This window comes from Engystomops pustulosus, chromosome 11 (assembly GCF_040894005.1).
Source record: "Engystomops pustulosus chromosome 11, aEngPut4.maternal, whole genome shotgun sequence".
Taxonomy (NCBI): Eukaryota; Metazoa; Chordata; class Amphibia; order Anura; family Leptodactylidae; genus Engystomops; species Engystomops pustulosus.
Window position 1 is genome coordinate 90054048 of NC_092421.1, and position 72089 is coordinate 90126136.

The 72089-nt window shown below is 50.5% G+C and overlaps 1 protein-coding gene across 1 annotated transcript; it reads left to right on the forward strand.

Moving 5' to 3' along the window:
* The first annotated feature begins 11529 nt into the window (after nucleotides 1-11529).
* Nucleotides 11530-53065, forward strand: MLF2 (myeloid leukemia factor 2). Its single transcript, XM_072129778.1, has 9 exons — nucleotides 11530-11687; nucleotides 14392-14481; nucleotides 14596-14728; nucleotides 14826-14861; nucleotides 19519-19572; nucleotides 19701-19832; nucleotides 37316-37475; nucleotides 38862-39025; nucleotides 51805-53065. The coding sequence occupies exons 2-8, from the start codon at nucleotides 14429-14431 to the stop codon at nucleotides 39020-39022; spliced, it is 729 nt and encodes a 242-aa protein (XP_071985879.1). The 5' UTR covers nucleotides 11530-11687; nucleotides 14392-14428; the 3' UTR covers nucleotides 39023-39025; nucleotides 51805-53065.
* Nucleotides 53066-72089: the final 19024 nt, after the last annotated feature.

The following is a 72089-nucleotide window of genomic DNA, read 5'->3' on the forward strand; positions in this document are numbered from 1 at the left end:
TGCAGGGGGGGTGTACTATGTGCAGGGTCCTGTGTACTATGTGTAGTGTCCTGTGTACTATGTGCAGGGGGGGTGTACTATGTGCAGGGTCCTGTGTACTATGTGCAGGGGTACTGTGTACTATGTGAAGGGTCCTGTGTACTATGTGCAGGGTCCTGTGTGCTATGTGCAGGGGTCCTGTGTACTATGTGCAGGGTCCTGTGTACTATGTGCAGGGTCCTGTGTGCTATGAGCAGTGTCCTGTGTACTATGTGCAGGGTCCTGTGTACTATGTGCAGTGTCCTGTGTACTATGTGCAGGGGTCCTGTGTACTATGTGCAGGGTCCTGTGTACTATGTGCAGGGTCCTGTGTACTATGTGCAGTGTCCTGTGTACTATGTGCAGGGTCCTGTGTACTATGTGCAGGGTCCTGTGTACTATGTGCAGGGCCCTGTGTACTATGTGCAGGGGTCCTGTGTACTATGTGCAGGGTCCTGTGTACTATGTGCAGTGTGTACTATGTGCAGTGTCCTGTGTACTATGTGCAGGGTCCTGTGTACTATGTGCAGTGTCCTGTGTACTATGTGCAGGGGGTGTGTACTATGTGCAGGGTCCTGTGTGCTATGTGCAGGATCCTGTGTACTATGTGCAGTGTCCTGTGTACTATGTGCAGGGCCCTGTGTACTATGTGCAGGGGGTGTGTACTATGTGCAGGGTCCTGTGTACTATGTGCAGGGCCCTGTGTACTATGTGCAGGGGTCCTGTGTACTATGTGCAGGGTCCTGTGTACTATGTGCAGTGTGTACTATGTGCAGGCTCCTGTGTACTAAGTGCAGTGTCCTGTGTGCTATGTGCAGGGTGTCCTGTGTACTATGTGCAGTGTCCTTTGTCCTGTGTGCAGGGTCCTGTGTACTATGTGCAGTGTCCTGTGTGCTATGTGCAGGGTCCTGTGTACTATGTGCAGTGTCCTGTGTACTATGTGCAGTGTCCTGTGTACTATGTGCAGGGGGTGTGTCCTATGTGCAGGGCCCTGTGTACTATGTGCAGGGTCCTGTGTACTATGTGCAGGGTCCTGTGTACTATGTGCAGGGCCCTGTGTACTATGTGCAGGGGTCCTGTGTACTATGTGCAGGGGTCCTGTGTACTATGTGCAGGGTCCTGTGTACTATGTGCAGGGCCCTGTGTACTATGTGCAGGGTCCTGTGTACTATGTGCAGTGTGTACTATGTGCAGGGTCCTGTGTGCTATGTGCAGTGTCCTGTGTGCTATGTGCAGGGTCCTGTGTACTATGTGCAGGGTCCTGTGTACTATGTGCAGTGTCCTGTGTACTATGTGCAGGGCCCTGTGTACTATGTGCAGGAGGTGTACTATGTGCAGTGTCCTGTGTACTATGTGCAGGGTCCTGTGTACTATGTGCAGGGTCCTGTGTACTATGTGCAGGAGGTGTACTATGTGCAGTGTCCTGTGTACTATGTGCAGTGTCCTGTGTACTATGTGCAGGGGGTGTGTACTATGTGCAGTGCCCTGTGTACTATGTGCAGTGTGTTCTATGTGCAGGGTCCTGTGTGCTATGTGCAGGGTCCTGTGTGCTATGTGCAGTGTCCTGTGTGCTATGTGCAGGGCCCTGTGTACTATGTGCAGGGGGTGTGTACTATGTGCAGGGCCCTGTGTACTATGTGCAGGGTCCTGTGTACTATGTGCAGGGTCCTGTGTACTATGTGCAGGGGGTGTGTACTATGTGCAGGGCCCTGTGTACTATGTGCAGGGCCCTGTGTACTATGTGCAGGGTCCTGTGTACTATGTGCAGGGGGTGTGTACTATGTGCAGGGCCCTGTGTACTATGTGCAGTGTCCTGTGTACTATGTGCAGGGTCCTGTGTACTATGTGCAGTGTCCTGTGTACTATGTGCAGGGTCCTGTGTACTATGTGCAGTGTCCTGTGTACTATGTGCAGGGTCCTGTGTACTATGTGCAGGGGGTGTGTACTATGTGCAGGGCCCTGTGTACTATGTGCAGGGTCCTGTGTACTATGTGCAGGGTCCTGTGTACTATGTGCAGGGGGTGTGTACTATGTGCAGGGCCCTGTGTACTATGTGCAGGGGTCCTGTGTACTATGTGCAGGGGGTGTGTACTATGTGCAGGGCCCTGTGTAGTATGTGCAGGGTCCTGTGTACTATGTGCAGGGTCCTGTGTGCTATGTGCAGGGTCCTGTGTACTATGTGCAGGGTCCTGTGTACTATGTGCAGGGGGTGTGTAGTATGTGCAGGGCCCTGTGTAGTATGTGCAGGGTCCTGTGTACTATGTGCAGGGTCATGTGTGCTATGTGCAGGGTCCTGTGTACTATGTGCAGGGTCCTGTGTACTATGTGCAGGGTCCTGTGTACTATGTGCAGGGGGTGTGTCCTATCTGCAGGGTCCTGTGTACTATGTGCAGGGTCCTGTGTACTATGTGCAGGGGGTGTGTACTATGTGCAGTGTCCTGTGTACTATGTGTAGTGTCCTGTGTACTATGTGCAGGGGGGTGTACTATGTGCAGAGTCCTGTGTACTATGTGCAGGGTCCTGTGTACTATGTGCAGGGTCCTGTGTACTATGTGTAGTGTCCTGTGTACTATGTGCAGGGGGGTGTACTATGTGCAGGGTCCTGTGTACTATGTGCAGGGGTACTGTGTACTATGTGAAGGGCCCTGTGTACTATGTGCAGGGGGTGTGTACTATGTGCAGTGTCCTGTGTACTATGTGCAGGGTCCTGTGTACTATGAGCAGTGTCCTGTGTACTATGTGCAGGGTCCTGTGTACTATGTGCAGTGTCCTGTGTACTATGTGCAGGGGTCCTGTGTACTATGTGCAGGGTCCTGTGTACTATGTGCAGGGTCCTGTGTACTATGTGCAGGGTCCTGTGTACTATGTGCAGGGTCCTGTGTACTATGTGCAGGGCCCTGTGTACTATGTGCAGGGGTCCTGTGTACTATGTGCAGGGTCCTGTGTGCTATGTGCAGTGTCCTGTGTGCTCTGTGCACGGTCCTGTGTGCTATGTGCAGGGTGTACTATGTGCAGTGTCCTGTGTACTATGTGCAGGGTCCTGTGTACTATGTGCAGTGTCCTGTGTACTATGTGCAGGGTCCTGTGTGCTATGTGCAGGGTCCTGTGTACTATGTGCAGTGTGTACTATGTGCAGTGTCCTGTGTACTATGTGCAGGGTCCTGTGTACTATGTGCAGTGTCCTGTGTACTATGTGCAGGGTCCTGTGTGCTATGTGCAGGGTCCTGTGTACTATGTGCAGTGTCCTGTGTACTATGTGCAGGGCCCTGTGTACTATGTGCAGGGTGTGTACTATGTGCAGTGTGTACTATGTGCAGTGTCCTGTGTACCATGTGCAGTGTCCTGTGTACTATATGCAGGGTCCTGTGTACTATGTGCAGGGCCCTGTGTACTATGTGCAGGGTCCTGTGTACTATGTGCAGTGTGTACTATGTGCAGGCTCCTGTGTACTATGTGCAGTGTCCTGTGTGCTATGTGCAGTGTCCTTTGTCCTGTGTGCAGGGTCCTGTGTACTATGTGCAGTGTCCTGTGTACTATGTGCAGGGCCCTGTGTACTATGTGCAGGGGGTGTGTACTATGTGCAGGGCCCTGTGTACTATGTGCAGGGTCCTGTGTACTATGTGCAGGGCCCTGTGTACTATGTGCAGGGTCCTGTGTACTATGTGCAGTGTGTACTATGTGCAGGGTCCTGTGTGCTATGTGCAGTGTCCTGTGTGCTATGTGCAGGGTCCTGTGTACTATGTGCAGGGTCCTGTGTACTATGTGCAGTGTCCTGTGTACTATGTGCAGGGCCCTGTGTACTATGTGCAGGAGGTGTACTATGTGCAGTGTCCTGTGTACTATGTGCAGGGTCCTGTGTACTATGTGCAGTGTCCTGTGTACTATGTGCAGGGTCCTGTGTACTATGTGCAGGAGGTGTACTATGTGCAGTGTCCTGTGTACTATGTGCAGGGTCCTGTGTACTATGTGCAGGGTCCTGTGTGCTATGTGCAGTGTCCTGTGTACTATGTGCAGGGGGTGTGTACTATGTGCAGGGCCCTGTGTACTATGTGCAGTGTCCTGTGTACTATGTGCAGTGTGTTCTATGTGCAGGGTCCTGTGTGCTATGTGCAGGGTCCTGTGTGCTATGTGCAGTGTCCTGTGTGCTATGTGCAGGGCCCTGTGTACTATGTGCAGGGGGTGTGTACTATGTGCAGGGCCCTGTGTACTATGTGCAGGGTCCTGTGTACTATGTGCAGGGCCCTGTGTACTATGTGTAGTGTCCTGTGTGCTATGTGCAGGGTCCTGTGTACTATGTGCAGTGTCCTGTGTACTATGTGCAGGGTCCTGTGTACTATGTGCAGGGGGTGTGTACTATGTGCAGGGCCCTGTGTACTATGTGCAGGGTCCTGTGTACTATGTGCAGGGTCCTGTGTACTATGTGCAGGGGGTGTGTACTATGTGCAGGGCCCTGTGTACTATGTGCAGGGGTCCTGTGTACTATGTGCAGGGGGTGTGTACTATGTGCAGGGCCCTGTGTAGTATGTGCAGGGTCCTGTGTACTATGTGCAGGGTCCTGTGTGCTATGTGCAGGGTCCTGTGTACTATGTGCAGGGTCCTGTGTACTATGTGCAGGGGGTGTGTACTATGTGCAGGGCCCTGTGTAGTATGTGCAGGGTCCTGTGTACTATGTGCAGGGTCCTGTGTGCTATGTGCAGGGTCCTTTGTACTATGTGCAGGGTCCTGTGTACTATGTGCAGGGTCCTGTGTACTATGTGCAGGGGGTGTGTCCTATCTGCAGGGTCCTGTGTACTATGTGCAGGGTCCTGTGTACTATGTGCAGGGGGTGTGTACTATGTGCAGTGTCCTGTGTACTATGTGTAGTGTCCTGTGTACTATGTGCAGGGGGGGTGTACTATGTGCAGAGTCCTGTGTACTATGTGCAGGGTCCTGTGTACTATGTGTAGTGTCCTGTGTACTATGTGCAGGGGGGGGTGTACTATGTGCAGGGTCCTGTGTACTATGTGTAGTGTCCTGTGTACTATGTGCAGGGGGGGGTGTACTATGTGCAGGGTCCTGTGTACTATGTGCAGGGGTACTGTGTACTATGTGAAGGGTCCTGTGTACTATGTGCAGGGTCCTGTGTGCTATGTGCAGGGGTCCTGTGTACTATGTGCAGGGTCCTGTGTACTATGTGCAGGGTCCTGTGTGCTATGTGCAGGGTCCTGTGTACTATGTGCAGGGTCCTGTGTACTATGTGCGGGGTCCTGTGTACTATGTGCAGGGGTACTGTGTACTATGTGAAGGGTCCTGTGTACTATGTGCAGGGTCCTGTGTGCTATGTGCAGGGGTCCTGTGTACTATGTGCAGGGTCCTGTGTACTATGTGCAGTGTGTACTATGTGCAGGGTCCTGTGTACTATGTGTAGTGTCCTGTGTACTATGTGCAGGGTCCTGTGTACTATGTGCAGGGCCCTGTGTAGTATGTGCAGGGTCCTGTGTGCTATGTGCAGGGTCCTGTGTACTATGTGCAGGGTCCTGTGTACTATGTGCAGGGTCCTGTGTACTATGTGCAGGGGGTGTGTCCTATCTGCAGGGTGTAAGTTTAGAAGAGAATAAAAATTTTTTAATAACCTAAAAGTTAAAATCACCCCCTTTCCCTAGAACTGATATAAAATGTAATAAAGAGCAAAAATCGCTGCGTCCCAAAATGCCCGATCTATCAAAATAATAGCGGTTATTGCCGCTGTTGAAAACAATAACAGAAAATGTCGCCCATCCTGTCGATAGATGCTGCAAAGGCGTTCGACAGGGTGGAGTGGGTCTTCCTCTGCGAGACTATGAAAGGTTTTGGATTTGGAAAGGAATTTATGGGTTATATCTAGAGATGAGCGAGTATACTCGTCCGAGCTTGATGCTCGTTCGAGTATTAAGGTACTCGAGACGGCTCGTTGCTCGGACGAGTATTTCCCCTGCTCGAGATCGAGCATTTAATTAAAAAAACACAGTGAAGAACAATGAAGAATAGAATAAAAACAGTGAACACAGGATCATTTAAGTGAAAAACACAGTGAAGAACACAGTGAAGAATAGATTACAGATGTTCGGCACATCTGCTTACTTGTCGGAAGATACACGCGGAACGGTGCGAACAAAATAGTATGTGAAGAACAATATATATGTGTGAAGAACACGGTGAGCAGCACAGAGACATGGGGCAGCGGCAGCACGGAGACATCGAGGGGCACGGGGAGACATCGAGGGGCACGGAGACATCGAGGGGCACGGAGACATCGAGGGGCACGGAGACATCGAGGGGCACGGGGAGACATCGAGGGGCACGGGGAGACATCGAGGGGCACGGAGACATCGAGGGGCACGGAGACATCGAGGGGCACGGAGACATCGAGGGGCACGGGGAGACATCGAGGGGCACGGAGACATCGAGGGGCACGGAGACATCGAGGGGCACGGAGACATATCGAGGGGCACGGAGACATCGAGGGGCACGGGGAGACATCGAGGGGCACGGGGAGACATCGAGGGGCACGGAGACATCGAGGGGCACGGAGACATCGAGGGGCACGGGGAGACATCGAGGGGCACGGAGACATCGAGGGGCACGGAGACATCGAGGGGCACGGAGACATCGAGGGGCACGGGGACATCGAGGGGCACGGGGAGACATCGAGGGGCACGGGGAGACATCGAGGGGCACGGAGACATCGAGGGGCACGGGGAGACATCGAGGGGCACGGAGACATCGAGGGGCACGGAGACATCGAGGGGCACGGGGAGACATCGAGGGGCACGGAGACATCGAGGGGCACGGAGACATCGAGGGGCACGGAGACATCGAGGGGCACGGGGAGACATCGAGGGGCACGGAGACATCGAGGGGCACGGGGAGACATCGAGGGGCACGGAGACATCGAGGGGCACGGGGAGACATCGAGGGGCACGGAGACATCGAGGGGCACGGAGACATCGGGGAGACTTCAGTGGAAGAAGAGCAGCGGATCCCGGGACAGCGTATCTCCCGACAAGTAAGCAGATGTGCCGAACATCTGTAATCTATTCTTCACTGTGTTTTTCACTTAATTGATCTTGTGTTCACTGTTTTTATTCTATTCTTCACTGTTCTTCACATCTGCTAACTTGTCGGGAGATAATATACGCGCGGAACAGTGAAGAATAGATTGCAGATGTTTGCATACATCTGATCACTTATCAGAAGACATTCTTTTTCAATTAATTAACACATTTTATTCCCGAACCATGGTCCCTTTGAAAAATGCTCAAGTCTCCCATTGACTTCAATGGGGCTCGTTATTCGAGACGAGCACTCGAGCATCAGGAAAAGTTCGTCTCGAATAACGAGCACCCGAGCATTTTAGTGCTCGCTCATCTCTAGTTATATCCAATTATTATACTCGGAACCTACGGCCAGGATTAGAACAAGCTGGGGATTGTCGGATGAGATTAAAATATCAAGAGGGACGAGGCAGGGATGCCCAGTATCCCCCATTTTGTTTGTATTATTTTTGGAGCCACTGGCAATTAGGTGTAGGAATAATCAGGATATAGTTGGATGGGGTTGTGGTGGCTCGAAGAATAAAATCTTACTATACGCTGATGACATTGTCTTCACAGTCAATCAGACAGAGAGATCAGTTCGGGCGATTATGAATACCATTCGGGGCTTTAGTGAGAATTCGGGATTTGAGGTCAACTGGTCAAAATCACAGATTCTCCCTTTGGATGACTTTAAAGTGGATGACACTAATGAATTGAATGTTTTAGCGAGAGGAGAATGTATAGAATATCTCGGCATAAAAGTATCAGAGAACCCCAGTACTTATATAGATAACAATCTGGTCCCTTTAATACAACGGGTGAGGAAAAAAATTGCTATATGGATAAAATTAACAATGTCACAGGTAGATAGAATGGCGCTTATAAAGAGGATTACTCTGCCCCAGTTGCTGTATATTATTACAGTTACTCCTATTTGGATAAAGACTAAATTCTTTAAAATCATTGAGAGCTTAATGAATGATCTTATATGGGGAAGGAAGCGGGTAAGAATTAAACTTGAAGTATTTTACAAACCAAAGGGTAAGGGGGGTGGGGGGTGGTCTCTGCCTAATTTTTTCCTTTATTTTATATCGGCAATATTGCAATATCTGGTGGGTGGAGCTGATGAATTAGTTATTGGGGAAATGGCACGAGTAGCGGGAATAGACACTAGGAATGGAATCGTTTTATTAGAATCAGGCCGTTTGAATCAATCTGCACTTAGAAGTTTACCAATATGCAGTTGTTTTAGAAAAACTTGGGAATGGATTAAAAAAAAATATGAAATAAATAATAGCACAAAATTTTCACCATTATGGCAGAACGTAAGATTAAAGGAATTAGAGAATTTTCACGGTAGGACTTTTTGGGAGCATAAAGGAATCCAATTTATTTCACAGATGTTTGCAGATGGAAGATTAATTCCCTTTGACACAGTGAAAGAATGATATAATATTGATGACACAAACTATTTTTATTATGTTCAATTAGCACATAGAATAAGGAAGTTGAGGGATAAGCAGAGCTTAAGGATTGGGAATCACAATATAATAGAATTTTTGGGAAAAGTTAGGCCTCTTGCACACTAGCGTTGCGTTTCACGTCAGGGTGCAATGCGTGAAAAACTGACGTTTTGGCTGCGTTTTTGTTCCATTTTTCCTTGGAGTAATTTGCGGTTTTTTTGCGTTTTCGGCGCATTTTTGACGCGCGATTCAATGGGAGACCCGAGCATTTTTCAAAGGGACCATGGTTTGGGATTAAAATGTGTTATTTAATTGAAAAATAATGTCTTCTGATAATTTGCAAACATCTGCGATCTATTCTTCACTGTTCCGCGCGTATATTATCTCCCGACAATTTAGCAGATGTGAAGAACAGTGAAGAATAGAATAAAATCATTGTAAACAGTGAACACAGTGAACACAGGATCATTTAAGATAAAAACACAGTGCAGAACACAGTGCAGAATAGATTACAGATGTTCGGCACATCTGCTTACTTGTCGGGAGATACGCGCGGAACGGCGCGAACAAAATAGTATGTGAAGAACAATATATATGTGTGTGAAGAACACATTGCAGATGTTTAAATACATCTGCAATGTGTTCTTCACACATATATATTGTTCTTCACATGCTATTTTGGGCGCACTGTTCCGTGCGCATCTCCCGACAAGTAAGCAGATGTGCCGAACATCTGTAATCTATTCTGCACTGTGTTCTGCACTGTGTTTTTATCTTAAATGATCCTGTGTTCACTGTGTTCACTGGTTTTATTCTATTCTTCACTGTTCTTCACTGTGTTTTTTTAATTAAATGATCGTTCGCGAGCAGGGGAAATACTGTTATTCTGGTCACCTAGCAACCCTTACGTTTAAAACGCATTGCACTCGCATTGCACTTGCAATGATTGCGAGTGCAATGCGTTCTTGATGCATCTCCATAGACTTGAATGGGGCGTGAAAATTGCGCGTGACTCGCAAAAATAGAGCATGCTGCGATTTTGACGCGCGTGCAAACGAACGCAAGCACGCGCGTCAAAACCAACGCTAATGGAGAAAGACCCATTGAATACAATGGGACAGAGTGCAATGCAAGTTCTGCGCGTCAAATGCACGCGCAGAACTCGCGCGTGAAAAACGCCAGTGGAGAAGGGGCCTCAGAGGGGGGAAAAAACTATTATCCAAAATATATAAATTTATTATAAATAATATTAGAGAACCAGACCCACATATAAGTAAAAGAAAATGGGAAAGAGATATTGGAGTGCTATCGGATAAACATTGGACGAACATCTTCCAAAATATGAACATTGTATGCTCAGAAGCAATCAGTCTGATTCAGTTCAAAATAATATATAGATTGTACTACGCCCCGACTATGATCAATCGGTTTAAGAGAACAAAGAACGTAAAATGCCCGAAGTGCCAGGAACAAAATGCAGATTTCTTCCACATGATGTGGAACTGTAATGCGGTATTGGAATTTTGGGAGGATATACATATAAGGGTGAGCCGTGTATCAGGACTGACGGTCCCTAAGACACCAGATGTCTTTTTGTTGGGAAATACGTGTGATATCGCTGGTACCTCACATCAGGTTAGATGGCTGGGAATGGCACTACAGGCGGCTCGCTGTATACTGATTTATAACTGGATATCCCCTAAAAGACCATCCATAGCAGAATGGCATAAGAGATTAGATAGAATAAAAATTTTTGAAAAAATTAAATATATAGAATTAGGAAAGGAGAAAAGGTGGCAAAAAAGATGGCTAGACGATAATGTAGAGAACTAACTGTGAGGAGGAATTATGTGTGTATATATGTGTCTGTATGCTTTTTTTTTTTTCTCGCTGACTGGGAGGGGTGGGGAGGGAGGGAAAGGAATAGATTAGGAGGAAAGAAAAAGTAAGAGGGAATCTGAGGATAAAGAATAGCACTATGATATCAAACATTTATTGTTGTAGTTAAGGTGATTATAAACAAGCTGTATAAGTGAAAGTGTTATGGTTATTGTTGATTGTTGAGATGCTCAGATATCAATAATATATAGTGGATTATTTGAGATGTATAGCATATTTCTAATGTACTAAAAGGTTGTTTAACACTGTGTTGATATCTTGTGATTGTTAAAATTATCCCTCGCTTTTGATTAATGTTATTTGTAATATTGATGGAAAATTTGAATAAAGAAATAAAAAAAAAAAAAAAAAAACCTAAAAGTTAAAATCACCCCCTTTCCCTAGAACTGATATAAAATGTAATAAAGAGCAAAAATCGCTGCGTCCCAAAATGCCCGATCTATCAAAATAATAGCGGTTATTGCCGCTGTTGAAACCAATAACAGAAAATGTCGCCCAAATGTCCGAAACGCGACTTTTACATCACATAATAAATGGAATAAAAAGTGACTAAAATGTTGCACCGTCCTGAAAATGTCAGCAGTGAAAGCGTTGCCTCCTTTAGCGATCAGTGACCCCTCCCCCCGCGCCGTGCAGCGAGGGATCAGCGGCAGAAGATGGAGAAATGGGTTTTTTAGTTTGATTTTTGAAAATGTATTAAAACGCAATAAAACCTATAAATCCGGTGTCTCCGGGATCGGCGGACGTGTTATATGGAGCGCGTTTTCGCCTCTGGTAACTTTCCAGCTTCCAGCGTACGGCGCAGAATAACATCACAGAGAAGGAAAATGTGTGACGCAGGAAATACGCCGCGCACAGATCTGTACACGGAACAGGAAGAAATTACGGAGAACGAGAAATGAGCGAAAAAGCCCTCCGCCCTAAAGGGGTTAATTAATGCGGGTCAGTGTATAAGTGGGGCGCGGACAGACCCCAGTGCGCCTGCGCAGTGCGCCGCTCTCCGATAATAGCTGCAGGTGTTTCTAGCGACCTCTAGAGGCGGGCGGTCTGTATGGCAGATACTTCTAAACATAGCCTACAGTGGCCACGCCCCTCGCGACATCACATGGTGCGCAGTGCATCCTGGGGGAAAGACGGAAGTACTAAGGCTCTTCTCCGTTATGGAAGAGAGGGCAGTGTGACGTCACTTCCGCTGCCAGGCTGTGTTATTGTTGTGCAGGGGCCGCACGGAACCGACCGCTGAGGGGAACAGGTAACGGGGTGACCCGGGGAAAAGCGCAGGGGCTGCGGCCCGGGCCATAGGAACAGCAGAGAGGAGGAGATCACCGGCTCCTGTGTACAGCAGAGAGGAGGAGATCGCCGGCTCCTGTGTACAGCAGAGAGGAGGAGATCACCGGCTCCTGTGTACAGCAGAGAGGAGGAGATCACCGGCTCCTGTGTACAGCAGAGAGGAGGAGATCACCGGCTCCTGTGTGCAGCAGAGAGGAGGAGATCACCGGCTCCTGTGTACAGCGGAGAGGAGGAGATCACCGGCTCCTGTGTACAGCAGAGAGGAGGAGATCGCCGGCTCCTGTGTACAGCGGAGAGGAGGAGATCACCGGCTCCTGTGTGCAGCAGAGAGGAGGAGATCGCCGGCTCCTGTGTACAGCAGAGAGGAGGAGATCACCGGCTCCTGTGTGCAGCAGAGAGGAGGAGATCACCGGCTCCTGTGTACAGCAGAGAGGAGGAGATCGCCGGCTCCTGTGTACAGCAGAGAGGAGGAGATCACCGGCTCCTGTGTGCAGCGGAGAGGAGGAGATCACCGGCTCCTGTGTGCAGCAGAGAGGAGGAGATCACCGGCTCCTGTGTACAGCGGAGAGGAGGAGATCGCCGGCTCCTGTGTGCAGCAGAGAGGAGGAGATCACCGGCTCCTGTGTACAGCAGAGAGGAGGAGATCACCGGCTCCTGTGTGCAGCAGAGAGGAGGAGATCGCCGGCTCCTGTGTACAGCAGAGAGGAGGAGATCACCGGCTCCTGTGTACAGCAGAGAGGAGGAGATCACCGGCTCCTGTGTACAGCAGAGAGGAGGAGATCACCGGCTCCTGTGTGCAGCAGAGAGGAGGAGATCACCGGCTCCTGTGTACAGCGGAGAGGAGGAGATCACCGGCTCCTGTGTACAGCGGAGAGGAGGAGATCACCGGCTCCTGTGTACAGCGGAGAGGAGGAGATCACCGGCTCCTGTGTGCAGCAGAGAGGAGGAGATCACCGGCTCCTGTGTACAGCGGAGAGGAGGAGATCACCGGCTCCTGTGTGCAGCAGAGAGGAGGAGATCACCGGCTCCTGTGTACAGCGGAGAGGAGGAGATCACCGGCTCCTGTGTGCAGCAGAGAGGAGGAGATCACCGGCTCCTGTGTACAGCAGAGAGGAGGAGATCACCGGCTCCTGTGTACAGCAGAGAGGAGGAGATCACCGGCTCCTGTGTACAGCAGAGAGGAGGAGATCACCGGCTCCTGTGTACAGCGGAGAGGAGGAGATCACCGGCTCCTGTGTACAGCGGAGAGGAGGAGATCACCGGCTCCTGTGTACAGCGGAGAGGAGGTGATCACCGGCTCCTGTGTACAGCGGAGAGGAGGAGATCACCGGCTCCTGTGTACAGCGGAGAGGAGGAGATCACCGGCTCCTGTGTATAGCAGAGAGGAGGAGATCACCGGCTCCTGTGTGCAGCAGAGAGGAGGAGATCGCCGGCTCCTGTGTGCAGCAGAGAGGAGGAGATCACCGGCTCCTGTGTGCAGCAGAGAGGAGGAGATCACCGGCTCCTGTGTACAGCAGAGAGGAGGAGATCACCGGCTCCTGTGTACAGCAGAGAGGAGGAGATCACCGGCTCCTGTGTACAGCAGAGAGGAGGAGATCACCGGCTCCTGTGTACAGCGGAGAGGAGGAGATCACCGGCTCCTGTGTACAGCGGAGAGGGGGAGGTCGCCGGCTCCTGTGTACAGCAGAGAGGAGGAGATCACCGGCTCCTGTGTACAGCGGAGAGGAGGAGATCACCGGCTCCTGTGTACAGCGGAGAGGAGGAGATCACCGGCTCCTGTGTACAGCGGAGAGGAGGAGATCACCGGCTCCTGTGTACAGCGGAGAGGAGGAGATCACCGGCTCCTGTGTACAGCGGAGAGGGGGAGGTCGCCGGCTCCGGCGTGTGCAGCGGAGAGGGGGAGGTCGCCGGCTCCGGCGTGTGCAGCGGAGAGGGGGAGGTCGCCGGCTCCGGCGTGTGCAGCGGAGAGGGGGAGGTCGCCGGCTCCGGCGTGTGCAGCGGAGAGGGGGAGGTCGCCGGCTCCGGCGTGTGCAGCGGAGAGGGGGAGGTCGCCGGCTCCGGCGTGTGCAGCGGAGAGGGGGAGGTCGCCGGCTCCGGCGTGTGCAGCGGAGAGGGGGAGGTCGCCGGCTCCGGCGTGTGCAGCGGAGAGGGGGAGGTCGCCGGCTCCGGCGTGTGCAGCGGAGAGGGGGAGGTCGCCGGCTCCGGCGTGTGCAGCGGAGAGGGGGAGGTCGCCGGCTCCGGCGTGTGCAGCGGAGAGGGGGAGGTCGCCGGCTCCGGCGTGTGCAGCGGAGAGGGGGAGGTCGCCGGCTCCGGCGTGTGCAGCGGAGAGGGGGAGGTCGCCGGCTCCGGCGTGTGCAGCGGAGAGGGGGAGGTCGCCGGCTCCGGCGTGTGCAGCGGAGAGGGGGAGGTCGCCGGCTCCGGCGTGTGCAGCGGAGAGGGGGAGGTCGCCGGCTCCGGCGTGTGCAGCGGAGAGGGGGAGGTCGCCGGCTCCGGCGTGTGCAGCGGAGAGGGGGAGGTCGCCGGCGTGTGCAGCGGAGAGGGGGAGGTCGCCGGCGTGTGCAGCGGAGAGGGGGAGGTCGCCGGCGTGTGCAGCGGAGAGGGGGAGGTCGCCGGCTCCGGCGTGTAGCATTTGCTGACTCCTTCCTTTTCTTTCCCATTTTCTATAGATTGCTATAAGGAATATTCTGATAATTCTCGGTCGTTATGTTTCGCTTCATGAGAGACACGGACCCCCAGGATCCCGCCATGTTCCTGATGTGAGTGCCCCCTCCTCTGACCATGGACAATGTGTCTGATACTTATTTCTATACATCTGGCATCGGACATGACCTGGGGGGGCGCTGTTTTTCATGGTTTTTCTCTCCTCGCAGGGATCCGTTTGCTCTGCACCGCCAGCACATGAGACGCATGTTCTCTGGTAATTTTGGGATGTCGCCTTTCCTGAGCCTGACTGATGGCAGTGTCCCGGCTCTTCCACGCTCAGGGGGACACCGTGACCTCCAGGTGACAACTGCGACTACCATTGCACTGTCTACACTTAAACATAATGTGACTCTAATCTCTGACCTCTCCCTCTTTCCATGTGTGTCGAATGTGCCAGGCCGGAGCGCTGAGCCCGTTTGGCATGATGGGAATGGTAAGTGCTGTCACATGGCCTAATACTAAAGAACTGTCTATATGTATCAGCCCTTTAAGGATTAGACACTATTGTATGAGACACTGACACTAGAGCAGAACACTGACGGTCTACATCACATTCATATACTGGAAGCAGCAACATGAACAAGTGGGAGGATCTGAGGGTCTGACAAAGCTGACCACTGCTGGCTATGATAGAAAGGTGTCAGGACACACAGGACATGGCAGCTCGCTGTGTATGGGGGTGTAGTCACAGAGGGGTCAGAGCACCCATGCTGACCCCTGACCCCTGCTGGCTATGATAGAAAGGTGTCAGGACACACAGGACATGGCAGCTCGCTGTGTATGGTGGTGTAGTCACAGAGAGGTCAGAGCACCCATGCTGACCCCTTACCACTGCTGGCTATGATAGAAAGGTGTCAGGACACACAGGACATGGCAGCTCGCTGTGTATGAGGGGTGTAGTCACAGAGGGATCAGAGCGCCCATGCTGACCCCTGACCACTGCTGGCTATGATAGAAAGGTGTCAGGACACACAGGACATGGCAGCTCGCTGTGTATGGGAGGTGTAGTCACAGAGGGGTCAGAGCACCCATGCTGACCCCTGACCACTGCTGGCTATGATAGAAAGGTGTCAGGACACACAGGACATGGCAGCTCGCTGTGTATGGGAGGTGTAGTCACAGAGGGGTCAGAGCGCCCATGCTGACCCCTGACCACTGCTGGCTATGATAGAAAGGTGTCAGGACACACAGGACATGGCAGCTCGCTGTGTATGGGGGGTGTAGTCACAGAGGGGTCAGAGTGCCCATGCTGACCCCTGACCACTGCTGGCTATGATAGAAAGGTGTCAGGACACACAGGACATGGCAGCTCACTGTGTATGGGGGGTGTAGTCACAGAGAGGTCAGAGCACCCATGCTGCCCCCTGACCACTGCTGGCTATGATAGAAAGGTGTCAGGACACAGGACATGGCAGCTCGCTGTGTATGGGGGGTGTAGTCACAGAGAGGTCAGAGCGTCCATGCTGAGCCCTGACCACTGCTGGCTATGATAGAAAGGTGTCAGGACACACAGGACATGGCAGCTCGCTGTGTATGGGGGTGTAGTCACAGAGAGGTCAGAGCACCCATGCTGACCCCTGACCACTGCTGGTAATGATAGAAAGGTGTCAGGACACACAGGACATGGCAGCTCGCTGTGTATGGGGGGTGTAGTCACAGAGGGGTCAGAGTGCCCATGCTGACCCCTGACCACTGCTGGCTATGATAGAAAGGTGTCAGGACACACAGGACATGGCAGCTCGCTGTGTATGGGGGGTGTAGTCACAGAGGGGTCAGAGCACCCATGCTGACCCCTGACCACTGCTGGCTATGATAGAAAGGTGTCAGGACACACAGGACATGGCAGCTCGCTGTGTATGGGGGGTGTAGTCACAGAGGGGTCAGAGCGCCCATGCTGACCCCTGACCACTGCTGGCTATGATAGAAAGGTGTCAGGACACACAGGACATGGCAGCTCGCTGTGTATGGGGGGGTGTAGTCACAGAGGGGTCAGAGCACCCATGCTGACCCCTGACCACTGCTGGCTATGATAGAAAGGTGTCAGGACACACAGGACATGGCAGCTCGCTGTGTATGGGGGGTGTAGTCACAGAGGGGTCAGAGCGCCCATGCTGACCCCTGACCACTGCTGACTATGATAGAAAGGTGTCAGGACACACAGGACATGGCAGCTCGCTGTGTATGGGGAGTGTAGTCACTGAGGGGTCAGAGCGCCCATGCTGACCCCTGACCACTGCTGGTTATGATAGAAAGGTGTCAGGACACAGGACATGGCAGCTCGCTGTGTATGGGGGGTGTAGTCACAGAGGGGTCAGAGCACCCATGCTGACCCCTGACCACTGCTGGCTATGATAGAAAGGTGTCAGGACACACAGGACATGGCAGCTCGCTGTGTATGGGGGGTGTAGTCACAGAGGGGTCAGAGCGCCCATGCTGACTCCTGACCACTGCTGGCTATGATAGAAAGGTGTCAGGACACACAGGACATGGCAGCTCGCTGTGTATGGGGGGTGTAGTCACAGAGAGGTCAGAGCACCCATGCTGACCCCTGACCACTGCTGGCTATGATAGAAAGGTGTCAGGACACACAGGACATGGCAGCTCGCTGTGTATGGGGGTGTAGTCACAGAGGGGTCAGAGCACCCATGCTGACCCCTGACCACTGCTGGCTATGATAGAAAGGTGTCAGGACACAGGACATGGCAGCTCGCTGTGTATGGGGGGTGTAGTCAGAGTGAGGTCAGAGCACCCATGCAGACCCCTGACCACTGCTGGCTATGATAGAAAGGTGTCAGGACACACAGGACATGGCAGCTCGCTGTGTATGGGGAGTGTAGTCACTGAGGGGTCAGAGCGCCCATGCTGACCCCTGACCACTGCTGGCTATGGTGTCAGGACACACAGGACATGGCAGCTCGCTGTGTATGGGGGGTGTAGTCACAGAGGGGTCAGAGCACCCATGCTGACCCCTGCTGGCTATGATAGAAAGGTGTCAGGACACACAGGACATGGCACCTCGCTGTGTATGGAGGGTGTAATCACAGGGTGTAGTCACAGAGGGGTCAGAGCGCCCATGCTGACCCCTGACCACTGCTGGCTATGATGGAAAGGTGCCAGGACACACAGGACATGGCAGCTCGCTGTGTATGGGGGGTGTAGTCACAGAGGGGTCAGAGCACCCATGCTGACCCCTGACCACTGCTGGCTATGATGGAAAGGTGCCAGGACACACAGGACATGGCAGCTCGCTGTGTATGGGGGGTGTAGTCACAGAGGGGTCAGAGCGCCCATGCTGACCCCTGACCACTGCTGGCTATGATAGAAAGGTGTCAGGACACACAGGACATGGCAGCTCGCTGTGTATGGGGGGTGTAGTCACAGAGGGGTCAGAGCTCCCATGCTGACCCCTGACCACTGCTGGCTATGTTAGAAAGGTGTCAGGACACAGGACATGGCAGCTCGCTGTGTATGGGGGGGTGTAGTCACAGAGGGATCAGAGCGCCCATGCTGACCCCTGACCACTGCTGGCTATGATAGAAAGGTGTCAGGACACACAGGACATGGCAGCTCGCTGTGTATGGGGGGTGTAGTCACAGAGGGGTCAGAGCGCCCATGCTGACCCCTGACCACTGCTGGCTATGATAGAAAGGTGTCAGGACACAGGACATGGCAGCTCGCTGTGTATGGGGGGGTGTAGTCACAGAGGGATCAGAGCGCCCATGCTGACCCCTGACCACTGCTGGCTATGATAGAAAGGTGTCAGGACACACAGGACATGGCAGCTCGCTGTGTATGGGGGGTGTAGTCACAGAGGGGTCAGAGCGCCCATGCTGACCCCTGACCACTGCTGGCTATGATAGAAAGGTGTCAGGACACAGGACATGGCAGCTCGCTGTGTATGGGGGGTGTAGTCACAGAGGGATCAGAGCACCCATGCTGACCCCTGACCACTGCTGGCTATGATAGAAAGGTGTCAGGACACACAGGACATGGCAGCTCGCTGTGTATGGGGGGTGTAGTCACAGAGGGGTCAGAGCGCCCATGCTGACCCCTGACTACTGCTGGCTATGATAGAAAGGTGTCAGGACACACAGGACAAGGCAGCTCGCTGTGTATGGGGGGTGTAGTCACAGAGGGATCAGAGCGCCCATGCTGACCCCTGACCACTGCTGGCTATGATAGAAAGGTGTCAGGACACAGGACATGGCAGCTCGCTGTGTATGGGAGGTGTAGTCACAGAGGGGTCAGAGCTCCCATGCTGACCCCTGACCACTGCTGGCTATGATAGAAAGGTGTCAGGACACACAGGACATGGCAGCTCGCTGTGTATGGGGGGTGTAGTCACAGAGGGGTCAGAGCGCCCATGCTGACCCCTGACCACTGCTGGCTATGATAGAAAGGTGTCAGGACACACAGGACATGGCAGCTCGCTGTGCATGGGGGGTGTAGTCACAGAGAGGTCAGAGCGCCCATGCTGACCCCTGACCACTGCTGGCTATGATAGAAAGGTGTCAGGACACACAGGACATGGCAGCTCGCTGTGCATGGGGGGTGTAGTCACAGAGAGGTCAGAGCGCCCATGCTGACCCCTGACCACTGCTGGCTATGATAGAAAGGTGTCAGGACACAGGACATGGCAGCTCGCTGTGTATGGGGGGTGTAGTCACAGAAGGGTCAGAGCGCCCATGCTGACCCCTGACCACTGCCAGCTATGATAGAAAGGTGTCAGGACACACAGGACATGGCAGCTCGCTGTGCATGGGGGGTGTAGTCACAGAGGGGTCAGAGCGCCCATGCTGACCCCTGACCACTGCCAGCTATGATAGAAAGGTGTCAGGACACACAGGACATGGCAGCTCGCTGTGTATGGGGGGTGCAGTCACAGAGGGGTCAGAGCACCCATGCTGACCCCTGACAACTGCTGGCTATGATAGAAAGGTGTCAGGACACACAGGACATGGCAGCTCGCTGTGTATGGGGGTGCAGTCACAGAGGGGTCAGAGCGCCCATGCTGACCCCTGACTATAGGGCATTACAGGGTTTGGGATGGAGGTGTTGCCCTTGTATTGATCTGTGTTGTGTCTGTGCAGGGCGGAGGGTTTATGGACATGTTCTCCATGATGAATGACCTGATGGGAGGAATGGTGAGTACATATATGTGATCTTCTTCCCTGATGTTCCGTGTGTGCGGTGATTACTCTGGTGGTGTCGGTCCGCATCCTGTCGCCTCCTCTCTCTGTTTTGTCTCTTACTTGGGGTTTTCTTCCATCAGGATCAGATCACCAGCGGCTCGAACTGCCAGACCTTCTCGTCTTCTACAGTCATCTCCTACTCCAACATGGGGGGCAGCGGAGCCCCTAAAGTCTACCAGGAGACCTCGCAGATGCGCCACGCGCCTGGAGGGGTGAGTACATTGTGCAGAATAGGGGATTGGGGTCTGAGCACCGGGACCCAGATCAGTCATGGAAATAAGGGTCCTCCCTGCAGAAATGTGCAGAGAAAGTCCTGGATCTGATCAGTAGGGACTAGAGGTTCTTATAGGGTCTACAGCAGACGGTGAGGCCCAACCATATGTGTTACCTGCTACATGCAGGGCTGCGCCCCTATCAGCTAGGGCATTGAATGGATACTGGTCTTGGCTATGCCATGTATGGGCACCCTTAGGCCCCACCCATGTCACCCAATGGCCATTTGTTTTAGAAGGTTAATAAGAATCCAAAATGAAAGAATCCAGTGACCGCTCCGGGCGGCAGAGCTATGGCTGAGTCTATGCACTCCTATGTATACACCCGGTGCCAGGTACAGGGAGTCCTCTGCCCTCTGGACCCCCCCCCCGGCTGAGGGATCCGGTATATGCTGAGTGCGGGGCTGCCCTCCTATGTATAGACCCGGTGCCAGGTACAGGGCGTCCTCTGCCCTCTGGACCCCCCGGCTGAGGGATCCGGTATATGCTGAGTGCGGGGCTGCCCTCCTATGTATACACCCGGTGCCAGGTACAGGGCGTCCTCTGCCCTCTGGACCCCCCCCCCGGCTGAGGGATCCGGTATATGCTGAGTGCGGGGCTGCCCTCCTATGTATACACCCGGTGCCAGGTACAGGGCGTCCTCTGCCCTCTGGACCCCCCGGCTGAGGGATCGGGTATATGCTGAGTGCGGGGCTGCCCTCCTATGTATAGACCCGGTGCCAGGTACAGGGCGTCCCCTGCCCTCTGGACCCCCCCGGCTGAGGGATCCGGTATATGCTGAGTGCGGGGCTGCCCTCCTATGTATACACCCGGTGCCAGGTACAGGGCGTCCTCTGCCCTCTGGACCCCCCGGCTGAGGGATCCGGTATATGCTGAGTGCGGGGCTGCGCTCCTATGTATAGACCCGGTGCCAGGTACAGGGCGTCCTCTGCCCTCTGGACCCCCCGGCTGAGGGATCGGGTATATGCTGAGTGCGGGGCTGCCCTCCTATGTATAGACCCGGTGCCAGGTACAGGGCGTCCTCTGCCCTCTGGACCCCCCGGCTGAGGGATCGGGTATATGCTGAGTGCGGGGCTGCCCTCCTATGTATAGACCCGGTGCCAGGTACAGGGTGTCCTCTGCCCTCTGGACCCCCCCGGCTGAGGTATCCGGTATATGCTGAGTGCGGGGCTGCCCTCCTATGTATACACCCGGTGCCAGGTACAGGGCGTCCTCTGCCCTCTGGACCCCCCGGCTGAGGGATCCGGTATATGCTGAGTGCGGGGCTGCCCTCCTATGTATACACCCGGTGCCAGGTACAGGGCGTCCTCTGCCCTCTGGACCCCCCGGCTGAGGGATCCGGTATATGCTGAGTGCGGGGCTGCACTCCTATGTATAGACCCGGTGCCAGGTACAGGGTGTCCTCTGCCCTCTGGACCCCCCGGCTGAGGGATCCGGTATATGCTGAGTGCGGGGCTGCGCTCCTATGTATAGACCCGGTGCCAGGTACAGGGCGTCCTCTGCCCTCTGGACCCCCCGGCTGAGGGATCCGGTATATGCTGAGTGCGGGGCTGCCCTCCTATGTATACACCCGGTGCCAGGTACAGGGCGTCCTCTGCCCTCTGGACCCCCCGGCTGAAGGATCCGGTATATGCTGAGTGCGGGGCTGCCCTCCTATGTATAGACCCGGTGCCAGGTACAGGGTGTCCTCTGCCCTCTGGACCCCCCGGCTGAGGGATCCGGTATATGCTGAGTGCGGGGCTGCCCTCCTATGTATACACCCGGTGCCAGGTACAGGGCGTCCTCTGCCCTCTGGACCCCCCCGGCTGAGGGATCCGGTATATGCTGAGTGCGGGGCTGCCCTCCTATGTATACACCCGGTGCCAGGTACAGGGCGTCCTCTGCCCTCTGGACCCCCCCGGCTGAGGGATCCGGTATATGCTGAGTGCGGGGCTGCCCTCCTATGTATACACCCGGTGCCAGGTACAGGGCGTCCTCTGCCCTCTGGACCCCCCGGCTGAGGGATCTGGTATATGCTGAGTGCGGGGCTGCGCTCCTATGTATACACCCGGTGCCAGGTACAGGGCGTCCTCTGCCCTCTGGACCCCCCGGCTGAGGGATCCGGTATATGCTGAGTGCGGGGCTGCCCTCCTATGTATAGACCCGGTGCCAGGTACAGGGTGTCCTCTGCCCTCTGGACCCCCCGGCTGAGGGATCCGGTATATGCTGAGTGCGGGGCTGCCCTCCTATGTATACACCCGGTGCCAGGTACAGGGCGTCCTCTGCCCTCTGGACCCCCCCGGCTGAGGGATCCGGTATATGCTGAGTGCGGGGCTGCCCTCCTATGTATACACCCGGTGCCAGGTACAGGGCGTCCTCTGCCCTCTGGACCCCCCCGGCTGAGGGATCCGGTATATGCTGAGTGCGGGGCTGCCCTCCTATGTATAGACCCGGTGCCAGGTACAGGGCGTCCTCTGCCCTCTGGACCCCCCGGCTGAGGGATCCGGTATATGCTGAGTGCGGGGCTGCCCTCCTATGTATACACCCGGTGCCAGGTACAGGGCGTCCTCTGCCCTCTGGACCCCCCGGCTGAGGGATCCGGTATATGCTGAGTGCGGGGCTGCCCTCCTATGTATACACCCGGTGCCAGGTACAGGGCGTCCTCTGCCCTCTGGACCCCCCCGGCTGAGGGATCGGGTATATGCTGAGTGCGGGGCTGCCCTCCTATGTATACACCCGGTGCCAGGTACAGGGCGTCCTCTGCCCTCTGGACCCCCCCGGCTGAGGGATCCGGTATATGCTGAGTGCGGGGCTGCCCTCCTATGTATACACCCGGTGCCAGGTACAGGGTGTCCTCTGCCCTCTGGACCCCCCGGCTGAGGGATCCGGTATATGCTGAGTGCGGGGCTGCCCTCCTATGTATACACCCGGTGCCAGGTACAGGGCGTCCTCTGCCCTCTGGACCCCCCGGCTGAGGGATCCGGTATATGCTGAGTGCGGGGCTGCCCTCCTATGTATACACCCGGTGCCAGGTACAGGGCGTCCTCTGCCCTCTGGACCCCCCGGCTGAGGGATCCGGTATATGCTGAGTGCGGGGCTGCGCTCCTATGTATACACCCGGTGCCAGGTACAGGGCGTCCTCTGCCCTCTGGACCCCCCCGGCTGAGGGATCCGGTATATGCTGAGTGCGGGGCTGCCCTCCTATGTATACACCCGGTGCCAGGTACAGGGCGTCCTCTGCCCTCTGGACCCCCCGGCTGAGGGATCCGGTATATGCTGAGTGCGGGGCTGCCCTCCTATGTATACACCCGGTGCCAGGTACAGGGTGTCCTCTGCCCTCTGGACCCCCCCCCCCCCCCCCCCGGCTGAGGGATCCGGTATATGCTGAGTGCGGGGCTGCCCTCCTATGTATACACCCGGTGCCAGGTACAGGGTGTCCTCTGCCCTCTGGACCCCCCCCGGCTGAGGGATCCGGTATATGCTGAGTGCGGGGCTGCCCTCCTATGTATAGACCCGGTGCCAGGTACAGGGCGTCCTCTGCCCTCTGGACCCCCCCCCCCCCCGGCTGAGGGATCCGGTATATGCTGAGTGCGGGGCTGCCCTCCTATGTATAGACCCGGTGCCAGGTACAGGGCGTCCTCTGCCCTCTGGACCCCCCCGGCTGAAGGATCCGGTATATGCTGAGTGCGGGGCTGCCCTCCTATGTATACACCCGGTTCCAGGTACAGGGTGTCCTCTGCCCTCTGGACCCCCCCGGCTGAGGGATCCGGTATATGCTGAGTGCGGGGCTGCCCTCCTATGTATAGACCCGGTGCCAGGTACAGGGCGTCCTCTGCCCTCTGGACCCCCCGGCTGAGGGATCCGGTATATGCTGAGTGCGGGGCTGCGCTCCTATGTATACACCCGGTGCCAGGTACAGGGCGTCCTCTGCCCTCTGGACCCCCCGGCTGAGGGATCCGGTATATGCTGAGTGCGGGGCTGCCCTCCTATGTATACACCCGGTGCCAGGTACAGGGTGTCCTCTGCCCTCTGGACCCCCCGGCTGAGGGATCCGGTATATGCTGAGTGCGGGGCTGCCCTCCTATGTATACACCCGGTGCCAGGTACAGGGCGTCCTCTGCCCTCTGGACCCCCCGGCTGAGGGATCCGGTATATGCTGAGTGCGGGGCTGCGCTCCTATGTATACACCCGGTGCCAGGTACAGGGCGTCCTCTGCCCTCTGGACCCCCCCGGCTGAGGGATCCGGTATATGCTGAGTGCGGGGCTGCACTCCTATGTATACACCCGGTGCCAGGTACAGGGCGTCCTCTGCCCTCTGGACCCCCCGGCTGAGGGATCCGGTATATGCTGAGTGCGGGGCTGCGCTCCTATGTATACACCCGGTGCCAGGTACAGGGCGTCCTCTGCCCTCTGGACCCCCCCCGGCTGAGGGATCCGGTATATGCTGAGTGCGGGGCTGCCCTCCTATGTATAGACCCGGTGCCAGGTACAGGGTGTCCTCTGCCCTCTGGACCCCCCGGCTGAGGGATCCGGTATATACTGAGTGCGGGGCTGCCCTCCTATGTATACACCCGGTGCCAGGTACAGGGAGTCCTCTGCCCTCTGGACCCCCCCGGCTGAGGGATCCGGTATATGCTGAGTGCGGGGCTGCCCTCCTATGTATACACCCGGTGCCAGGTACAGGGCGTCCTCTGCCCTCTGGACCCCCCCGGCTGAGGGATCCGGTATATGCTGAGTGCGGGGCTGCGCTCCTATGTATAGACCCGGTGCCAGGTACAGGGCGTCCTCTGCCCTCTGGACCCCCCCCCCCGGCTGAGGGATCGGGTATATGCTGAGTGCGGGGCTGCCCTCCTATGTATACACCCGGTGCCAGGTACAGGGTGTCCTCTGCCCTCTGGACCCCCCCGGCTGAGGGATTGGGTATATGCTGAGTGCGGGGCTGCGCTCCTATGTATAGACCCGGTGCCAGGTACAGGGCGTCCTCTGCCCTCTGGACCCCCCCGGCTGAGGGATCCGGTATATGCTGAGTGCGGGGCTGCCCTCCTATGTATACACCCGGTGCCAGGTACAGGGCGTCCTCTGCCCTCTGGACCCCCCCGGCTGAGGGATTCGGTATATGCTGAGTGCGGGGCTGCCCTCCTATGTATACACCCGGTGCCAGGTACAGGGTGTCCTCTGCCCTCTGGACCCCCCCGGCTGAGGGATCCGGTATATGCTGAGTGCGGGGCTGCCCTCCTATGTATACACCCGGTGCCAGGTACAGGGCGTCCTCTGCCCTCTGGACCCCCGGGCTGAGGGATCCGGTATATGCTGAGTGCGGGGCTGCCCTCCTATGTATACACCCGGTGCCAGGTACAGGGCGTCCTCTGCCCTCTGGACCCCCCGGCTGAGGGATCCGGTATATGCTGAGTGCGGGGCTGCCCTCCTATGTATACACCCGGTGCCAGGTACAGGGCGTCCTCTGCCCTCTGGACCCCCCGGCTGAGGGATCCGGTATATGCTGAGTGCGGGGCTGCACTCCTATGTATAGACCCGGTGCCAGGTACAGGGCGTCCTCTGCCCTCTGGACCCCCCGGCTGAGGGATCGGGTATATGCTGAGTGCGGGGCTGCCCTCCTATGTATACACCCGGTGCCAGGTACAGGGCGTCCTCTGCCCTCTGGACCCCCCCGGCTGAGGGATCCGGTATATGCTGAGTGCGGGGCTGCACTCCTATGTATACACCCGGTGCCAGGTACAGGGTGTCCTCTGCCCTCTGGACCCCCCCGGCTGAGGGATCCGGTATATGCTGAGTGCGGGGCTGCCCTCCTATGTATAGACCCGGTGCCAGGTACAGGGTGTCCTCTGCCCTCTGGACCCCCCCGGCTGAGGGATCCGGTATATGCTGAGTGCGGGGCTGCCCTCCTATGTATACACCCGGTGCCAGGTACAGGGCGTCCTCTGCCCTCTGGACCCCCCGGCTGAGGGATCCGGTATATGCTGAGTGCGGGGCTGCCCTCCTATGTATAGACCCGGTGCCAGGTACAGGGTGTCCTCTGCCCTCTGGACCCCCCCGGCTGAGGGATCGGGTATATGCTGAGTGCGGGGCTGCGCTCCTATGTATACACCCGGTGCCAGGTACAGGGCGTCCTCTGCCCTCTGGACCCCCCGGCTGAGGGATCGGGTATATGCTGAGTGCGGGGCTGCCCTCCTATGTATACACCCGGTGCCAGGTACAGGGCGTCCTCTGCCCTCTGGACCCCCCGGCTGAGGGATCCGGTATATGCTGAGTGCGGGGCTGCGCTCCTATGTATACACCCGGTGCCAGGTACAGGGTGTCCTCTGCCCTCTGGACCCCCCGGCTGAGGGATCCGGTATATGCTGAGTGCGGGGCTGCCCTCCTATGTATACACCCGGTGCCAGGTACAGGGCGTCCTCTGCCCTCTGGACCCCCCCGGCTGAGGGATCCGGTATATGCTGAGTGCGGGGCTGCCCTCCTATGTATACACCCGGTGCCAGGTACAGGGCGTCCTCTGCCCTCTGGACCCCCCGGCTGAGGGATCCGGTATATGCTGAGTGCGGGGCTGCACTCCTATGTATACACCCGGTGCCAGGTACAGGGTGTCCTCTGCCCTCTGGACCCCCCCGGCTGAGGGATCCGGTATATGCTGAGTGCGGGGCTGCCCTCCTATGTATAGACCCGGTGCCAGGTACAGGGCGTCCTCTGCCCTCTGGACCCCCCCGGCTGAGGGATCGGGTATATGCTGAGTGCGGGGCTGCCCTCCTATGTATACACCCGGTGCCAGGTACAGGGCGTCCTCTGCCCTCTGGACCCCCCGGCTGAGGGATCCGGTATATGCTGAGTGCGGGGCTGCCCTCCTATGTATACACCCGGTGCCAGGTACAGGGCGTCCTCTGCCCTCTGGACCCCCCGGCTGAGGGATCCGGTATATGCTGAGTGCGGGGCTGCCCTCCTATGTATAGACCCGGTGCCAGGTACAGGGTGTCCTCTGCCCTCTGGACCCCCCGGCTGAGGGATCCGGTATATGCTGAGTGCGGGGCTGCCCTCCTATGTATACACCCGGTGCCAGGTACAGGGCGTCCCCTGCCCTCTGGACCCCCCCGGCTGAGGGATCCGGTATATGCTGAGTGCGGGGCTGCCCTCCTATGTATACACCCGGTGCCAGGTACAGGGCGTCCTCTGCCCTCTGGACCCCCCGGCTGAGGGATCGGGTATATGCTGAGTGCGGGGCTGCGCTCCTATGTATACACCCGGTGCCAGGTACAGGGCGTCCTCTGCCCTCTGGACCCCCCCGGCTGAGGGATCCGGTATATGCTGAGTGCGGGGCTGCACTCCTATGTATACACCCGGTGCCAGGTACAGGGTGTCCTCTGCCCTCTGGACCCCCCGGCTGAGGGATCCGGTATATGCTGAGTGCGGGGCTGCGCTCCTATGTATACACCCGGTGCCAGGTACAGGGCGTCCTCTGCCCTCTGGACCCCCCGGCTGAGGGATCCGGTATATGCTGAGTGCGGGGCTGCCCTCCTATGTATACACCCGGTGCCAGGTACAGGGCGTCCTCTGCCCTCTGGACCCCCCGGCTGAGGGATCCGGTATATGCTGAGTGCGGGGCTGCCCTCCTATGTATAGACCCGGTGCCAGGTACAGGGTGTCCTCTGCCCTCTGGACCCCCCGGCTGAGGGATCCGGTATATGCTGAGTGCGGGGCTGCGCTCCTATGTATACACCCGGTGCCAGGTACAGGGCGTCCTCTGCCCTCTGGACCCCCCCCCCCCCCCGGCTGAGGGATCCGGTATATGCTGAGTGCGGGGCTGCCCTCCTATGTATAGACCCGGTGCCAGGTACAGGGCGCCCTCTGCCCTCTGGACCCCCCGGCTGAGGGATCCGGTATATGCTGAGTGCGGGGCTGCCCTCCTATGTATACACCCGGTGCCAGGTACAGGGCGTCCTCTGCCCTCTGGACCCCCCGGCTGAGGGATCCGGTATATGCTGAGTGCGGGGCTGCCCTCCTATGTATAGACCCGGTGCCAGGTACAGGGTGTCCTCTGCCCTCTGGACCCCCCGGCTGAGGGATCCGGTATATGCTGAGTGCGGGGCTGCGCTCCTATGTATACACCCGGTGCCAGGTACAGGGCGTCCTCTGCCCTCTGGACCCCCCCCCCCCCCGGCTGAGGGATCCGGTATATGCTGAGTGCGGGGCTGCCCTCCTATGTATAGACCCGGTGCCAGGTACAGGGCGCCCTCTGCCCTCTGGACCCCCCGGCTGAGGGATCCGGTATATGCTGAGTGCGGGGCTGCCCTCCTATGTATACACCCGGTGCCAGGTACAGGGCGTCCTCTGCCCTCTGGACCCCCCCCCCCCCGGCTGAGGGATCCGGTATATGCTGAGTGCGGGGCTGCCCTCCTATGTATAGACCCGGTGCCAGGTACAGGGCGCCCTCTGCCCTCTGGACCCCCCGGCTGAGGGATCCGGTATATGCTGAGTGCGGGGCTGCCCTCCTATGTATACACCTGGTGCCAGGTACAGGGCGTCCTCTGCCCTCTGGACCCCCCGGCTGAGGGATCCGGTATATGCTGAGTGCGGGGCTGCCCTCCTATGTATACACCCGGTGCCAGGTACAGGGTGTCCTCTGCCCTCTGGACCCCCCCCGGCTGAGGGATCCGGTATATGCTGAGTGCGGGGCTGCACTCCTATGTATACACCCGGTGCCAGGTACAGGGCGTCCTCTGCCCTCTGGACCCCCCGGCTGAGGGATCCGGTATATGCTGAGTGCGGGGCTGCCCTCCTATGTATACACCCGGTGCCAGGTACAGGGCGTCCTCTGCCCTCTGGACCCCCGGGCTGAGGGATCCGGTATATGCTGAGTGCGGGGCTGCCCTCCTATGTATACACCCGGTGCCAGGTACAGGGTGTCCTCTGCCCTCTGGACCCCCCCGGCTGAGGGATCCGGTATATGCTGAGTGCGGGGCTGCCCTCCTATGTATACACCCGGTGCCAGGTACAGGGCGTCCTCTGCCCTCTGGACCCCCCGGCTGAGGGATCCGGTATATGCTGAGTGCGGGGCTGCCCTCCTATGTATACACCCGGTGCCAGGTACAGGGCGTCCTCTGCCCTCTGGACCCCCCGGCTGAGGGATCCGGTATATGCTGAGTGCGGGGCTGCGCTCCTATGTATACACCCGGTGCCAGGTACAGGGCGTCCTCTGCCCTCTGGACCCCCCCGGCTGAGGGATCCGGTATATGCTGAGTGCGGGGCTGCGCTCCTATGTATAGACCCGGTGCCAGGTACAGGGTGTCCTCTGCCCTCTGGACCCCCCGGCTGAGGGATCCGGTATATGCTGAGTGCGGGGCTGCGCTCCTATGTATACACCCGGTGCCAGGTACAGGGCGTCCTCTGCCCTCTGGACCCCCCGGCTGAGGGATCCGGTATATGCTGAGTGCGGGGCTGCCCTCCTATGTATACACCCGGTGCCAGGTACAGGGCGTCCTCTGCCCTCTGGACCCCCCGGCTGAGGGATCCGGTATATGCTGAGTGCGGGGCTGCCCTCCTATGTATAGACCCGGTGCCAGGTACAGGGCGTCCTCTGCCCTCTGGACCCCCCCGGCTGAGGGATCCGGTATATGCTGAGTGCGGGGCTGCGCTCCTATGTATACACCCGGTGCCAGGTACAGGGAGTCCTCTGCCCTCTGGACCCCCCCCCCGGCTGAGGGATCCGGTATATGCTGAGTGCGGGGCTGCCCTCCTATGTATACACCCGGTGCCAGGTACAGGGCGTCCTCTGCCCTCTGGACCCCCCCGGCTGAGGGATCCGGTATATGCTGAGTGCGGGGCTGCCCTCCTATGTATACACCCGGTGCCAGGTACAGGGCGTCCTCTGCCCTCTGGACCCCCCGGCTGAGGGATCCGGTATATGCTGAGTGCGGGGCTGCCCTCCTATGTATAGACCCGGTGCCAGGTACAGGGCGTCCTCTGCCCTCTGGACCCCCCGGCTGAGGGATCCGGTATATGCTGAGTGCGGGGCTGCCCTCCTATGTATAGACCCGGTGCCAGGTACAGGGCGTCCTCTGCCCTCTGGACCCCCCCGGCTGAGGGATCCGGTATATGCTGAGTGCGGGGCTGCACTCCTATGTATACACCCGGTGCCAGGTACAGGGCGTCCTCTGCCCTCTGGACCCCCCCCGGCTGAGGGATCCGGTATATGCTGAGTGCGGGGCTGCCCTCCTATGTATACACCCGGTGCCAGGTACAGGGCGTCCTCTGCCCTCTGGACCCCCCCCGGCTGAGGGATCCGGTATATGCTGAGTGCGGGGCTGCGCTCCTATGTATAGACCCGGTGCCAGGTACAGGGTGTCCTCTGCCCTCTGGACCCCCCCGGCTGAGGGATCCGGTATATGCTGAGTGCGGGGCTGCCCTCCTATGTATAGACCCGGTGCCAGGTACAGGGTGTCCTCTGCCCTCTGGACCCCCCGGCTGAGGGATCCGGTATATGCTGAGTGCGGGGCTGCCCTCCTATGTATACACCCGGTGCCAGGTACAGGGTGTCCTCTGCCCTCTGGACCCCCCGGCTGAGGGATCCGGTATATGCTGAGTTCGGGGCTGCCCTCCTATGTATAGACCCGGTGCCAGGTACAGGGTGTCCTCTGCCCTCTGGACCCCCCCGGCTGAGGGATCCGGTATATGCTGAGTGCGGGGCTGCCCTCCTATGTATACACCCGGTGCCAGGTACAGGGTGTCCTCTGCCCTCTGGACCCCCCGGCTGAGGGATCCGGTATATGCTGAGTGCGGGGCTGCCCTCCTATGTATACACCCGGTGCCAGGTACAGGGTGTCCTCTGCCCTCTGGACCCCCCGGCTGATGGATCCGGTATATGCTGAGTGCGGGGCTGCCCTCCTATGTATACACCCGGTGCCAGGTACAGGGCGTCCTCTGCCCTCTGGACCCCCCGGCTGAGGGATCCGGTATATGCTGAGTGCGGGGCTGCGCTCCTATGTATAGACCCGGTGCCAGGTACAGGGCGTCCTCTGCCCTCTGGACCCCCCCCCCGGCTGAGGGATCTGGTATATGCTGAGTGCGGGGCTGCGCTCCTATGTATACACCCGGTGCCAGGTACAGGGCGTCCTCTGCCCTCTGGACCCCCCCCGGCTGAGGGATCCGGTATATGCTGAGTGCGGGGCTGCCCTCCTATGTATACACCCGGTGCCAGGTACAGGGTGTCCTCTGCCCTCTGGACCCCCCGGCTGAGGGATCCGGTATATGCTGAGTGCGGGGCTGCCCTCCTATGTATACACCCGGTGCCAGGTACAGGGCGTCCTCTGCCCTCTGGACCCCCCGGCTGAGGGATCCGGTATATGCTGAGTGCGGGGCTGCCCTCCTATGTATACACCCGGTGCCAGGTACAGGGTGTCCTCTGCCCTCTGGACCCCCCGGCTGAGGGATCCGGTATATGCTGAGTGCGGGGCTGCCCTCCTATGTATACACCCGGTGCCAGGTACAGGGTGTCCTCTGCCCTCTGGACCCCCCCCGGCTGAGGGATCCGGTATATGCTGAGTGCGGGGCTGCCCTCCTATGTATACACCCGGTGCCAGGTACAGGGTGTCCTCTGCCCTCTGGACCCCCCGGCTGATGGATCCGGTATATGCTGAGTGCGGGGCTGCCCTCCTATGTATACACCCGGTGCCAGGTACAGGGCGTCCTCTGCCCTCTGGACCCCCCCGGCTGAGGGATCCGGTATATGCTGAGTGCGGGGCTGCCCTCCTATGTATACACCCGGTGCCAGGTACAGGGCGTCCTCTGCCCTCTGGACCCCCCCGGCTGAGGGATCCGGTATATGCTGAGTGCGGGGCTGCCCTCCTATGTATACACCCGGTGCCAGGTACAGGGCGTCCTCTGCCCTCTGGACCCCCCCCCCCCCGGCTGAGGGATCCGGTATATGCTGAGTGCGGGGCTGCACTCCTATGTATACACCCGGTGCCAGGTACAGGGCGTCCTCTGCCCTCTGGACCCCCCGGCTGAGGGATCCGGTATATACTGAGTGCGGGGCTGCACTCCTATGTATACACCCGGTGCCAGGTACAGGGCGTCCTCTGCCCTCTGGACCCCCCGGCTGAGGGATCCGGTATATGCTGAGTGCGGGGCTGCCCTCCTATGTATACACCCGGTGCCAGGTACAGGGTGTCCTCTGCCCTCTGGACCCCCCCGGCTGAGGGATCCGGTATATGCTGAGTGCGGGGCTGCGCTCCTATGTATACACCCGGTGCCAGGTACAGGGTGTCCTCTGCCCTCTGGACCCCCCGGCTGAGGGATCCGGTATATGCTGAGTGCGGGGCTGCCCTCCTATGTATACACCCGGTGCCAGGTACAGGGTGTCCTCTGCCCTCTGGACCCCCCCCGGCTGAGGGATCCGGTATATGCTGAGTGCGGGGCTGCCCTCCTATGTATACACCCGGTGCCAGGTACAGGGCGTCCTCTGCCCTCTGGACCCCCCGGCTGAGGGATCCGGTATATGCTGAGTGCGGGGCTGCCCTCCTATGTATACACCCGGTGCCAGGTACAGGGCGTCCTCTGCCCTCTGGACCCCCCCGGCTGAGGGATCCGGTATATGCTGAGTGCGGGGCTGCCCTCCTATGTATACACCCGGTGCCAGGTACAGGGCGTCCTCTGCCCTCTGGACCCCCCCCCCCCCCGGCTGAGGGATCCGGTATATGCTGAGTGCGGGGCTGCCCTCCTATGTATAGACCCGGTGCCAGGTACAGGGCGCCCTCTGCCCTCTGGACCCCCCGGCTGAGGGATCCGGTATATGCTGAGTGCGGGGCTGCCCTCCTATGTATACACCCGGTGCCAGGTACAGGGTGTCCTCTGCCCTCTGGACCCCCCCGGCTGAGGGATCCGGTATATGCTGAGTGCGGGGCTGCCCTCCTATGTATACACCCGGTGCCAGGTACAGGGCGTCCTCTGCCCTCTGGACCCCCGGGCTGAGGGATCCGGTATATGCTGAGTGCGGGGCTGCGCTCCTATGTATACACCCGGTGCCAGGTACAGGGTGTCCTCTGCCCTCTGGACCCCCCCCCCCGGCTGAGGGATCCGGTATATGCTGAGTGCGGGGCTGCGCTCCTATGTATACACTCGGTGCCAGGTACAGGGCGTCCTCTGCCCTCTGGACCCCCCGGCTGAGGGATCCGGTATATGCTGAGTGCGGGGCTGCACTCCTATGTATAGACCCGGTGCCAGGTACAGGGCGTCCTCTGCCCTCTGGACCCCCCCGGCTGAAGGATCCGGTATATGCTGAGTGCGGGGCTGCCCTCCTATGTATAGACCCGGTGCCAGGTACAGGGCGTCCTCTGCCCTCTGGACCCCCCGGCTGAGGGATCCGGTATATGCTGAGTGCGGGGCTGCACTCCTATGTATACACCCGGTGCCAGGTACAGGGTGTCCTCTGCCCTCTGGACCCCCCCGGCTGAGGGATCCGGTATATGCTGAGTGCGGGGCTGCCCTCCTATGTATACACCCGGTGCCAGGTACAGGGCGTCCTCTGCCCTCTGGACCCCCCGGCTGAGGGATCCGGTATATGCTGAGTGCGGGGCTGCCCTCCTATGTATAGACCCGGTGCCAGGTACAGGGCGTCCTCTGCCCTCTGGACCCCCCGGCTGAGGGATCTGGTATATGCTGAGTGCGGGGCTGCCCTCCTATGTATACACCCGGTGCCAGGTACAGGGCGTCCTCTGCCCTCTGGACCCCCCGGCTGAGGGATCCGGTATATGCTGAGTGCGGGGCTGCCCTCCTATGTATAGACCCGGTGCCAGGTACAGGGCGTCCTCTGCCCTCTGGACCCCCCGGCTGAGGGATCCGGTATATGCTGAGTGCGGGGCTGCCCTCCTATGTATACACCCGGTGCCAGGTACAGGGCGTCCTCTGCCCTCTGGACCCCCCGGCTGAGGGATCCGGTATATGCTGAGTGCGGGGCTGCACTCCTATGTATACACCCGGTGCCAGGTACAGGGCGTCCTCTGCCCTCTGGACACCCCCGGCTGAGGGATCCGGTATATGCTGAGTGCGGGGCTGCGCTCCTATGTATAGACCCGGTGCCAGGTACAGGGCGTCCTCTGCCCTCTGGACCCCCCGGCTGAGGGATCCGGTATATGCTGAGTGCGGGGCTGCCCTCCTATGTATACACCCGGTGCCAGGTACAGGGCGTCCTCTGCCCTCTGGACCCCCCGGCTGAGGGATCCGGTATATGCTGAGTGCGGGGCTGCACTCCTATGTATAGACCCGGTGCCAGGTACAGGGCGTCCTCTGCCCTCTGGACCCCCCGGCTGAGGGATCGGGTATATGCTGAGTGCGGGGCTGCCCTCCTATGTATAGACCCGGTGCCAGGTACAGGGCGTCCTCTGCCCTCTGGACCCCCCGGCTGAGGGATCCGGTATATGCTGAGTGCGGGGCTGCCCTCCTATGTATAGACCCGGTGCCAGGTACAGGGCGTCCTCTGCCCTCTGGACCCCCCCCGGCTGAGGGATCCGGTATATGCTGAGTGCGGGGCTGCCCTCCTATGTATGCACCCGGTGCCAGGTACAGGGTGTCCTCTGCCCTCTGGACCCCCCGGCTTAGGGATCGGGTATATGCTGAGTGCGGGGCTGCACTCCTATGTATACACCCGGTGCCAGGTACAGGGCGTCCTCTGCCCTCTGGACCCCCCGGCTTAGGGATCGGGTATATGCTGAGTGCGGGGCTGCCCTCCTATGTATAGACCCGGTGCCAGGTACAGGGCGTCCTCTGCCCTCTGGACCCCCCGGCTTAGGGATCGGGTATATGCTGAGTGCGGGGCTGCCCTCCTATGTATAGACCCGGTGCCAGGTACAGGGCGTCCTCTGCCCTCTGGACCCCCCCGGCTGAGGGATCCGGTATATGCTGAGTGCGGGGCTGCCCTCCTATGTATACACCCGGTGCCAGGTACAGGGTGTCCTCTGCCCTCTGGACCCCCCGGCTGAGGGATCCGGTATATGCTGAGTGCGGGGCTGCCCTCCTATGTATAGACCCGGTGCCAGGTACAGGGTGTCCTCTGCCCTCTGGACCCCCCGGCTGATGGATCCGGTATATGCTGAGTGCGGGGCTGCCCTCCTATGTATAGACCCGGTGCCAGGTACAGGGTGTCCTCTGCCCTCTGGACCCCCCGGCTGAGGGATCCGGTATATGCTGAGTGCGGGGCTGCGCTCCTATGTATAGACCCGGTGCCAGGTACAGGGAGTCCTCTGCCCTCCTGACCCCCCGGCTGAGGGATCCGGTATATGCTGAGTGCGGGGCTGCACTCCTATGTATAGACCCGGTGCCAGGTACAGGGTGTCCTCTGCCCTCTGGACCCCCCCCCGGCTGATGGATCCGGTATATGCTGAGTGCGGGGCTGCACTCCTATGTATACACCCGGTGCCAGGTACAGGGCGTCCTCTGCCCTCTGGACCCCCCCGGCTGAGGGATCCGGTATATGCTGAGTGCGGGGCTGCGCTCCTATGTATACACCCGGTGCCAGGTACAGGGCGTCCTCTGCCCTCTGGACCCCCCCGGCTGAGGGATCCGGTATATGCTGAGTGCGGGGCTGCCCTCCTATGTATACACCCGGTGCCAGGTACAGGGTGTCCTCTGCCCTCTGGACCCCCCCGGCTGAGGGATCCGGTATATGCTGAGTGCGGGGCTGCCCTCCTATGTATACACCCGGTGCCAGGTACAGGGAGTCCTCTGCCCTCTGGACCCCCCCCCCCGGCTGAGGGATCGGGTATATGCTGAGTGCGGGGCTGCGCTCCTATGTATACACCCGGTGCCAGGTACAGGGCGTCCTCTGCCCTCTGGACCCCCCCGGCTGAGGGATCCGGTATATGCTGAGTGCGGGGCTGCCCTCCTATGTATACACCCGGTGCCAGGTACAGGGTGTCCTCTGCCCTCTGGACCCCCCCCGGCTGAGGGATCCGGTATATGCTGAGTGCGGGGCTGCGCTCCTATGTATACACCCGGTGCCAGGTACAGGGCGTCCTCTGCCCTCTGGACCCCCCGGCTGAGGGATCCGGTATATGCTGAGTGCGGGGCTGCCCTCCTATGTATAGAACAGGTACAGGGTGTCCTCTGCCCTCTGGACCCCCCCGGCTGAGGGATCCGGTATATGCTGAGTGCGGGGCTGCACTCCTATGTATAGACCCGGTGCCAGGTACAGGGCGTCCTCTGCCCTCTGGACCCCCCCGGCTGAGGGATCCGGTATATGCTGAGTGCGGGGCTGCCCTCCTATGTATAGACCCGGTGCCAGGTACAGGGCGTCCTCTGCCCTCTGGACCCCCCCCGGCTGAGGGATCCGGTATATGCTGAGTGCGGGGCTGCACTCCTATGTATACACCCGGTGCCAGGTACAGGGCGTCCTCTGCCCTCTGGACCCCCCGGCTGAGGGATCGGGTATATGCTGAGTGCGGGGCTGCCCTCCTATGTATACACCCGGTGCCAGGTACAGGGTGTCCTCTGCCCTCTGGACCCCCCGGCTGAGGGATCCGGTATATGCTGAGTGCGGGGCTGCCCTCCTATGTATACACCCGGTGCCAGGTACAGGGTGTCCTCTGCCCTCTGGACCCCCCCCGGCTGATGGATCCGGTATATGCTGAGTGCGGGGCTGCCCTCCTATGTATAGACCAGGTACAGGGTGTCCTCTGCCCTCTGGACCCCCCGGCTGAGGGATCCGGTATATGCTGAGTGCGGGGCTGCGCTCCTATGTATACACCCGGTGCCAGGTACAGGGCGTCCTCTGCCCTCTGGACCCCCCGGCTGAGGGATCCGGTATATGCTGAGTGCGGGGCTGCCCTCCTATGTATACACCCGGTGCCAGGTACAGGGCGTCCTCTGCCCTCTGGACCCCCCGGCTGAGGGATCCGGTATATGCTGAGTGCGGGGCTGCACTCCTATGTATACACCCGGTGCCAGGTACAGGGCGTCCTCTGCCCTCTGGACCCCCCGGCTGAGGGATCCGGTATATGCTGAGTGCGGGGCTGCACTCCTATGTATACACCCGGTGCCAGGTACAGGGCGTCCTCTGCCCTCTGGACCCCCCGGCTGAGGGATCCGGTATATGCTGAGTGCGGGGCTGCCCTCCTATGTATACACCCGGTGCCAGGTACAGGGCGTCCTCTGCCCTCTGGACCCCCCGGCTGAGGGATCCGGTATATGCTGAGTGCGGGGCTGCACTCCTATGTATAGACCCGGTGCCAGGTACAGGGTGTCCTCTGCCCTCTGGACCCCCCCGGCTGAGGGATCCGGTATATGCTGAGTGCGGGGCTGCACTCCTATGTATACACCCGGTGCCAGGTACAGGGCGTCCTCTGCCCTCTGGACCCCCCGGCTGAGGGATCCGGTATATGCTGAGTGTCTGATGTATTTGTCCCCTTCTGCTCCGCAGACTGTAAGTATTTGTCTTTTCTTATAAGATTTGTGAGACGCGCCGCACCATGCGGGATTCAGACAGCGGGATGGAGCAAATGAGCATTGGACATCACATCGGGGAGCGGTCACACATCATGCAGCGCTCACACAACCGCCGCACCGGAGACCGCGAGGAAAGACAGGAGTACATCAACATGGATGAGCGTGAGTGGAGGGGCCTCTTCTCAGTGTTCACCCTTGAAGGGCTCGTTATAAGCAATCCCCTTATCATAGTGGGAGTGGTAGTTCCGTGGCCTGGCGGGAGGTCGGGTCCTGATGGTCTGTTCACTACTGCTCCACTCATTGTATATAGCAGCAGAACTGTCCTACTTGTCCCTCCCTCCGTTCTCATGATCAGCACGAGTCCTATATCCAGTGGATTTCCCTCTTAACCCCTTACTGTAATAGTACGTCACATGCCGGGTGCGGGTGCATGGAGAGGGTGCACGGGCTGAATCCTCTCCGTAGCCGGTAAGACTTGGCTGTATATTGCACTTACACTTACCGGTAACACCTGCGATCAGTGCTAGCGTGGGCGCCGCCATCTTGCCGAGGATTGTTGCTTCCCATGACGTCATCGGGGACCGGCCATCCGTCGCCATGACAGCCTCAGGTCTTCCGAAGACCCGAGGCTGCTTCGTGTTAACCATTTCATTACAATGTGCTATAGGAGGAAAATCGCCATATACTGTAGTATGGCAGTATATGATCAGATCAATCAGACAACCTATGGTTAAAGTACCTTGGGGAGTCTGAAAAATAGTAAAAAGAAAAATTTTTAAAAAGTAAAAAAAAAAAAAATATTCAAATCCCCCCCCCCCGCCCCCCGTTACCTAGAACTGATATAAATATAAACAGTAAAAATCATACACATTCGGTATCGACGCATCCGAAAACGCCCGATCGATCAAAATATGATAACGGCACACGAAGTCGAAAATGGCACTTTTTTGCCATTTTAAAAAATCTAAATAATTCTATAAAAAGTGTTCAAAAGGTCGCAGAGTCCAAAAAATGATAAAATTGAAAACATCATCAAAAGCTCCGGGCTCCGGGCTCAAAAGTATGAAAAAGTTATTAGCGCCAGGAGATGGCAAAATCCAATTTTATTTTTTTATTTTTTTTTTTTTTTGTAATTGAGGTTAATTTTTGTAATTGTATGAAAACATTATAAAACCTATAAATGTGTTATCCCCATGATCGTGCCGACACAGAGAATAGAGTAGACCCGTCATTTGGGGCTTACATTGAAATCAGTAGAATCCAAGCCCACAAGAAAACGGCGCAAATGCGGCGCATACACGGCATGGAATATTAAATCCCATCACTATGAAGTGCAATTTATTAGGCAGAACATAAGCCCCCGCACAGCTCTGCACATGGAAAAATAAAAAAGTTATAGGTTCTTGAAGGCAGGGAGTGAAAACGAAAAAGGGCATCGGCAGGAAGGGGTTAATAGTAGTTTGGGGTTTTTTCCCCACATTTTCAAAAAAGTAATTCCTCCCCCCTCCCCCCCCAAATGTAATTTGTGCCTTATGCTCTCCACTACAGACGACGCTGCAGAGTTTGATGAGGAATGGCAGCGAGGGACGTCCCGCTATAGGAACCAGAGAGGCGTGGGGTACAGGAGGAGAGGTGGCCCAGAGGAGCAGCTCGCCATCCAGGGACCCGAAGACAGTACAATAAGGCCGTCCCGCAGATACGACTGGTGATGGGTGAGGATATGACATGATCCTCCTCTCAGCTAGTTATATACTATATATTACATTATTCTCCTCTCTGTCCTGCTGGTTATATACTATATATTACATTATTCTACTTTCTGTCCTGCTGGTTATATACTATATATTACATTATTCTCCCCTCTGTCCTGCTGGTTATATACTATATATTACATTATTCTCCTCTCTGTCCTGCTGGTTATATACTATATATTACATTATTCTACTTTCTGTCCTGCTGGTTATATACTATATATTACATTATTCTCCTCTCTGTCCTGCTGGTTATATACTATATATTACATTATTCTCCCCTCTGTCCTGCTGGTTATATACTATATATTACATTATTCTCCTCTCTGTCCTGCTGGTTATATACTATATATTACATTATTCTCCTCTCTGTCCTGCTGGTTATATACTATATATTACATTATTCTCCTCTCTGTCCTGCTGGTTATATACTATATATTACATTATTCTCCTCTCTGTCCTGCTGGTTATATGCTATATATTACATTATTCTCCCCTCTGTCCTGCTGGTTATATACTATATATTACATTATTCTATCCTCTCTGCCCTGCTGGTTATATACTATATATTACATTATTCTCCTCTCTGTCCTGCTGGTTATATACTATATATATTACATTATTCTATCCTCTCAGCTAGTTATATACTATATATATTACATTATTCTATCCTCTCAGCTAGTTATATACTATATATATTACATTATTCTCTCCCCTCTGCCCTGCTGGTTATATACTATATATTACATTATTCTCTCCTCTCTGTCCTGCTGGTTATATACTATATATATATTACATTATTCTCTCCTCTCTGTCCTGCTGGTTATATACTATATATATTACATTATTCTCTCCCCTCTGTCCTGCTGGTTATATACTATATATATATATATATTACATTATTCTATCCTCTCTGCCCTGCTGGTTATATACTATATATATTACATTATTCTATCCTCTCAGCTAGTTATATACTATATATATTACATTATTCTCTCCTCTCTGTCCTGCTGGTTATATACTATATATATATATTACATTATTCTATCCTCTCTGCCCTGCTGGTTATATACTATATATTACATTATTCTCTCCTCTCTGTCCTGCTGGTTATATACTATATATTACATTATTCTATCCTCTCTGCCCTGCTGGTTATATACTATATATATTACATTATTCTATCCTCTCAGCTAGTTATATACTATATATATTACATTATTCTCTCCTCTCTGTCCTGCTGGTTATATACTATATATATATATTACATTATTCTATCCTCTCTGCCCTGCTGGTTATATACTATATATATTACATTATTCTATCCTCTCAGCTAGTTATATACTATATATATTACATTATTCTCTCCTCTCTGTCCTGCTGGTTATATACTATATATATTACATTATTCTCTCCCCTCTGTCCTGCTGGTTATATACTATATATATTACATTATTCTATCCTCTCAGCTAGTTATATACTATATATATTACATTATTCTCTCCTCTCTGTCCTGCTGGTTATATACTATATATATTACATTATTCTCTCCCCTCTGTCCTGCTGGTTATATACTATATATATTACATTATTCTCCTCTCTGTCCTGCTGGTTATATACTATATATTACATTATTCTCCTCTCTGTCCTGCTGGTTATATACTATATATATTACATTATTCTCTCCTCTCTGTCCTGCTGGTTATATACTATATATATATATTACATTATTCTCTCCCCTCTGTCCTGCTGGTTATATACTATATATTACATTATTCTCTCCTCTCTGTCCTGCTGGTTATATACTATATATATATATTACATTATTCTATCCTCTCAGCTAGTTATATACTATATATATTACATTATTCTCCCCTCTGTCCTGCTGGTTATATACTATATATTACATTATTCTCTCCCCTCTGTCCTGCTGGTTATATACTATATGTTACATTATTCTCCTCTCTGTCCTGCTGGTTATATACTATATATATTACATTATTCTCCTCTCTGTCCTGCTGGTTATATACTATATATTACATTATTCTCCCCTCTGTCCTGCTGGTTATATACTATATATTACATTATTCTATCCTCTCTGTCCTGCTGGTTATATACTATATATTACATTATTCTCCTCTCTGTCCTGCTGGTTATATACTATATATATTACATTATTCTCTCCTCTGTCCTGCTGGTTATATACTATATATTACATTATTCTCCCCTCTGTCCTGCTGGTTATATACTATATATTACATTATTCTCCCCTCTGTCCTGCTGGTTATATACTATATATTACATTATTCTCCCCTCTGTCCTGCTGGTTATATACTATATATTACATTATTCTCCCCTCTGTCCTGCTGGTTATATACTATATATTACATTATTCTATCCTCTCTGCCCTGCTGGTTATATACTATATATATTACATTATTCTCTCCTCTCAGCTAGTTATATACTATATATATTACATTTATTCTCCTCTCTGTCCTGCTGGTTATATACTATATATTACATTATTCTCTCTTCACTGTCCTGCTGGTTATATACTATATATTACATTATTCTCCCCTCTGTCCTGCTGGTTATATACTATATATTACATTATTCTATCCTCTCTGCCCTGCTGGTTATATACTATATATATTACATTATTCTCTCCTCTCAGCTAGTTATATACTATATATATTACATTTATTCTCCTCTCTGTCCTGCTGGTTATATACTATATATTACATTATTCTCTCTTCACTGTCCTGCTGGTTATATACTATATATTACATTATTCTCTCCTCTGTCCTGCTGGTTATATACTATATATTACATTATTCTCTCCTCACTGTCCTGCTGGTTATATACTATATATATTACATTATTCTCCTCTCTGTCCTGCTGGTTATATACTATATATTACATTATTCTCTCCTCTCTGTCCTGCTGGTTATATACTATATATATTACATTATTCTCTCCCCTCTGTCCTGCTGGTTATATACTATATATATATTACATTATTCTCTCCCCTCTGTCCTGCTGGTTATATACTATATATATATTACATTATTCTATCCTCTCTGTCCTGCTGGTTATATACTATATATATTACATTATTCTCTCCCCTCTGTCCTGCTGGTTATATACTATATATATATTACATTATTCTCTCCCCTCTGTCCTGCTGGTTATATACTATATATTACATTATTCTCTCCTCTCTGTCCTGCTGGTTATATACTATATATATATATTACATTATTCTATCCTCTCTGCCCTGCTGGTTATATACTATATATATTACATTATTCTATCCTCTCAGCTAGTTATATACTATATATATTACATTATTCTCCCCTCTGTCCTGCTGGTTATATACTATATATTACATTATTCTATCCTCTCTGCCCTGCTGGTTATATACTATATATATTACATTATTCTCTCCTCTCAGCTAGTTATATACTATATATATTACATTATTCTCTCCTCTGTCCTGCTGGTTATATACTATATATATATATTACATTATTCTCCTCTCTGTCCTGCTGGTTATATACTATATATTACATTATTCTCTCCTCTGTCCTGCTGGTTATATACTATATATTACATTATTCTCTCCTCACTGTCCTGCTGGTTATATACTATATATATTACATTATTCTCCTCTCTGTCCTGCTGGTTATATACTATATATTACATTATTCTCTCCTCTCTGTCCTGCTGGTTATATACTATATATATTACATTATTCTCTCCCCTCTGTCCTGCTGGTTATATACTATATATATATTACATTATTCTCTCCCCTCTGTCCTGCTGGTTATATACTATATATATATTACATTATTCTATCCTCTCTGTCCTGCTGGTTATATACTATATATATTACATTATTCTCTCCCCTCTGTCCTGCTGGTTATATACTATATATATATTACATTATTCTCTCCCCTCTGTCCTGCTGGTTATATACTATATATTACATTATTCTCTCCTCTCTGTCCTGCTGGTTATATACTATATATATATATTACATTATTCTATCCTCTCTGCCCTGCTGGTTATATACTATATATATTACATTATTCTATCCTCTCAGCTAGTTATATACTATATATATTACATTATTCTCCCCTCTGTCCTGCTGGTTATATACTATATATTACATTATTCTATCCTCTCTGCCCTGCTGGTTATATACTATATATATTACATTATTCTCTCCTCTCAGCTAGTTATATACTATATATATTACATTATTCTCTCCTCTGTCCTGCTGGTTATATACTATATATATATATTACATTATTCTCCTCTCTGTCCTGCTGGTTATATACTATATATTACATTATTCTCCCCTCTGTCCTGCTGGTTATATACTATATATTACATTATTCTCCCCTCTGTCCTGCTGGTTATATACTATATATTACATTATTCTCCTCTCTGTCCTGCTGGTTATATACTATATATTACATTATTCTCTCCTCTCTGTCCTGCTGGTTATATACTATATATTACATTATTCTCCCCTCTGTCCTGCTGGTTATATACTATATATTACATTATTCTCCCCTCTGTCCTGCTGGTTATATACTATATATTACATTATTCTCCTCTCTGCCCTGCTGGTTATATACTATATATATTACATTATTCTCTCCTTTCTGTCCTGCTGGTTATATACTATATATATATTACATTATTCTATCCTCTCTGTCCTGCTGGTTATATACTATATATATTACATTATTCTCTCCTCTCTGTCCTGCTGGTTATATACTATATATATTACATTATTCTCTCCCCTCTGTCCTGCTGGTTATATACTATATATATATATTACATTATTCTCTCCCCTCTGTCCTGCTGGTTATATACTATATATATATATTACATTATTCTATCCTCTCTGCCCTGCTGGTTATATACTATATATATTACATTATTCTATCCTCTCAGCTAGTTATATACTATATATATTACATTATTCTCCCCTCTGTCCTGCTGGTTATATACTATATATATATATTACATTATTCTATCCTCTCTGCCCTGCTGGTTATATACTATATATATTACATTATTCTATCCTCTCAGCTAGTTATATACTATATATATTACATTATTCTCCCCTCTGTCCTGCTGGTTATATACTATATATATATATTACATTATTCTATCCTCTCTGCCCTGCTGGTTATATACTATATATATTACATTATTCTCTCCTCTCAGCTAGTTATATACTATATATATTACATTATTCTCTCCTCTGTCCTGCTGGTTATATACTATATATATATATTACATTATTCTCTCCTCACTGTCCTGCTGGTTATATACTATATATATTACATTATTCTCCTCTCTGTCCTGCTGGTTATATACTATATATTACATTATTCTCCTCTCTGTCCTGCTGGTTATATACTATATATTACATTATTCTCCTCTCTGTCCTGCTGGTTATATACTATATATTACATTATTCTCCTCTCTGTCCTGCTGGTTATATACTATATATATATTACATTATTCTCCTCTCTGTCCTGCTGGTTATATACTATATATATTACATTATTCTCTCCCCTCTGTCCTGCTGGTTATATACTATATATTACATTATTCTCTCCTCTCTGTCCTGCTGGTTATATACTATATATATATATATTACATTATTCTATCCTCTCTGCCCTGCTGGTTATTTACTATATATATTACATTATTCTATCCTCTCAGCTAGTTATATACTATATATATTACATTATTCTCCCCTCTGTCCTGCTGGTTATATACTATATATATATTACATTATTCTCTCCTCTGTCCTGCTGGTTATATACTATATATATATTACATTATTCTCCTCTCTGTCCTGCTGGTTATATATTACATTATTCTCCCCTCTGTCCTGCTGGTTATATACTATATATTACATTATTCTCCCCTCTGTCCTGCTGGTTATATACTATATATTACATTATTCTCCTCTCTGTCCTGCTGGTTATATACTATATATTACATTATTCTCCCCTCTGTCCTGCTGGTTATATACTATATATTACATTATTCTCCCCTCTGTCCTGCTGGTTATATACTATATATTACATTATTCTCTCCCCTCTGTCCTGCTGGTTATATACTATATATTACATTATTCTCCCCTCTGTCCTGCTGGTTATATACTATATATTACATTATTCTCTCCCCTCTGTCCTGCTGGTTATATACTATATATTACATTATTCTCCCCTCTGTCCTGCTGGTTATATACTATATATTACATTATTCTCTCCTCTCAGCTAGTTATATACTATATATATTACATTTATTCTCCTCTCTGTCCTGCTGGTTATATACTATATATTACATTATTCTATCCTCTCTGCCCTGCTGGTTATATACTATATATATTACATTATTCTCTCCTCTCAGCTAGTTATATACTATATATATTACATTATTCTCCCCTCTGTCCTGCTGGTTATATACTATATATTACATTATTCTATCCTCTCTGTCCTGCTGGTTATATACTATATATTACATTATTCTCCCCTCTGTCCTGCTGGTTGTATACTATATATATTACATTATTCTATCCTCTCTGCCCTGCTGGTTATATACTATATATTACATTATTCTCTCCTCTCTGTCCTGCTGGTTATATACTATATATATTACATTATTCTATCCTCTCTGTCCTGCTGGTTATATACTATATATTACATTATTCGCCCCTCTGTCCTGCTGGTTATATACTATATATTACATTATTCTCCTCTCTGTCCTGCTGGTTATATACTATATATTACATTATTCTCCTCTCTGTCCTGCTGGTTATATACTATATATATATTACATTATTCTCCTCTCTGTCCTGCTGGTTATATACTATATATTACATTATTCTCCCCTCTGTCCTGCTGGTTATATACTATATATTACATTATTCTCTCCTCTCTGTCCTGCTGGTTATATACTATATATTACATTATTCTCCTCTCTGTCCTGCTTTTTATATACTATATATTACATTATTCTCTCTTCACTGTCCTGCTGGTTATATACTATATATTACATTATTCTCTCCTCTGTCCTGCTGGTTATATACTATATATATTACATTATTCTCCTCTCTGTCCTGCTGGTTATATACTATATATATTACATTATTCTCCTCTCTGTCCTGCTGGTTATATACTATATATATATTACATTATTCTATCCTCTCTGTCCTGCTGGTTGTATACTATATATTACATTATTCTATCCTCTCTGCCCTGCTGGTTATATACTATATATATTACATTATTCTCTCCTCTCTGTCCTGCTGGTTATATACTATATATATTACATTATTCTCTCCTCTCTGTCCTGCTGGTTATATACTATATATATTACATTATTCTCTCCCCTCTGTCCTGCTGGTTATATACTATATATATATTACATTATTCTCTCCCCTCTGTCCTGCTGGTTATATACTATATATATTACATTATTCTATCCTCTCAGCTAGTTATATACTATATATATTACATTATTCTCCCCTCTGTCCTGCTGGTTATATACTATATATATATATTACATTATTCTATCCTCTCTGCCCTGCTGGTTATATACTATATATATTACATTATTCTCTCCTCTCAGCTAGTTATATACTATATATATTACATTATTCTCTCCTCTGTCCTGCTGGTTATATACTATATATATATATTACATTATTCTCTCCTCACTGTCCTGCTGGTTATATACTATATATATTACATTATTCTCCTCTCTGTCCTGCTGGTTATATACTATATATTACATTATTCTCCTCTCTGTCCTGCTGGTTATATACTATATATTACATTATTCTCCTCTCTGTCCTGCTGGTTATATACTATATATTACATTATTCTCCTCTCTGTCCTGCTGGTTATATACTATATATATATTACATTATTCTCCTCTCTGTCCTGCTGGTTATATACTATATATATTACATTATTCTCTCCCCTCTGTCCTGCTGGTTATATACTATATATTACATTATTCTCTCCTCTCTGTCCTGCTGGTTATATACTATATATATATATATATATTACATTATTCTATCCTCTCTGCCCTGCTGGTTATTTACTATATATATTACATTATTCTATCCTCTCAGCTAGTTATATACTATATATATTACATTATTCTCCCCTCTGTCCTGCTGGTTATATACTATATATATATTACATTATTCTCTCCTCTGTCCTGCTGGTTATATACTATATATATATTACATTATTCTCCCCTCTGTCCTGCTGGTTATATACTATATATTACATTATTCTCCCCTCTGTCCTGCTGGTTATATACTATATATTACATTATTCTCCTCTCTGTCCTGCTGGTTATATACTATATATTACATTATTCTCCCCTCTGTCCTGCTGGTTATATACTATATATTACATTATTCTCTCCCCTCTGTCCTGCTGGTTATATACTATATATTACATTATTCTCTCCCCTCTGTCCTGCTGGTTATATACTATATATTACATTATTCTCTCCCCTCTGTCCTGCTGGTTATATACTATATATTACATTATTCTCCCCTCTGTCCTGCTGGTTATATACTATATATTACATTATTCTCTCCTCTCAGCTAGTTATATACTATATATATTACATTTATTCTCCTCTCTGTCCTGCTGGTTATATACTATATATTACATTATTCTATCCTCTCTGCCCTGCTGGTTATATACTATATATATTACATTATTCTCTCCTCTCAGCTAGTTATATACTATATATATTACATTATTCTCCCCTCTGTCCTGCTGGTTATATACTATATATTACATTATTCTATCCTCTCTGTCCTGCTGGTTATATACTATATATTACATTATTCTCCCCTCTGTCCTGCTGGTTGTATACTATATATATTACATTATTCTATCCTCTCTGCCCTGCTGGTTATATACTATATATTACATTATTCTCTCCTCTCTGTCCTGCTGGTTATATACTATATATTACATTATTCTCCTCTCTGTCCTGCTGGTTATATACTATATATTACATTATTCTCCTCTCTGTCCTGCTGGTTATATACTATATATATATTACATTATTCTCCTCTCTGTCCTGCTGGTTATATACTATATATTACATTATTCTCCCCTCTGTCCTGCTGGTTATATACTATATATTACATTATTCTCTCCTCTCTGTCCTGCTGGTTATATACTATATATTACATTATTCTCCTCTCTGTCCTGCTTTTTATATACTATATATTACATTATTCTCTCTTCACTGTCCTGCTGGTTATATACTATATATTACATTATTCTCTCCTCTGTCCTGCTGGTTATATACTATATATATTACATTATTCTCCTCTCTGTCCTGCTGGTTATATACTATATATATTACATTATTCTCCTCTCTGTCCTGCTGGTTATATACTATATATATATTACATTATTCTATCCTCTCTGTCCTGCTGGTTGTATACTATATATTACATTATTCTATCCTCTCTGCCCTGCTGGTTATATACTATATATATTACATTATTCTCTCCTCTCTGTCCTGCTGGTTATATACTATATATATTACATTATTCTCTCCTCTCTGTCCTGCTGGTTATATACTATATATATTACATTATTCTCTCCCCTCTGTCCTGCTGGTTATATACTATATATATATTACATTATTCTCTCCCCTCTGTCCTGCTGGTTATATACTATATATATATTACATTATTCTCTCCCCTCTGTCCTGCTGGTTATATACTATATATATATTACATTATTCTCTCCCCTCTGTCCTGCTGGTTATATACTATATATTACATTATTCTCTCCTCTCTGTCCTGCTGGTTATATACTATATATATATATTACATTATTCTATCCTCTCAGCTAGTTATATACTATATATATTACATTATTCTCCCCTCTGTCCTGCTGGTTATATACTATATATTACATTATTCTATCCTCTCTGCCCTGCTGGTTATATACTATATATATTACATTATTCTCTCCTCTCAGCTAGTTATATACTATATATATTACATTATTCTCTCCTCTGTCCTGCTGGTTATATACTATATATTACATTATTCTCCCCTCTGTCCTGCTGGTTATATACTATATATTACATTATTCTCCCCTCTGTCCTGCTGGTTATATACTATATATTACATTATTCTCCCCTCTGTCCTGCTGGTTATATACTATATATTACATTATTCTCCCCTCTGTCCTGCTGGTTATATACTATATATTACATTATTCTCTCCCCTCTGTCCTGCTGGTTATATACTATATATTACATTATTCACCCCTCTGTCCTGCTGGTTATATACTATATATTACATTATTCTCCCCTCTGTCCTGCTGGTTATATACTATATATTACATTATTCTCTCCTCTCTGTCCTGCTGGTTATATACTATATATTACATTATTCTCTCCTCTCTGTCCTGCTGGTTATATACTATATATATATTACATTATTCTCCCCTCTGTCCTGCTGGTTATATACTATATATATTACATTATTCTCCCCTCTGTCCTGCTGGTTATATACTATATATTACATTATTCTCCCCTCTGTCCTGCTGGTTATATACTATATATTACATTATTCTCCCCTCTGTCCTGCTGGTTATATACTATATATTACATTATTCTCCTCTCTGTCCTGCTGGTTATATACTATATATTACATTATTCTACTTTCTGTCCTGCTGGTTATATACTATATATTACATTATTCTCCTCTCTGTCCTGCTGGTTATATACTATATATTACATTATTCTCCCCTCTGTCCTGCTGGTTATATACTATATATTACATTATTCTCCTCTCTGTCCTGCTGGTTATATACTATATATTACATTATTTTCTCCCCTCCTCCATTCTTCCACTACAGCGCTGCCCATTGCTATAAGCAATTTTCCCCGGTTGACTTCACAACCTAAACGTCAGTTTTGAATGTTTGCTCTGAATTTTCAATCAATAATTTGCATGTCAACTGTGTGACCGATGCAATTTATCTTCAGCTGTGATGTGACTGGTGAAACTGGAAAACCCCTAATTTTCTGTAGTGCCTCTGATATACTATGCACTGTACAGGGTGGATCTTCCTCCTCATTACACTACCTTACACTGACCAGCAGGCGGCGCGCTCTCCTCTTTCTGATGGAAATTGCTAAATTCTGATCTGATTAAGAGCAGTAACTTCCATTGGCTCTGGGTGGGGGAGGGTGGCAGGTAGGTAGCCCTGCGCTCGGCAGGCATGATTTATTCATGCCATTGTCCTGTCCTAGCAGTGCCCTAGACGTCAGAGTCTGCGGAGAGGAGCTTCCTACCCGTGTCTGAGGTCCCTGGAGAATCCGCAGCCCTCAGGCCATTACTATTTGCTTTTCTTTGTCTACTTGTTAAGCAAATGTCCAAATGCTTTACATCATGTCTTACTCCAGTCACTACCAGAGCTGCATCCAGAATTCTGCTTGTTTTCTGCACATATTTATAGTCTCTATTCAGGAGGTGTGACCATAGAGACTGCGGCCAGTGTTATGTATTACCCTGGAGAGAGATGTTCCAGGATTGTAGCTTCTCAAAGTGTCCTAACACTGCTGTGCAGCCAGTGTTATGTATTGTTCCAGGATTGTAGCTTCTCCATGTGCACTAGTGGCGTGACCTCAACACTGACTGCAAGAGAGCACAGCAGTGTATTTATGGTGCCTGTTAAGATGTTCCAGGATTGTAGCTTTTCCATGTGCACTGGAGGCGTGTTCTCACACTGCTGTGCTCTCTGCAGCCAGTGTTATGTACTGTCCCTGGAGAGATGTGTAATAATACATCACACTGCTGTGCTCTGTGATCTCTGCAGCCAGTGTTATGTATTATCCCTGGAGAGATGTGTAATAATACATCACACTGCTGTGCTCTGTGCTCTCTGCAGCCAGTGTTATGTACTGTCCCTGGAGAGATGAGTAATCAGACCTAACACTGCTGTGCTCTGTGCTCTCTGCAGCCAGTGTTATGTATTGTCCCTGGAGAGATGTGTAATCAGACCTCACACTGTTGTGCTCTGTGCTCTCTGCAGCCAGTGTTATGTATTGTCCCTGGAGAGATGTGTAATCAGACCTCACACTGCTGTGCTCTGTGCTCTCTGCAGCCAGTGTTATGTATTATCCCTGGAGAGATGTGTAATCAGACCTCACACTGCTGTGCTCTGTGGTCTCTGCAGCCAGTGTTATGTATTATCCCTGGAGAGATGTGTAATCAGACCTCACACTGCTGTGCTCTGTGGTCTCTGCAGCCAGTGTTATGTATTATCCCTGGAGAGATGTGTAATCAGACCTCACACTGCTGTGCTCTGTGCTCTCTGCAGCCAGTGTTATGTACTGTCCCTGGACAGATGTGTAATCAGACCGCTGTGTATGTTAGTAGCAGCAGGACTGTGGAATATGGATTTATATTCCAGGATTGTTGCTTCTCCATGTGCACTGGGGATGTGTCCTCACACTGCTGTGCTCTGTGCAGCCAGTGTTGGGTTCTGTCACTGGAGAGATGTGAAGTGTTAATGTTGGCTGGAGAGCACATAGCGCAGCAGTGTGAGGCCCCTCCCTCAGTGCACTGGATATTTGGCTCCCCTGGGTCAGTACCTCCCCCTCTGGCGCTGTGTATAACACGTATCATCTTCTCATTCCAGGGAACGTCTGATCCGATGAGACAAGATTCCGAATATTCCCAAAGGGACCACTCCCTCCGCTCACCGCTGCATCATCCCCGATACCTCTGTCCCCTCCCCCGATGATTTATTTTTTCCCTTCACATCAGCACTTTTTTTTTTCCCTACCTCTGGAAATCCCATAAAATGTTCCATTCCAATGGGAGCTGCACCATGGAGAGGGCAAAAACGTCTGCTAGGGTCATATACAGGGGTAGATGGCGTCTCGTTACAGGGGGGGCGAGTAGAGGGAGGCGGGGCCTGTAAGGGGTGGGGTTTGGAGTTAATATTTAAGTTTTTGTTTTTGTTTTTTTTTTAGATGTAGTTTTTTTTTGTTTTTAAATTTTAGGCCATTGACCTGCAAGCGACTGATCTCTCCAGTGATGTGTCCCGCATGCTGGGGGTTGTAGTTCTTCACGGCTTCCATGTCACTGGTGGAGATACGAGAGAAGGGAGAGCAGGGCCAAATGTCTTAAAGGGAAGGGGTTTGTTTTTGACTCATTAAAACCAGATAACAAAAAACTAACACTTGTATTTACTATATTTTACTTTCTGTGATTGCAGATTCTTCCTCTTCCTTTACTTTCTATCCTTGATAACAGCGGCGGCCGCCATCTTCCCTGAGCTCGAGTAACAGCATATAGGGGTCTGCTTTACTGCAGCCTCGTGGCCATAGATGGCAATAGCCCAAAGACAAAGACTGTGACATCATCTATTGTCAGTAGTGATGTAATGATGGGTCAGTGTTATCTATATAGAGGTCATTGTACAGGGAGGGGGAGGAGATAAGCTGTGACATCATCTATTGTCAGTAGTGATGTAATGATGGGTCAGTGTTATCTATATAGAGGTCATTGTACAGGGGGGAGGAGATAAGCTGTGACATCATCTATTGTCAGTAGTGATGTAATGATGGGTCTGTGTTATCTATATAGAGGTCATTGTACAGGGAGGAGGAGATAAGCTGTGACATCATCTATTGTCAGTAGTGATGTAATGATGGGTCAGTGTTATCTATATAGAGGTCATTGTACAGGGAGGAGGAGGAGATAAGCTGTGACATCATCTATTGTCAGTAGTGATGTAATGATGGGTCAGTGTTATCTATATAGAGGTCATTGTACAGGGAGGGGGAGGGGATAAGCTGTGACATCATCTATTGTCAGTAGTGATGTAATGATGGGTCAGTGTTATCTATATAGAGGTCATTGTACATGGAGGGGGAGGGGATAAGCTGTGACATCATCTATTGTCAGTAGTGATGTAATGATGGGTCAGTGTTATCTATATAGAGGTCATTGTACAGGGAGGGGGAGGAGATAAGCTGTGACATCATCTATTGTCAGTAGTGATGTAATGATGGGTCAGTGTTATCTATATAGAGGTCATTGTACAGGGAGGGGAGGGGATAAGCTGTGACATCATCTATTGTCAGTAGTGATGTAATGATGGGTCAGTGTTATCTATATAGAGGTCATTGTACAGGGAGGGGGAGGAGATAAGCTGTGACATCATCTATTGTCAGTAGTGATGTAATGATGGGCCAGTGTTATTTATATAGAGGTCATTGTACAGGGAGGGGGAGGAGATAAGCTGTGACATCATCTATTGTCAGTAGTGATGTAATGATGGGTCAGTGTTATCTATATAGAGGTCATTGTACAGGGAGGGGGAGGAGATAAGCTGTGACATCATCTATTGTCAGTAGTGATGTAATGATGGGTCAGTGTTATCTATATAAAGGTCATTGTACAGGGAGGAGGAGGAGATAAGCTGTGACATCATCTATTGTCAGTAGTGATGTAATGATGGGTCAGTGTTATCTATATAGAGGTCATTGTACAGGGAGGGGGAGGAGAAAAGCTGTGACATCATCTATTGTCAGTAGTGATGTAATGATGGGTCAGTATTATCTATATAGAGGTCATTGTACAGGGAGGAGGAGATAAGCTGTGACATCATCTATTGTCAGTAGTGATGTAATGATGGGTCAGTGTTATCTATATAGAGGTCATTGTACAGGGAGGGGAGGAGATAAGCTGTGACATCATCTATTGTCAGTAGTGATGTAATGATGGGTCAGTGTTATCTATATAGAGGTCATTGTACAGGGAGGGGAGGAGATAAGCTGTGACATCATCTATTGTCAGTAGTGATGTAATGATGGGTCAGTGTTATGTATATAGAGGTCATTGTACAGGGAGGGGGAGGAGATAAGCTGTGACATCATCTATTGTCAGTAGTGATGTAATGATGGGTCAGTGTTATCTATATAGAGGTCATTGTACAGGGAGGAGGAGGAGATAAGCTGTGACATCATCTATTGTCAGTAGTGATGTAATGATGGGTCAGTGTTATCTATATAGAGGTCATTGTACAGGGAGGGGGAGGGGATAAGCTGTGACATCATCTATTGTCAGTAGTGATGTAATGATGGGTCAGTGTTATCTATATAGAGGTCATTGTACAGGGAGGGGGAGGGGATAAGCTGTGACATCATCTATTGTCAGTAGTGATGTAATGATGGGTCAGTGTTATCTATATAGAGGTCATTGTACAGGGAGGGGGAGGGGATAAGCTGTGACATCATCTATTGTCAGTATTGATGTAATGATGGGTCAGTGTTATCTATATAGAGGTCATTGTACAGGGAGGGGGAGGAGATAAGCTGTGACATCATCTATTGTCAGTAGTGATGTAATGATGGGTCAGTGTTATCTATATAGAGGTCATTGTACAGGGAGGGGGAGGAGATAAGCTGTGACATCATCTATTGTCAGTAGTGATGTAATGATGGGTCAGTGTTATCTATATAGAGGTCATTGTACAGGGAGGAGGAGATAAGCTGTGACATCATCTATTGTCAGTAGTGATGTAATGATGTGTCAGTGTTATCTATATAGAGGTCATTGTACAGGGAGGGGGAGGAGATAAGCTGTGACATCATCTATTGTCAGTAGTGATGTAATGATGGGTCTGTGTTATCTATATAGAGGTCATTGTACAGGGAGGAGGAGATAAGCTGTGACATCATCTATTGTCAGTAGTGATGTAATGATGGGTCAGTGTTATCTATATAGAGGTCATTGTACAGGGAGGAGGAGATAAGCTGTGACATCATCTATTGTCAGTAGTGATGTAATGATGTGTCAGTGTTATCTATATAGAGGTCATTGTACAGGGAGGGGGAGGAGATAAGCTGTGACATCATCTATTGTCAGTAGTGATGTAATGATGGGTCTGTGTTATCTATATAGAGGTCATTGTACAGGGAGGAGGAGATAAGCTGTGACATCATCTATTGTCAGTAGTGATGTAATGATGGGTCAGTGTTATCTATATAGAGGTCATTGTACAGGGAGGAGGAGGAGATAAGCTGTGACATCATCTATTGTCAGTAGTGATGTAATGATGGGTCAGTGTTATCTATATAGAGGTCATTGTACAGGGAGGGGGAGGGGATAAGCTGTGACATCATCTATTGTCAGTAGTGATGTAATGATGGGTCAGTGTTATCTATATAGAGGTCATTGTACAGGGAGGGGGAGGGGATAAGCTGTGACATCATCTATTGTCAGTAGTGATGTAATGATGGGTCAGTGTTATCTATATAGAGGTCATTGTACATGGAGGGGGAGGGGATAAGCTGTGACATCATCTATTGTCAGTAGTGATGTAATGATGGGTCAGTGTTATCTATATAGAGGTCATTGTACAGGGAGGGGGAGGAGATAAGCTGTGACATCATCTATTGTCAGTAGTGATGTAATGATGGGTCAGTGTTATCTATATAGAGGTCATTGTACAGGGAGGGGAGGAGATAAGCTGTGACATCATCTATTGTCAGTAGTGATGTAATGATGGGTCAGTGTTATCTATATAGAGGTCATTGTACAGGGAGGGGAGGAGATAAGCTGTGACATCATCTATTGTCAGTAGTGATGTAATGATGGGTCAGTGTTATGTATATAGAGGTCATTGTACAGGGAGGGGGAGGAGATAAGCTGTGACATCATCTATTGTCAGTAGTGATGTAATGATGGGTCAGTGTTATCTATATAGAGGTCATTGTACAGGGAGGAGGAGGAGATAAGCTGTGACATCATCTATTGTCAGTAGTGATGTAATGATGGGTCAGTGTTATCTATATAGAGGTCATTGTACAGGGAGGGGGAGGGGATAAGCTGTGACATCATCTATTGTCAGTAGTGATGTAATGATGGGTCAGTGTTATCTATATAGAGGTCATTGTACAGGGAGGGGGAGGGGATAAGCTGTGACATCATCTATTGTCAGTAGTGATGTAATGATGGGTCAGTGTTATCTATATAGAGGTCATTGTACAGGGAGGGGGAGGGGATAAGCTGTGACATCATCTATTGTCAGTATTGATGTAATGATGGGTCAGTGTTATCTATATAGAGGTCATTGTACAGGGAGGGGGAGGAGATAAGCTGTGACATCATCTATTGTCAGTAGTGATGTAATGATGGGTCAGTGTTATCTATATAGAGGTCATTGTACAGGGAGGGGGAGGAGATAAGCTGTGACATCATCTATTGTCAGTAGTGATGTAATGATGGGTCAGTGTTATCTATATAGAGGTCATTGTACAGGGAGGAGGAGATAAGCTGTGACATCATCTATTGTCAGTAGTGATGTAATGATGTGTCAGTGTTATCTATATAGAGGTCATTGTACAGGGAGGGGGAGGAGATAAGCTGTGACATCATCTATTGTCAGTAGTGATGTAATGATGGGTCAGTGTTATCTATATAGAGGTCATTGTACAGGGAGGGGGAGGAGATAAGCTGTGACATCATCTATTGTCAGTAGTGATGTAATGATGGGTCAGTGTTATCTATATAGAGGTCATTGTACAGGGAGGGGGAGGAGATAAGCTGTGACATCATCTATTGTCAGTAGTGATGTAATGATGGGTCAGTGTTATCTATATAGAGGACATTGTACAGGGAGGGGGAGATAAGCTGTGACATCATCTATTGTCAGTAGTGATGTAATGATGGGTCAGTGTTATCTATATAGAGGACATTGTACAGGGAGGGGGAGGAGATAAGCTGTGACATCATCTATTGTCAGTAGTGATGTAATGATGGGTCAGTGTTATCTATATAGAGATCATTGTACAGGGAGGGGGAGGAGATAAGCTGTGACATCATCTATTATTAGTAGTAATGTAATGATGGGTCAGTGTTATCTATATAGAGGTCATTGTACAGGGAGGAGGAGATGAGCTGTGACATCATCTATTGTCAGTAGTGATGTAATGATGGGTCAGTGTTATCTATATAGAGGTCATTGTACAGGGAGGGGGAGGGGATAAGCTGTGACATCATCTATTGTCAGTAGTGATGTAATGATGGGTCAGTGTTATCTATATAGAGGTCATTGCACAGGGAGGGAGAGGAGATAAGCTGTGACATCATCTATTGTCAGTAGTGATGTAATGATGGGTCAGTGTTATCTATATAGAGGTCATTGTACAGGGAGGGGGAGGAGATAAGCTGTGACATAATCTATTGTCAGTAGTGATGTAATGATGGGTCAGTGTTATGTATATAGAGGTCATTGTACAGGGAGGGGGAGGAGATAAGCTGTGACATCATCTATTGTCAGTAGTGATGTAATGATGGGTCAGTGTTATCTATATAGAGGTCATTGTACAGGGAGGGGGAGGAGATAAGCTGTGACATCATCTATTATCAGTAGTGATGTAATGATGGGTCAGTGTTATCTATATAGAGGTCATTGTACAGGGAGGGGGAGGAGATAAGCTGTGACATCATCTATTGTCAGTAGTGATGTAATGATGGGTCAGTGTTATCTATATAGAGGTCATTGTACAGGGAGGGGGAGGAGATAAGCTGTGACATCATCTATTATCAGTAGTGATGTAATGATGGGTCAGTGTTATCTATATAGAGGTCATTGTACAGGGAGGGGGAGGAGATAAGCTGTGACATCATCTATTGTCAGTAGTGATGTAATGATGGGTCAGTGTTCTCTATATAGAGGTCATTGTACAGGGAGGGGGAGGAGATAAGCTGTGACATCATCTATTGTCAGTAGTGATGTAATGATGGGTCAGTGTTATCTATACAGAGGTCATTGTACAGGGAGGAGGAGGAGATAAGCTGTGACATCTATTGTCAGTAGTGATGTAATGATGGGTCAGTGTTATCTATATAGAGGTCATTGTACAGGGAGGAGGAGATAAGCTGTGACATCATCTATTGTCAGTAGTGATGTAATGATGGGTCAGTGTTATCTATATAGAGGTCATTGTACAGGGAGGGGGAGGAGATAAGCTGTGACATCATCTATTGTCAGTAGTGATGTAATGATGGGTCAGTGTTATCTATATAGAGGTCATTGTACAGGGAGGAGGAGGAGATGAGCTGTGACATCTATTGTCAGTAGTGATGTAATGATGGGTCAGTGTTATCTATATAGAGGTCATTGTACAGGAGGGGGAGGAGATAAGCTGTGACATCTATTGTCAGTAGTGATGTAATGATGGGTCAGTGTTATCTATATAGAGGTCATTGTACAGGGAGGTGGGGGGGATAAGCTGTGACATTATCTATGGTCAGTAGTGATGTAATGATGGGTCAGTGTTATCTATATAAAGGTCATTGTACAGGAGGGGGAGGAGATAAGCTGTGACATCATCTATTGTCAGTGGTGATGTAATGATGGGTCAGTGTTATCTATATAGAGGTCATTGTATAGGGAGGGGGAGGAGATAAGCTGTGACATTATCTATGGTCAGTAGTGATGTAATGATGGGTCAGTGTTATCTATATAAAGGTCATTGTACAGGAGGGGGAGGAGATAAGCTGTGACATCATCTATTGTCAGTAGTGATGTAATGATGGGTCAGTGTTATCTATATAGAGGACATTGTACAGGGATGGGGAGGGGATAAGCTGTGACATCATCTATTGTCAGTAGTGATGTAATGATGGGTCAGTGTTATCTATATAGAGATCATTGTACAGGAGGGGGAGGAGATAAGCTGTGACATCATCTATTGTCAGTAGTGATGTAATGATGGGTCAGTGTTATCTATATAGAGGTCATTGTACAGTAGGGGGAGGGGGTAAGCTGTGACATCATCTATTGTCAGTAGTGATGTAATGATGGGTCAGTGTTATCTATATAGAGGATATTGTACAGGGAGGAGGGGATAAGCTGTGACATCATCTATTGTCAGTAGTGATGTAATGATGGGTCAGTGTTATCTATATAGAGGTCATTGTACAGTAGGGGGAGGGGGTAAGCTGTGACATCATCTATTGTCAGTAGTGATGTAATGATGGGTCAGTGTTATCTATATAGAGGTCATTGTACAGGGAGGGGGAGGAGATAAGCTGTGACATCATCTATTGTCAGTAGTGATGTAATGATGGGTCAGTGTTATCTATATAGAGGTCATTGTACAGGAGGGGAGGAGATAAGCTGTGACATCATCTATTATCAGTAGTGATGTAATGATGTGATTTGCATAATTACAAAACTCCATAAGTCTTGGATAAATCGCTGATTATCTGGTGACCCCTTCCCTTTAAGGCTTTAATGTGACATGTGGGGGGAGGGGGGCGGCCATCTTGTATTCCCTTACAGTAATAGACAGGGGGTGGGTGGGCTGGAGGACTCGTCGCTCTGCCTGGTAGGGGTTGTAGTATAACATTTTTTTTCATGTTTAATAATAATTGTACAACTGTATTAATAAAAGAAAGTGTTCTGTTCCTTCATCTGAATTCCTCGCCAACAAGGATTTATGCAGTGTATATGAGCACAGTACTACTACTCCTATCCTGTATATATGGGCACAGCACAGTACTACTACTCCTATCCTGTATATATGGGCACAGTACTACTACTCCTATCCTGTATATATGGGCACAGCACAGTACTACTACTCCTATCCTGTATATATGGGCACAGCACAGTACTACTACTCCTATCCTGTATATATGGGCACAGCACAGTACTACTACTCCTATCCTGTATATGTGGGCACAGCACAGTACTACTACTCCTATCCTGTATATATGGGCACAGCACAGTACTACTACTCCTGTCCTGTATATATGGGCACAGCACAGTACTACTACTCCTGTCCTGTATATATGGGCACAGCACAGTACTACTACTCCTGTCCTGTATATATGGGCACAGCACAGTACTACTACTCCTATCCTGTATATATGGGCACAGCACAGTACTACTACTCCTATCCTGTATATATGGGCACATCACAGTACTGCTACTCCTGTCCTGTATATATGGGCACAGCACAGTACTACTACTCCTATCCTGTATATATGGGCACAGTACTACTACTCCTATCCTGTACATATGGACACAGCACAGTACTACTACTCCTATCCTGTATATATGGTCAAAGCACAGTACTACTACTCCTATCCTGTATATATGGGCACAGCACAGTACTACTACTCCTATCCTGTATATATAGGCACAGTACTACTACTACTACTCCTATCCTGTATATATGGACTGAGCACAGTACTACTGCTACTACTCCTATCCTGTATATATGGACTGAGCACAGTACTACTGCTACTACTCCTATCCTGTATATATGGACTAAGCACAGTACTACTGCTACTACTCCTATCCTGTATATATGGACTGAGCACAGTACTACTGCTACTACTCCTATCCTGTATATATGAACTGAGCACAGTACTACTGCTACTACTCCTATCCTGTATATATGGACTGAGCACAGTACTACTGCTACTACTCCTATCCTGTATATATGGACTGAGCACAGTACTACTGCTACTACTCCTGTCCTGTATATATGGACTGAGCACAGTACTACTGCTACTACTCCTGTCCTGTATATATGGACTGAGCACAGTACTACTGCTACTACTCCTGTCCTGTATATATGGACTGAGCACAGTACTACTGCTACTACTCCTGTCCTGTATATATGGACTGAGCACAGTACTACTGCTACTACTCCTGTCCTGTATATATGGACTGAGCACAGTACTACTGCTACTACTCCTGTCCTGTATATATGGACTGAGCACAGTACTACTGCTACTACTCCTGTCCTGTATATATGGACTGAGCACAGTACTACTGCTACTACTCCTGTCCTGTATATATGGACTGAGCACAGTACTACTGCTGCCACTCCTGTCCTGTATATATATGGACTGAGCACAGTACTACTGCTGCCACTCCTGTCCTGTGTATATATATGGACTGAGCACAGTACTACTGCTGCCACTCCTGTCCTGTGTATATATATGGACTGAGCACAGTACTACTGCTGCCACTCCTGTCCTGTGTATATATATGGACTGAGCACAGTACTACTGCTGCCACTCCTGTCCTGTGTATATATATGGACTGAGCACAGTACTACTGCTGCCACTCCTGTCCTGTGTATATATATGGACTGAGCACAGTACTACTGCTGCCACTCCTGTCCTGTGTATATATATGGACTGAGCACAGTACTACTGCTGCCACTCCTGTCCTGTGTATATATATGGACTGAGCACAGTACTACTGCTGCCACTCCTGTCCTGTGTATATATATGGACTGAGCACAGTACTACTGCTGCCACTCCTGTCCTGTGTATATATATGGACTGAGCACAGTACTACTGCTGCCACTCCTGTCCTGTGTATATATATGGACTGAGCACAGTACTACTGCTGCCACTCCTGTCCTGTGTATATATATGGACTGAGCACAGTACTACTGCTGCCACTCCTGTCCTGTGTATATATATGGACTGAGCACAGTACTACTGCTGCCACTCCTGTCCTGTGTATATATATGGACTGAGCACAGTACTACTGCTGCCACTCCTGTCCTGTGTATATATATGGACTGAGCACAGTACTACTGCTGCCACTCCTGTCCTGTGTATATATATGGACTGAGCACAGTACTACTGCTGCCACTCCTGTCCTGTGTATATATATGGACTGAGCACAGTACTACTGCTGCCACTCCTGTCCTGTGTATATATATATGGACTGAGCACAGTACTACTGCTGCCACTCCTGTCCTGTGTATATATATGGACTGAGCACAGTACTACTGCTGCCACTCCTGTCCTGTGTATATATATGGACTGAGCACAGTACTACTGCTGCCACTCCTGTCCTGTGTATATATATGGACTGAGCACAGTACTACTGCTGCCACTCCTGTCCTGTGTATATATATGGACTGAGCACAGTACTACTGCTGCCACTCCTGTCCTGTGTATATATATGGACTGAGCACAGTACTACTGCTGCCACTCCTGTCCTGTGTATATATATGGACTGAGCACAGTACTACTGCTGCCACTCCTGTCCTGTGTATATATATGGACTGAGCACAGTACTACTGCTGCCACTCCTGTCCTGTGTATATATATGGACTGAGCACAGTACTACTGCTGCCACTCCTGTCCTGTGTATATATATGGACTGAGCACAGTACTACTGCTGCCACTCCTGTCCTGTGTATATATATGGACTGAGCACAGTACTACTGCTGCCACTCCTGTCCTGTGTATATATATGGACTGAGCACAGTACTACTGCTGCCACTCCTGTCCTGTGTATATATATGGACTGAGCACAGTACTACTGCTGCCACTCCTGTCCTGTGTATATATATGGACTGAGCACAGTACTACTGCTGCCACTCCTGTCCTGTGTATATATATGGACTGAGCACAGTACTACTGCTGCCACTCCTGTCCTGTGTATATATATGGACTGAGCACAGTACTACTGCTGCCACTCCTGTCCTGTGTATATATATGGACTGAGCACAGTACTACTGCTGCCACTCCTGTCCTGTGTATATATATGGACTGAGCACAGTACTACTGCTGCCACTCCTGTCCTGTGTATATATATGGACTGAGCACAGTACTACTGCTGCCACTCCTGTCCTGTGTATATATATGGACTGAGCACAGTACTACTGCTGCCACTCCTGTCCTGTGTATATATATGGACTGAGCACAGTACTACTGCTGCCACTCCTGTCCTGTGTATATATATGGACTGAGCACAGTACTACTGCTGCCACTCCTGTCCTGTGTATATATATGGACTGAGCACAGTACTACTGCTGCCACTCCTGTCCTGTGTATATATATGGACTGAGCACAGTACTACTGCTGCCACTCCTGTCCTGTGTATATATATGGACTGAGCACAGTACTACTGCTGCCACTCCTGTCCTGTGTATATATATGGACTGAGCACAGTACTACTGCTGCCACTCCTGTCCTGTGTATATATATGGACTGAGCACAGTACTACTGCTGCCACTCCTGTCCTGTGTATATATATGGACTGAGCACAGTACTACTGCTGCCACTCCTGTCCTGTGTATATATATGGACTGAGCACAGTACTACTGCTGCCACTCCTGTCCTGTGTATATATATGGACTGAGCACAGTACTACTGCTGCCACTCCTGTCCTGTGTATATATATGGACTGAGCACAGTACTACTGCTGCCACTCCTGTCCTGTGTATATATATGGACTGAGCACAGTACTACTGCTGCCACTCCTGTCCTGTGTATATATATGGACTGAGCACAGTACTACTGCTGCCACTCCTGTCCTGTGTATATATATGGACTGAGCACAGTACTACTGCTGCCACTCCTGTCCTGTGTATATATATGGACTGAGCACAGTACTACTGCTGCCACTCCTGTCCTGTGTATATATATGGACTGAGCACAGTACTACTGCTGCCACTCCTGTCCTGTGTATATATATGGACTGAGCACAGTACTACTGCTGCCACTCCTGTCCTGTGTATATATATGGACTGAGCACAGTACTACTGCTGCCACTCCTGTCCTGTGTATATATATGGACTGAGCACAGTACTACTGCTGCCACTCCTGTCCTGTGTATATATATGGACTGAGCACAGTACTACTGCTGCCACTCCTGTCCTGTGTATATATATATGGACTGAGCACAGTACTACTGCTGCCACTCCTGTCCTGTGTATATATATATGGACTGAGCACAGTACTACTGCTGCCACTCCTGTCCTCAGATGTCTATAGGGTTAATAGCTGCAGACCTATCAGGGCTTATAGCCTAGGGCACTGGACCCCGCCCGCACTGCAACTGTTCCCATCCATCTCATTCTCGGAAGGCAGGAGGCGCACGCCGTCCCTGAGGAACAATAACCGGGAGGACGTTATTATTGACAGAATTGACCTTTTTATTATTTCCCCTTCCGGGCGTTTTCCAACTTTCCCAGTTTTCATGTTTTATTGCCGTTTGGTGACCCCCAAGAGCTTGAAGTCTGCACTGTCTGTACTTACCTTTGAAATGCATTGCTATATACCAGTTACTGTACAAAGGTGGTGGACACTGGAGGCGTGTCCTCACACTGCTGTGCTCTGTACTCTCTGCAGCCAGTGTTATGTATTGTCCCTGGAGAGATGTGTAATCAGACCTCACACTGCTGTGCTCTGTGCTCTCTGCAGCCAGTGTTATGTATTGTCCCTGGAGAGATGTGTAATCAGACCTCACACTGTTGTGCTCTGTGCTCTCTGCAGCCAGTGTTATGTATTGTCCCTGGAGAGATGTGTAATCAGACCTCACACTGCTGTGCTCTGTGCTCTCTGCAGCCAGTGTTATGTATTGTCCCTGGAGAGATGTGTAATCAGACCTCACACTGCTGTGCTCTGTGCTCTCTGCAGCCAGTGTTATGTACTGTCCCTGGAGAGATGTGTAATCAGACCTCACACTGCTGTGCTCTGTGCTCTCTGCAGTCAGTGTTATGTACTGTCCCTGGAGAGATGTGTAATCAGACCTCACACTGCTGTGCTCTGTGCTCTCTGCGGCCAGTGTTATGTACTGTCCCTGGAGAGATGTGTAATCAGACATTTGTCTATGTTGTTAGTAGCAGCAGGACTGTGAAATAAAGTTTTATACTTGTAGCTTCCACCCTGCCAATGTATAGGGGGCAGTTGTGAATAAGCCCTCTACCTCTTAGGGCCCCTCTAGTGCGTCTGATTAGCTCATTAATGGGCATGGTAATTAGCAGCTGTAGATCCTGCCTGAACAGGCAAAGTGAGTTCCAACCAATTGTATTGCACCATGTGCACTGAAGTGTGATTGGAGGGTAGCCACCACCTGATCAGGAGGATAAAACCCCTGGACAGGGAGGGGCAGGGCTCTTGGGTTCCAGTTTTGGACCCGAAGGCCTGTCTACAGAGAGAGAGAGAAGTGTCCGTGCACCATCAGAGCTGACACTCAGCTAATCCTAGGACCAGAGTCAGGAGACTCAGAGCTGCAGCTTCCACAACTGGACACGGCTCCATCCCAGCATCTACTGCCGAGCCTCCATCTACTGCCGAGCCTCCATCTACTGCCGAGCCTCCATCTACTGCCGAGCCTCCATCTACTGCCGAGCCTCCATCTACTGCCGAGCCTCCATCTACTGCCGAGCCTCCATCTACTGCCGAGCCTCCATCTACTGCCGAGCCTCCATCTACTGCCGAGCCTCCATCTACTGCCGAGCCTCCATCTACTGCCGAGCCTCCATCTACTGCCGAGCCTCCATCTACTGCCGAGCCTCCATCTACTGCCGAGCCTCCATCTACTGCCGAGCCTCCATCTACTGCCGAGCCTCCATCTACTGCCGAGCCTCCATCTACGGCCGAGCCTCCATCTACGGCCGAGCCTCCATCTACGGCCGAGCCTCCATCTACGGCCGAGCCTCCATCTACTGCCGAGCCTCCATCTACTGCCGAGCCTCCATCTACTGCCGAGCCTCCATCTACTGCCGAGCCTCCATCTACTGCCGAGCCTCCATCTACTGCCGAGCCTCCATCTACTGCCGAGCCTCCATCTACTGCCGAGCCTCCATCTACTGCCGAGCCTCCATCTACTGCCGAGCCTCCATCTACTGCCGAGCCTCCATCTACTGCCGAGCCTCCATCTACTGCCGAGCCGGTGCCTTATCCTGAGGACCACTCTCCATGACCACCCCAGTACCAGTTCTGCTGTGAGACCATCTCGGCCCGTTGCCTGCTAATGTTCAAAAAACATGTGAGTTGATTTGCACAACGTTACCTCTGTCTGATCCCTGGATACGGCTGTCACCACCACGGGCTCCCCATCCATAACCCAGGGACTCATCTTACAGACACTCAGGGGCTGCCCCAGGGAGAACCAGTACATCAGTCTCTCCCTCCATATTTCTTGCACTCACCACCTGCTGGAGTGCGGCCAGGCTGTAGGACAGTCCTCCGAGCACCGTGACATCAGCACGCCCTAGGCCGCAACTGCCAGCCACTCCAGTATTCTGGGGCCCCGGCTGCCTCCAGGCACCAAGAAAAGGTGTTGCACATGTCCTCACACTTCTGTGCTCTGTGCTCTCTGCAGCTAGTGTTAGCTATTGTCCTTGGAGAGCTGTGTAATGTGTATGTTGTTGGTTTGTGCTGATGTGTAGCTGAGGCTATAGAGAAACCTGCAGCTCCAGGGGTTACAGTCTTCTCCTCTTCCTCCATTCTCAGAATGTAATCACTTCTCACTGTTTACAGCCGTACATGGTCTTATAGAGGTGTCCACCATGCAAAGAGCTGTATCTAAGCTGCCATCACATAGACATCCATCTTCCCTGGAGCTGAGCTGCTGTATCTAAGCTGCCATTACACAGACATCCGTCTTCCCTGGAGCTGAGCTGCTGTATCTAAGCTGCCATTACACAGACATCCGTCTTCCCTGGAGCTGAGCTGCTGTATCTAAGCTGCCATTACACAGACATCCGTCTTCCCTGGAGCTGAGCTGCTGTATCTAAGCTGCCATTACACAGACATCCGTCTTCCCTGGAGCTGAGCTGCTGTATCTAAGCTGCCATTACACAGACATCCGTCTTCCCTGGAGCTGAGCTGCTGTATCTAAGCTGCCATTACATAGACATTTGTCTTCCCTGGAGCTGAGCTGCTGTATCTAAGCTGCCATTACATAGACATCCGTCTTCCCTGGAGCTGAGCTGCTGTATCTAAGCTGCCATTACATAGACATCCGTCTTCCCTGGAGCTGAGCTGCTGTATCTAAGCTGCCATTACATAGACATCCGTCTTCCCTGGAGCTGAGCTGCTGTATCTAAGCTGCCATTACACAGACATCCGTCTTCCCTGGAGCTGAGCTGCTGTATCTAAGCTGCCATTACATAGACATCCATCTTCCCTGGAGCTGAGCTGCTGTATCTAAGCTGCCATTACACAGACATCCGTCTTCCCTGGAGCTGAGCTGCTGTATCTAAGCTGCCATTACACAGACATCCGTCTTCCCTGGAGCTGAGCTGCTGTATCTAAGCTGCCATTACACAGACATCCGTCTTCCCTGGAGCTGAGCTGCTGTATCTAAGCTGCCATTACACAGACATCCGTCTTCCCTGGAGCTGAGCTGCTGTATCTAAGCTGCCATTACACAGACATCCGTCTTCCCTGGAGCTGAGCTGCTGTATCTAAGCTGCCATTACACAGACATCCGTCTTCCCTGGAGCTGAGCTGCTGTATCTAAGCTGCCATTACACAGACATCCGTCTTCCCTGGAGCTGAGCTGCTGTATCTAAGCTGCCATTACACAGACATCCGTCTTCCCTGGAGCTGAGCTGCTGTATCTAAGCTGCCATTACACAGACATCCGTCTTCCCTGGAGCTGAGCTGCTGTATCTAAGCTGCCATTACACAGACATCCGTCTTCCCTGGAGCTGAGCTGCTGTATCTAAGCTGCCATTACACAGACATCCGTCTTCCCTGGAGCTGAGCTGCTGTATCTAAGCTGCCATTACACAGACATCCGTCTTCCCTGGAGCTGAGCTGCTGTATCTAAGCTGCCATTACACAGACATCCGTCTTCCCTGGAGCTGAGCTGCTGTATCTAAGCTGCCATTACACAGACATCCGTCTTCCCTGGAGCTGAGCTGCTGTATCTAAGCTGCCATTACACAGACATCCGTCTTCCCTGGAGCTGAGCTGCTGTATCTAAGCTGCCATTACACAGACATCCGTCTTCCCTGGAGCTGAGCTGCTGTATCTAAGCTGCCATTACACAGACATCCGTCTTCCCTGGAGCTGAGCTGCTGTATCTAAGCTGCCATTACACAGACATCCGTCTTCCCTGGAGCTGAGCTGCTGTATCTAAGCTGCCATTACACAGACATCCGTCTTCCCTGGAGCTGAGCTGCTGTATCTAAGCTGCCATTACACAGACATCCGTCTTCCCTGGAGCTGAGCTGCTGTATCTAAGCTGCCATTACACAGACATCCGTCTTCCCTGGAGCTGAGCTGCTGTATCTAAGCTGCCATTACACAGACATCCGTCTTCCCTGGAGCTGAGCTGCTGTATCTAAGCTGCCATTACACAGACATCCGTCTTCCCTGGAGCTGAGCTGCTGTATCTAAGCTGCCATTACACAGACATCCGTCTTCCCTGGAGCTGAGCTGCTGTATCTAAGCTGCCATTACACAGACATCCGTCTTCCCTGGAGCTGAGCTGCTGTATCTAAGCTGCCATTACACAGACATCCGTCTTCCCTGGAGCTGAGCTGCTGTATCTAAGCTGCCATTACACAGACATCCGTCTTCCCTGGAGCTGAGCTGCTGTATCTAAGCTGCCATTACACAGACATCCGTCTTCCCTGGAGCTGAGCTGCTGTATCTAAGCTGCCATTACATAGACATCCGTCTTCCCTGGAGCTGAGCTGCTGTATCTAAGCTGCCATTACACAGACATCCGTCTTCCCTGGAGCTGAGCTGCTGTATCTAAGCTGCCATTACATAGACATCCGTCTTCCCTGGAGCTGAGCTGCTGTATCTAAGCTGCCATTACATAGACATCCGTCTTCCCTGGAGCTGAGCTGCTGTATCTAAGCTGCCATTACATAGACATCCGTCTTCCCTGGAGCTGAGCTGCTGTATCTAAGCTGCCATTACACAGACATCCGTCTTCCCTGGAGCTGAGCTGCTGTATCTAAGCTGCCATTACACAGACATCCGTCTTCCCTGGAGCTGAGCTGCTGTATCTAAGCTGCCATTACACAGACATCCGTCTTCCCTGGAGCTGAGCTGCTGTATCTAAGCTGCCATTACACAGACATCCGTCTTCCCTGGAGCTGAGCTGCTGTATCTAAGCTGCCATTACACAGACATCCGTCTTCCCTGGAGCTGAGCTGCTGTATCTAAGCTGCCATTACATAGACATCCGTCTTCCCTGGAGCTGAGCTGCTGTATCTAAGCTGCCATTACACAGACATCCGTCTTCCCTGGAGCTGAGCTGCTGTATCTAAGCTGCCATTACACAGACATCCGTCTTCCCTGGAGCTGAGCTGCTGTATCTAAGCTGCCATTACATAGACATCCGTCTTCCCTGGAGCTGAGCTGCTGTATCTAAGCTGCCATTACATAGACATCCGTCTTCCCTGGAGCTGAGCTGCTGTATCTAAGCTGCCATTACATAGACATCCGTCTTCCCTGGAGCTGAGCTGCTGTATCTAAGCTGCCATTACACAGACATCCGTCTTCCCTGGAGCTGAGCTGCTGTATCTAAGCTGCCATTACACAGACATCCGTCTTCCCTGGAGCTGAGCTGCTGTATCTAAGCTGCCATTACACAGACATCCGTCTTCCCTGGAGCTGAGCTGCTGTATCTAAGCTGCCATTACACAGACATCCGTCTTCCCTGGAGCTGAGCTGCTGTATCTAAGCTGCCATTACACAGACATCCGTCTTCCCTGGAGCTGAGCTGCTGTATCTAAGCTGCCATTACATAGACATCCGTCTTCCCTGGAGCTGAGCTGCTGTATCTAAGCTGCCATTACACAGACATCCGTCTTCCCTGGAGCTGAGCTGCTGTATCTAAGCTGCCATTACACAGACATCCGTCTTCCCTGGAGCTGAGCTGCTGTATCTAAGCTGCCATTACATAGACATCCGTCTTCCCTGGAGCTGAGCTGCTGTATCTAAGCTGCCATTACATAGACATCCGTCTTCCCTGGAGCTGAGCTGCTGTATCTAAGCTTTGGGGCACATGTATTACCGTCTCTGCACCTGATAAATTCCGGGATCTTTAGGTTTTGTTGCGGATCATTTATAATGAGTTTGCGCCAGAACAGATGTTTCCGTCTATCCTGACTCCTCCCTCTTTTCTGGCGCTAGTGGGCGTGGCCTACCATTTCCACGTCACATTTTTGTGTATTTTGTCGGCATTTTTAGATGCAATTTTTGGCGCACAATAGACCAGAGTAAAATGAAGGCGCGGTCGATGTAAGATTTGGCGCACGTCTCATTGATGTCGGCATTTTTCTGGCTGATTATTACCGTCTCCCCATTAATTACTTACCGCCGGGCGACACTTTAATACATGGGGCTGCGCTGTACTGATCCCCGATACCGACGCTTGCGCCAGAATTAGTGACTCCGCCCCTTTGTGTTATTGAGATGTTCCTCCACATTTTATGGGGTTGAGGGATGAAACATTTTTGGGGCTTGTCCCCTTCTTGCCGGTGCTGCCCCCTAATGGCAGGACGATGCAGGAGCCTCCCAGTGCCGGGCTGTGTAACTGCTGCTACCCAGCTTTCCCAGGAGCAGATTTCTGGCGATTTGTGGTGTAATAATCATCTGCAAATGTTTTATCTGAACGGGAAATGCAGTTGCTTAGCAACAGGTGATGGGGGTCCCCGGGACATCGGGGGTCCTTATCCGGCCCCCACACAGAGAAGCCGCGTTATAGATGATAATAGCCGCGGGGGAGGTAAGTGATGAATAGTCTCCAGTGGCCACGGGGGAGGTAGGGTCCTGGTATTAGACTGGAGCCCCGGAGGTAAGTAGGTGCCCAGTGTCAGCAGGACGGACAGGTAAGTAGTTCCAACCACCTCCACAGGGAGGGGGCGGTGGGAGAAGAACCCCGGGGGTCACAAGGTGGGGGGGGCCTAATGCTGGAGGGGGGGGGTGGGGCACGCTTCTGCACTCCACTGCGCAGGAGGTCGCGTTTTCCCTTTAAATGTTTGGGATGTTTTCTATTGAGGCAGGAAAATCCAGGATCACGAGGCAGACGAGCCACATTACTGGGGGGTAGACTGGAGCAACCGGGGGATAGGTACCTTCTTCTCAGCTCCTCCTGCTCTATAACATGCTGCCTGCAGATAGGACACTATGTACAATCTGCTCAGCTCCTCCTGCTCTATAACATGCTGCCTGCAGATAGGACACTTTATACAATCTGCTCAGCTCCTCATGCTCTATAACATGCTGCCTGCAGATAGGACACTATGTACAATCTGCTCAGCTCCTCCTGCTCTATAACATGCTGTCTGCAGATAGGACACTATGTACAATCTGCTCAGCTCCTCCTACTCTATAACATGCTGCCTGCAGATAGGACACTATGTACAACCTGCTCAGCTCCTCCTGCTCTATAACATGCTGCCTGCAGATAGGACACTATGTACAATGTGCTCAGCTCCTCCTGCTCTATAACATGCTGCCTGCAGATAGGACACTATGTACAATCTGCTCAGCTCCTCCTGCTCTGTACACAGTGTCCTATCTGCAGGCAGCATGTTATAGAGCAGGAGGAGATGAGTAGATTGTACATAGTGTCCTATCTGCAGGCAGCATGTTATAGAGCAGGAGGAGATAAGCAGATTGTACATAGTGTCCTATCTGCAGGCAGCATGTTATAATCTACTCAGCTCCTCCTACTCTATAACATGCTGCCTGCAGATAGGAAACTATGTACAATCTGCTCAGCTCCTCCTGCTCTATAACATTCTGCCTGCAGATAGGACACTGTGTACAATCTGCTCAGCTCCTCCTACTCTATAACATGCTGCCTGCACATAGGACACTATGTACAATCTGCTCAGCTCCTCCTGCTCTATAACCTGCTGCCTGCAGATAGGACACTGTGTACAATCTGCTCAGCTCCTCCTACTCTATAACATGCTGCCTGCAGATAGGACACTATGTACAATCTGCTCAGCTCCTCCTGCTATACAACATACTGCCTGCAGATAGGACACTATGTACAATCTGCTCAGCTCCTCATGCTCTATAACATGCTGCCTGCAGATAGGACACTTTATACAATCTGCTCAGCTCCTCATGCTCTATAACATGCTGCCTGCAGATAGGACACTATGTACAATCTGCTCAGCTCCTCCTGCTCTATAACATGCTGCCTGCAGATAG

Excerpts from the sequence above, each read along its gene's own strand:
- MLF2 (XM_072129778.1), top strand. The coding sequence starts at position 14,429 with ATGTTTCGCTTCATGAGAGACACGGACCCCCAGGATCCCGCCATGTTC. Across the intron at positions 14,729-14,825 it reads GGGGACACCGTGACCTCCAG|GCCGGAGCGCTGAGCCCGTT; the intron begins GTGACAACTGCG and ends CGAATGTGCCAG. Across the intron at positions 19,833-37,315 it reads TGCGCCACGCGCCTGGAGGG|ATTTGTGAGACGCGCCGCAC; the intron begins GTGAGTACATTG and ends TTTTCTTATAAG.